The sequence below is a fragment of the Staurois parvus genome, unplaced genomic scaffold (assembly GCF_062004578.1).
Source record: "Staurois parvus isolate SC_StPar_1 unplaced genomic scaffold, SC_StPar_1.0 ptg000097l, whole genome shotgun sequence".
NCBI classification, from domain to species: Eukaryota; Metazoa; Chordata; class Amphibia; order Anura; family Ranidae; genus Staurois; species Staurois parvus.
Genome location: NW_028317893.1, coordinates 8,889,873 through 8,961,961, shown reverse-complemented (window position 1 = coordinate 8,961,961; position 72,089 = coordinate 8,889,873).

Sequence of the window (72,089 nt, the reverse complement as noted above, 5' to 3'; positions counted from 1 at the left end):
GTAAGAGGGTTACCAAGTCCACAGGGACTAAGAATCATGTAGATTAAACAGATACAGGAACAGCTATCTATCTGAGCAGTATGGATGAAGGATGACAGACAATATAACATTAGATATACCGGGACATTTTGATGTTAAGTTGTGGAAGTAATTTAGAGTAAGGCACCACATGGGAAAAAAGCCAAAGCAGAGAAATGAGAGTCAAATTGTATGGAAATAATAAAATTTTTGGCCCTGACCCAAACATAATATTTTATATGTGGTCAGAGAAGGAAGATGGGATGAGCACTATGGCTGCCCGTCTGATCATAAGAGCTGGAGTAAGTTGAGTAAGGGATTACAGTACACGGGATGAAGGGATGTCTGAGAACAAAATAAGGAAAACTAATTTAGGCTGGAAAATTTTGAAGAGAGTAAAAAGAAAGCAAGATAATGAAATGCATGTGTTGTATAAAAAATTGGAAAAATGTAAGCGATTTTAGAGAGATGATTGTGTATGTGTGTGAATGGGTCCGCTGGGGTTTTTAGTCCTGTAGGTCTAAGCAGATTTCCCTCCTCCTGCCTTTCCTCTTTCCCATGAGAAGAATGTGCTGGGACGAGACATCAGTGATAATTGGCAAGGACACATATAATATGACTATGAGTTTTCATAACATTATGTACCGGCTTAATTAATCTGATAAACAATGTAATCTTAGTAATTATGGTAAAATGAAGGTTATATTTAAAAGTGCATATAGTATATAATAACTCAATTTAAATATCCTTTGGCAGTGAAAATGGTGCATTTAATAAAAAGGGAAATGAGGTAAAGCATCCTCATTTATGGAGATGTATCTCTGTAATTGAAATTGGGGTGTAATATTGAGATTATCACTCGAGTATTTATTTCTGATATGATGTTAACAATTTTATTAATTATATAGATATATTTTAATTGGTTTAGACAACCTTTAGTTGGAAATGGAATATAGGTTATTGGGAAAATCTGTAATTATTATTCTATGGGATTTTTATAGCGCCAACATTTTGCACAGTGCTTTACAATATAAAGTGAGACGGTAATTTTACAATACAAAGCAAGAGAGGGTCCTGCTCATAAGAGCTTACAATCTAATAGGGTGAATATGGGAGTACTTTAGATTAACATGAAGTGATTATGTTAAAGCTGCCTTAATGCTTAACAGAGCCTAGATGGATGGGAAACATGAGAACGTTTTCTATAAAATTAAATCTAAAGGTCTGATAATAATTTGATGTGCGGTCCATGATGTGAGAGTAATACATTTATAACCAAGTTCACGCACACTGTTATGATAGATGCCACCTGCAGGGGGTTGTTTTATAGTTTTTTGATCTGACTGATGATTTTCTGTTCTTTCATATACATATTGCTGGTACTTTTTGTTTTTGTTTATTTTTATTTTTAAATCCAAAGCAGAATGTGTGGACTGTGAAATGATGTGTCCCTTTTCCTTGTATGTGCAGTGGTAAGCTAAAGAAAACTTTGAATTTGCGGACATTTCTGTATAACCGCACGGTATTTGTATGATATATTATGTTGTGAAAAAATATTATATATTGTGTTCTGAAAAAATACGTAAGATGGAAACTAAGGATTTGTATTATTTAACTAAAACTAACAACAGAGCAAGCAGAGAGAAATTATAATATTGCCAGGAAAAAGTTTTCTTTTTAGAACATGAAACTGGAGTTCTTAAACAAAGAATATTGTAGGAAAAGCTATTGAGATATATTTTATGCAAGCTGGACCCAGTAATGAGGGGTTCACTATATCAGAGCAGTAGTTGTATGCAAGGTGCTACTGGACAAAAGTACAGACATTATTTTGGTCAATTATACAACTTTAATGGTCCCACATTTTGTGCAGCAGTTATTTGCAAACAGTCCAACTAATTATTTGTCAAATTCAAGGTTCACAAGATATACATTTATATTGTTATTTATGTACAAATATAACATTGAAAAAGGCATACCATTGAACCCAGCCACCTTAATGCCTATATTGGAGGAGGCTGAAGACAAATAAAAACTGCATGTGTTAAATTGATGTAGAAATCAGCTGCTTTGAGCCCAGTGAGGACACACTCCTTGAAGACCAAGATATTTGAATTTTGAAGATTTTGTAGATTCCCAGTTTTATACCGAGGATGGCTAGACCCATACTGAATATGCAGTTATCACCCAGAAGGATGCTCTGCATTCCTCCTTCCCCAGCTCAAGAAGAAGAGCTCCATGCTTTAGCAAAGCATGTGAGCTATCAAAAGAGTATACATTTATATAGATAGCAAAGAGAGCTTTTGGGGTGATGTATGATGTTGGCTTCTCTTGAAGGGCTTGACGTTTTTTACTTCGGCAGGTAAAGCAATCAAGCATGCTAAGTTAATTGATTTGCTGCCTTCAGTCTTCCAGCTTCTTGCTGAGGTAGCCATACTAACATTAAAACGTACACATTGGAAGCAAACCAGGCGACTAAGAATGCTGCATTACAGTTGCTGGGTTTGTGCAACTCACAGATCCCACCCTAGATCTGTCCCAGTAGAGCTGGGATTAATAATTAAACTCTGAGGACCCCAGAACAAGAAGAACAAATGGTCCAGAGTGGGGGCAACTTCTTAAGAAACAGAACTTTGGAAAAGGTGATCTTTAGGTCTGCCAGCCACTCTTTTCCGTTCAATTTGACACTGCTAGAAGCAGTTATGGCTGCCTTGGTAAATGAACATGGGATACAGCCAGGGTTCACCACAGTTGTTTTTAAATATCTTGTTTACCCTTTTATCAAAGGTGTTACCAAAAACTGAACATCCCTTCCAGAAGTTACAAAAGTATATATCCAGATGCCCATGTCAGGATCTTACAAGTATGCAGTGGTCTGTATGGGCAGGTTTCGGAAAAATTTGGCCAGTGGCAAATGCAAAGGGCACAGTAAAGAGTGTTATCAGAAGTAGTTTGTAAGTACAGACTCCCAGAAGCTACAGAGAGTAACAAAGGAACTCATTTTATGGGAGAGTTTGATGTTTTATTTTACACCCCCTACTCTCCACAATGTAGTGGAGAAAGTAGAGTACCTAATTGGGTGTCAGAAACTAGAAAAATATGGCCTGAATATCTCCATATTTTTTAATCCCCTAAGGCAGGAGTGGGCAACTGTGGCCCTCCAGCTGTTAGTGAACTACAAGTCCCATCATGCCTCTGCCTTTGGGAGTCATGCTTGTAACTGTCAGTTTTGCAATGCCTCATGGGACTTGTAGTTCTACAACAGCTGGAGGGCCACAGTTGCCCACCCCTGCCATAAGGGGATATATGGACTATTTCCCTATGAGATTTTGTTTGAAAGTGTGTTGCTCACTTGCCTATATTTTTCTCAGCAGCTTAAGTCCTCTACTTGGATCTCATAGAATGTTGCCCATCTCTTAAGGCCCTGCCTCACTGTCCAATAAAGTAGCCCCATTTAACCAGCCACAGATGCAAAGCTCCTCACCAGTAGTGAAAAACAATACTGAGCAACACTCACTCATGCTACAATGGCTTTTTGAATGTGTCTGATGTGTTTTCCCCAGGTGGTTTGTAGAGTCAAGGAATGGTATGCCAGTGATTCTATATACAGTATGGAGACCAAATTAATCAATTAATTAAGCAACACCTGCATCAATATTTAAAACATCAAGAAAAGGTAAACGCAATTATAAAAACACAATCCTATGCCCTAAATTACCGTATAATCCAGGTAGGGACAACATTTAAACTGCAATCATATAATGAATATTCATATGGGTAAAATGGGAAAAGAACTACCCATCGATGACAATACACATCTGGAATACAAACCACTCTTGATTCCACTACCCACAGAACCCTAAATTAATGTATGTTTTTATATATTTATGTTAAAAAGTATCAAAAATTTAAAAATATAGAAAAATATAGAATACCTATTTGGGTAAAGACATCCTAAATAAATTAAAAACTAAAAACTCATCAACCTGTTGCTTCTTCCTAACTGCCCACTCACAGGAAAATGTACTGTAGGTATTGCTTAACTGTTGATGGAAGAATGCAGGTCTTCCATCTTGACTGACAGGGCTGTGCTGTGTGGTTGAGCTGTGTAAATGTCAAGGCAGGATTGACAAAAATACAAATTCTTTGGCAAGCAAAACAGCTTTCTTACATGTATTTCATCTGTGTATTTAGATGTTTGCCTGGAGTTTTGCTTTAACACATGTACTACATTTTCCCACCTGTCTGTAGTCTGCAGGGTCTGTAAAGTCTTCTTCCTTTTCATTTCTTCTCTGGCCTGGGTCAGTCCTATGCCAATGCAGAAAGGCAAATAAGATGATGTCAGCGTTTCTCTCTACTTCAATACATTATGAATGAAAATAAAGTGAACTAATTTGCCAAATGAAAAGCTGTCACTCTCTTCTAATTGTTAAAAACACTTATCAAGGTATTATAATTATTACTTAATTGCAGCCTCCTTTTATATTAAATTGTATTGTAACTGTATTGTCTGCCCTCATGTTTTAAAGCGCTGTGTAACCAGGTGGAGATATAAAAATCCTGTATAATATTATTATTATTAATAATAATATTAACTTGTTTAACCTTTATACAAATCAAAGTCTCTCTATGAAAAAATAAAAATAACACATATATAATACAGTTTGTCAATGGCATTAGCATAGCAGTCTTTGTCTGATTTCTTCTTCAATATATATTTGTTAAGTGTTGATCCTGCCAGTAATCTCCTATTTTTCAACTCTATTTATTAGACCAAGCTGTCCAGTAAAAGTTGCAGCTAGAGGGTCGGTTCAAGCCATTTCACACAGACATGGCTGTTTACAATTGTCAGGCTTTATTCATATAATTAAAACTTTTATCTCAAAAAGAAAGAAATATTTCTGTAACTGAATAAAAAAAGGTTAACAGGAGTTACGCTTTAATATGTTAGTCACTTATTTAAAGTCCATCTAAATCTACTAGTCCCTTTAACACAAGCCAGTCCACAGCTTGACAATACTGCTGTCCAAGAGTTGCTACATATGTTGCTCCTTTATAGATACAATGGAGAAGTGAGTGTAGCCACCCTAACCCTAGTTCACACCTAAGCGTTTTTTCTGCCACATTTTGCATTTGGCAGAAACGCAGTACAGTCCATTTAACATGATTTTTTATGGAACAGGTTCACATCTCCGCGTCTTCACCCAGTGAATTTTTATGAAAGGGTCAGGGACTTTTTTGAAAGCAAAACATTGTGATTTTGGTTCTATAGACTTCAATGGTATTGCTGCAGAAAAGCAAGGGTTGTGTTTTTGCTGCATTTTGCATTTAAAATCAGCCTAGCAACAGGAAAAATTTAAAAAAATGAACAAAACAAAAAATGCAAAACCAATGCAGAAACACCTCACACACAACCAACATGGTGTGAACCTAGACTTAGACACATAGGGGTTTATTTACTAACGTTGGTTCACTCAGAATCTCATGCACCTGTGAATGGTAGCCAATCAGTTTCTAACCTCATCTTGTTCAATCAAGCTTTAGCAATAAAACCTGCAAGCTGATTGGTTTCCATGCAGAAGTGCAAGAGATTCTGAGTGAACCAGCTTTAGGAAAGAAACCCTTAAGTGTATTACTGGCAGGATTACCAGATGAAAATAAGGGAAAATAAAGAAAGAAAACTAATCAGAGAATTGGTAAACTGCAATATATTACATTTTTATTGCAACAGTAACTGTTCATACATAAATCCAAAGTGAATTGACAATCTTTCAAATACCAAAATCAACACTGTAACAGTGTCGCAATTACCAAACAAATGTCCATATACAGGTCCAATTAAAATACCTTACTGCTAACAAAATGTGTCTTATTTTTTAATCCACTCCAAAACATACAGCCCCATGCCAGTGCTCTTGCAAATGACTAACCAGAGGGTATTGACCTTTTAATAAATAAAGGTCTGTAACGCTTTGTTAAACAATTTTCATCTCCCCAGAACTTTAATTTCCATAGTCTTCCTTTTTCAAGCAATGCAATAGCAAAAGAGCTTTACATTGTGTAATATTGTTTATTAAAACCACATAACAGATTTCACATTTACTAGTGCTAAACCACAGTAGTTTGTGATTGCTTGAAACTCCCTTCTGGCAGGTAAGAGACACTGGGCAACTTCATATTGTTAGCAAGTGATCTTAAACTAGAGCAAGGGAGATTAAGAACTGGTACATGTCTATGCCTTTGCTTTTTTATGTGGCTTTGATAAAAGGTCATAAACGGTATCATAGTGTCGGAAACAGATACTGGGCCAAGAAAACCCCTTTTCGCTTTCCTATTGCATTAGGATGAAAGATGGTTGAAATGGACATTCAGTTAGAGATGAATATTGTTTAGCAAAGCACTGCAGTTTTTTTTTTTATTAAACTGTTAATTTGTGAGAGCACGGGACAGGGACTGTATGTGGTTTATACACAGGGGAGACTAAAAGGAAAATGAGAAGACATAAATTATTAGCAGAACTAAATTTTATTTGGACTTGTATATGGATATTTTTGACAATTGCAACACTGTTACATTGCTTATTTTTTTAGTGAAAGGATTGACAGTTCACTTTGGAATAAAGCTCTTTTCACATGTGGCTGATTCAATTCCAATAAGCAAGGAATCCGCTGTCAGATCCCCTGCTCATCTGAGCAGAGCGGGCAGAGGACACATCTGTGGCCACTCACATTCTGCAGAGTAGACAAAGACCACAAGTAGAGCCCTCTCTATTTAATGGGCTGCCCAAAAAATAAACAGACTCTGCTGTCTAATTACACTCAACTACCCTCCAATCTGATCCGCCTAAACAGCAGAGGAAGGATCCCCTATTATTTTTGATTTGTTTAACAGACTAGATTGGATACAAGTTCATTTACATCTGCCTGTCCATAGGAATGCATGGACCTAATGATGAGGTCTGCCTCTAAAACTGATCGGACCATCCATGTGAAAGGGTTCATACATAGAGACATTTATTGTTATAGTCAAAGATTTGTTACCCAGTTTTGTTTATGTTAAAGGTTTAGTTAACCTTTCAGACCTTGTTTCATGCTACACTAATATTTAGGGTGTAATCTAAAGATAGCCCCCTTCCCCCACTCAACTACGTCCAGGGGCGGACTGACAACTCATGGGGCCCCCGGGCAATAGGAGATCATGGGGCCCCTGTGTCCTTGCCTAAACTCAAAAAAGCCTATGAAAAAGGTACCAGGGGCATCTCATGGGGCCCCCCACTGACCCCGGGCCCTCGGGCAGTGCCCGAGTTTCCTAATGGTCAGTCCGCCCCTGGCTACGTCATCCATTCAGAGGTGTCTATCAAAGACAGATGAATTTGCACCTGCCGCAATGACACGGGGACTCACAAAGCACACTAGCATTAGGATGATGGCATCACTGAAACTGTCTTTCATTCCTCCACAACAGAAAGTCTTTACTTCTGTAGTGACCTGGAATTAAACAATGCAAGTTGGGGTGCTGAATCCAAACCATAATGAACTGAATGAGAACTGAATGCTAAAAACAGTAATACTCTAGGGCAACATGTACTAATAAATAAATAAATAATTCATTTTGGTAGGAAGCAGACATTTTATTAACCTCCCTAGCAGTATGATTATGTCAATATTTCTGTGCTCAAAACTGTACTTTTTTTGCATGGAAATATGTTGTTTTTTTATTGTAGGCCTGTAATTTTTAGGAATAACTCACTGAAATCTGTCTGAACAAGAGTCTAGTAAACATCCCAGGTATGATTAAATTTGAAACACAAAATCATAAATCAAGTTATAATATATTAAATAATCATAAAAAATAATATTATAATAATAAATGTAATTCAATAATGTAGTCAAACCAAAAACACTGAAATTTGAAATATAGCGCCAAGTTTGCACATCACTGAGCTTAGTCACAAAATCGTTTTCAGTGTCTGATGACGAATTTCCCCACAAATCATTATCACTCAATTCTGCAAGTGGTTCTAATTTACTATCGCTGTTCTCTAGCCGGTCTAAAACCGCTTTTGACATAAAGGGACACTTTTTGGACGCCATGGACTTTTCGCAGTTTCAAGGCAGAAAGAACAGTAAAAATGCAGGCAGGGCACAGGACAAAGCATTAGGGACAAAATGTATGTAAAATGGTTTGAAACAGTAATGTTTTACTATGTGATTTTAGTGTATTTCATGAATGTCACTTTTTAAAATTTTTACATTTCCCTCCTGTTCCGGCCTCCATATGTCCCGACGCTCACACTGACCTGAACCCGGAAGACGGATGCCGGAATGGGCCGGAGGAAATGGCCAGGGACGCTGCAGGGGACACATCGTGGGAGCGAAGGACAAGGTAAGTGAAACTGGGAATCCTTGAGCAACACTGCAGGGTAATCCCGAGTGTATTATCACTGTTTACAACTTTGTAATTTTGTCTCAGGCCTTATTTACTTCCAACCCACTCCATACACCCTGACATCCTTTGAAAGTTTTTGTCAGTCCCGCCCTCACTCAACAGGTCTCATTTCAATGCTTTATTCCTCAGTAATCTCTACTAAGAAACATCCTCTGTGACCATATTGACAACAATGGTAACATGAATTAGGAATGGAGCTGGATCCTGTGGTTTGGAGATCATGACCTTGGCTATTTCCAAAAGCTCAAAAAATGTCACCATATTTGAGAACACTTACAAATTGTTTTACCACTAGTACTACACATAGGCTTGATTAGGTTTAATAATTAGCAATTATTCCTCAACTTGCTTTTGTAGATGTGCTTAGCCTGGAACAATGGTGCATATTTGGTGGTTTTGTCCAAGGGTGAGTACACTATTAATTCGGGTCTACTCCTTGCTTTGTATATTGTTACACTCCAATCACAAGAGAAACCTCTGTGAAGTACTTCTTTTTAAAACCATAGATGTTTCCTTTTGTGCTGAATGACAACTAGCTGCTCACCTTTTTACAGTAATTAAGCTTACCATTGCCAGAGCATAGAAGTCTCCCGCCCTCATATTTGAGGCAGTGAAACCACATATGAACAACATCATGGTCAATTGACAAATGACAGCTGTATTGACTGACTTCCACATTAAATTCCTTTGAGTTTGGCAACCTTGCATATTGCACTCTCATCCATCGCACTTTGACCATTTGTTGCTAGAAATCTGATATTTCTGCACTCTTGACCCCTGGAATTTCTCAGTTTCTCTTTTCTTCTGTTTACTCCCTCCCTTCTTGCCTTTTTTTCCTTTTTTCTCTTTGCCTTTTTCCCTTATTGGTTTTTGGATGGCCCCCAGCTGTCTTCTTTGTGTTCAATGGTGCCTTTATCTGTTAAGTGCTTTGAATTGTTAAGCACTCCCCTCATCTGCAGAGCTTTCCCCATACACACCTTAAGCATGATATTATTATTTGTGGGCTTCAGGCTGTACATGGACCCTGCTCCAAACATTATGTGTCTTGTTCCATTTTCATGTACATCTACTGTATGTACAGCTTCATGCTTTTACTTGATGCATGGCTTATCTTTGTATTTTTGTTATACGTTAAAAATATTTCAATGCCAACAGTTAGTATAACTATTAGTTAGCATACCACAACAGCAAAACATGTTATTATGATATACTAACATGTTATTATGATAAAGATATACTAACAAATGTTTTGGATTTAACAGAAGGGCTACAAAATGCAATAATGTGGAATTCCCTATGAAATACAAAGCTTTATCTTTCACACAGCATGTCTAGTGTCATACTACCTTACCCAAGGTTGCCAAAGCAACACAGTTTCAAATAGGACCCTTTGCTTGCCACAAACATAAGCTCATATATACAGTGAGTTTGCACAACGTCAAGTGTTTCAGTAAAAGAAGGGGGAATATTAAATCTCCATTGCCTCATATTTATCAGTCTGGATGTTATAAGGATATGAATCACTCTATGTTGCAGGAAATAGGGAATACCATCAATTCCTAAATTCAGGAGTGACAGACCTGGAGAAGGGGTTACTAAATGTGCCATTATCTCCAAAGTAGTTCTGAAATTCTTCAGCCAGTAGCTGGTCAGATTTTTTTACATGACCACAAAATGTTTTAAATGCTATCCTCTTGTCCACCATTTTTACAGCAGTCAGATGAGATAGATCTATCGGCATCAAATACCATTTGTGTACAGCAAGTAGCTTTATAAATAGTGTGAAGTGCAGTAGACCATGGAGAAGGTGTATAGCAACAACCTATTTCTCTTTCCCAGACATATTCTGTACGAGAAATCCACAATGTAATGAGTGCCACCTGACATCAAAAAGTGTAACAATAAATTTGGTATAAAAAATCTGAGTATCACTAAAGCCGAGTGGGGGTTAGTGGGGCCCCTACTGGGGTGCCAGGTGCAGGTATCTCCAAACTTTAACAGAGGCATATACCATAGAGATGAAGTAGGAAGGGATGGACCATTACATAGTTACATAATTGGCAAGATTGAATAATGACACCAGTCCATCCAGTTCAACTTGTGTGGGTGTGTGTGTGTGTATGTGTGTGTGTGTGTGTATTTATGTCTCTCCCACTTCTCGTATTCCTGTATATTGACACCACTTCTCGTTGACACCACTGATTGTGGAAGGGAGTTCCACATCCTTACCGCTCTAACAGTAAAAAACTAAAATCTATGCTGTTTAAGGTTAAACTTCTGCTCATTCAACTTTATTGAGTGATCATGTGTCTTCCTAACCAACCGAAGACTGAAGGAAATGCATGTTAATAGTCTGCTGGCCTTGCTTGTTGCAGCTTGGCATGCTATGCTGAGTCTGTCATATACAAGGACCCCAGATCCTTTCCTTACTCAATTTAACCAGTGGTTCTTCCTCTAGTGTGTAATCTGCATTCATATTTTTATCCCTCAAGTGCATTACTTATTACTTATTATATTACATTTTCATTCACTGAACCTTATTTGCCACATAGTTGCCCACCTTTTATTGAGGTCTTCTTGTTAAGGTGCTATATACTGTTGTGAGGTTATTACCCTGATTAGTTTTGTATCATCAGCAAACACTGAGATTGAACTATTTATACCAGCCTCTGTATCATTTATGAACAAATTAAACAGAATTGGTCCCAAGACAGAGCCCTCTGGCACCTCACTCCCAGATCCAGACCATTCTGAATATGCGCTATTTATCACCTTTCTCTGGACGCAATCCTGTAACCAGATTTCTATCTAAATACATTCAATAACCAAGTATTGACTGGGCTGAGCGATATCTTATCGTATTGTATCTTGCCTACATCCCAATCTAACAATTTCAAACACTGGATCCAAACACCCCCCTGGGACTTTTAGGGCAAAAAAGAGAACTATGTATCTTTAAAAAATAATATCATTCTTTATTACTAATACATCAAGTTTTCAATAAAACAGGCCAATAGGTCAATAAAAACGTATGACCATTGCATTCAATCAGGGGCAGACTGACAACTCATGGGGCCCCCGGGCAATAGGGGATCATGGGGCCCCTGTGTTCTTGCCCAAACTCAAAAAAGCCTATGAAAAAAGTACCAGGGGCATCTCATAGGGCCCCCTACTGACCCCGGGCCCTCGGCAGTGCCCAAGTTTCCAAATGGTCAGTCCGCCCCTGCATTCAATACAGTGTAAAAAAGGTTTGCTGGCAATACATTATAAATGTACCCAATGGTAGAAATATACACCAAACATAGACTTCCAGTCGTCTAACATGACTTGGTCAGTTGTAGTGTGTTCTTCCAGTAGATCCCAACATGTTTCAAAAAATAATTCCTTCTGCAGAAGAAATGGGTACATCAATTCTATAATGTGACATACAAAAATCAACCATATATCAAAAGAAACAAAACAGTAGGAATACAGGACAAGCAATTATGTGCATAGTAGTACAGAGTAAACAATCTTTATATGCACTTACATTGTCCGTGTGAGTAATGCTGCAAATAGAAACAGCAAAAGATGATGGATCATAAAATGCTGATGTCTGCCAGCGTCTACAAGATCTCATGGAGCTATCACCCCAAAAGGTCCATCCTACCACCACAATGATCCCAGGGTACCCCACAGTATGTGTACATTAAATAGGAAACCTTCTCTACAGCTGGCCTATCTAGGTAAATACACTATCATCAATTCCAATAGACCTCCCTTCATAAATGAAGGGATTTTTGGGTACTGTGTCAAATGTTTTGGTGACATCTAGATACACTACATCCACAGGCTTTTCTGTGTGCAGATTACAGATCACTTCCTTGTAGAATATTAATAGGTTGGTCTGGCAAGAATGATCCTTCATAAATCCATGCTCGTTTCTAATAATTATACTATTTTCATTGGTAAATTCTTGCATATGGTCCTTTATCATTCCCTCTAATAGTTTACCTACTATAGATTTTTTGCGGTAACTGGCCTGTAGTCTCCAGGTATGTATCTCAGCCCCTTTTTGAATGTTGGTACCATGTTAGCCAATCCAGTCGGTAGGCTGTCCTTAAAGATTAGGAATAACAGTCTAGGAATGACCTGGATAAGATCTTTGAATACTCTTGGATGTAAGCCATCTTGTCCTGGTGATTTGTTTACATTTAGTTTTTCAAGTCTTTTTAGAACACTGGCTTCTGTTAGCCATAAGGTTACAATCCTCCCTAGTGACCAACTTCTGAATATTCTTTATGGGGCCAATATGCTCTGCCTTTTTACTATTAAAATATTAAACATTTTGGGAGGATTTTTTTACTCTCCTCCACTATGCATCTTTCGTGGTCTAATGTCACTGCCCTGAATGTTCGCTTTAATTTCTTATTGCATTCTTTGTAGTATTGGAATGCAGACAATGTCTCCCTGGCCTTTTATGTTTTTAAAAAACAGTTTTTTTATGCTCACAATTTAGCCGTCCAGATTTAAAGGATAAGTTCACCTTGCGTAACATGTTACATGCTACACCCATATTCAGGGTGTAACATGTAACATGTTACAAACAGACCGGTCCCCACTCCTCCCCGCTCCCCATTGTGACAGCTAGCAGGATATTTTCTCCTCTCCGTTAGCTGTCACAATATTTAAAAAACATGCTCCCGCCCGCCCTGCCGTGTCATTCATTCACAGCGTTCTGTGAATGAATGAACTACATGTCCCAACAGCGGCTGTCAGCTTGCAGTTCTCACTTAACTACCATGGTGCTGTCTGCAAGAGACCTGCATGGCATCAGCGATCTGATGCTCAATGTGCAATGCTTTAGAGTCTTCAGAAACAAAAAATAATAAATGCCCATTTTTACCAGCAAAAAAATGTGCATTTATCATTTTTTGTAAAACATCCTTTAACCTTAGTTCTATTATATTTGTTGCCCATTGGAATACACTGGCAAATTACATTGATTAAAATGTTCTTAAAGCACTCTCACGTTTCCTCTGTGTTTTTTTTTTCATTTCTAGAATATCTTCCTATTTAATGCCATGATGTATAGTTAGCATAGTTGGCTCTCTTGAAATGTAATGTTCTTGTCATACGCCTGTGTCTTTCTTTCCTAATTATCCTGTTATCGCTGTTTCCCAAGTTATCCCTTACTTCCACATATGCAATCAACTCTGTGTTGTTTGTAATTAGTAGATCCAGCAGAGCCTTGTTGTTTAACATTACTAAGTGACCAGGCATACAGATTATTACCCATTCTTTGTGTGCGCTCTATTTCACCCCATAGCAATACAAAAAGGACAACATTTTTGATAGAAAACACCCCAAAGCATTTTATAAGAGGTATACTGAATCTTTTTAAAGTTCTTGGAAAATGAAAAGTTCTTTTTTTCCCCACAAAGCATGGACAAACTTTGAATTTCACCCCCCCCCCCCCAAAAAAAAAAAATTTGCTACTCTTCTCAAATGTGTGGCTACCACATTTGTGAGACGTATATGATGTTTGGACTGATTATGTACCTGAAATTGCATCTTATGTATCACAAAACTCATTCCAGAGCTTAGTAAATGAAGTAAAGCTTCACTTTACAAAAAATACCTAACAACACTCAAGGAATATAAAAAAAAACAACTGAATTTTGCAACAGATTGAGTGATAGAAGTCAGCAGAAGTCTCCATTCATTTCTAAATTCTAAAGTAACTGCATTTGCAGAGTGTAACTGCACTAGCACAGTCTATCAGTAAATCAACACCATCATATCAAAAACAGTGTACTGTAATGCTAGCCTCTGTATGAATGGTTAGGAAATATAGCTTGGGTTAGTTTCACCTATACCAGTCCCCATTCCTATAAGCCAAGCAACCCTAGCCTACAGGTGCATGGTTGCCCCTAGGATTTCAACACATGGTATGTTCACTAGCCAGAAAGTACAGGAAGCTGAACCAAGTGTGAAGAAAAGAGTACTTGTGGTTCCAGATGTGCTGTTGTCTCTTGAAAAATATGAACTGCAAGTAACAGTTTCAATATAAAATGTGAGTGTTGCAGCCCAAGCTGCTTTTTTTATTCTGTAAAAAAAACAATCACAGAAGTTGGGCTTTAATGATGCTATATTAAAGTGGCACTTCAGTCTCTTTTTACACTTCCTTCCAACTGCATTGACTTCTCCTCTTTAAATACAAATGCTTGACAAAAACTAGCTTCAAATACCTTTTTTTCCATCGTTTCTGTCCACGTCCTGCTTTCCCTGCTTAGGCAAATTATGTCAAACATCTGCTTCTGTTGACTCCTGGGATATTTTTGGCATAAATCCCAGGAGTCTTCAGGAATATTTTTGTATTGTAAGCGAAGGGGAGCTGGAGGTGGGGAGAGAAGAAAAGAAGGCAGAGAAGAACTGGAAGAGGGCAGAGGACAGGCAGAAATGGGCGAGGATGGGCAGAGAATGGACTCCGATGTATACTGTGCATGCGCAGACTCGCTATGTGCAGCTGTACTGCGCATGTGCGGATTTACAATGTGCTGCAGATGCGTGAACTCATATTACAGAAGAAGCCACATGGGTTCTCCAGAAACTGAGGGTGTTTGCTGCCAGTTAAAATAGTCACTGTGAAATACGTAGTTAGCGGAGTTACATTTCAGTGTTTTTTACATTGCGGAATGGAGCATTGAGAAAAGTAAGCAAATAAGTCACATCACTGCAGTTTTAAGATGATGCTTTTATTTTTTTCCATCTTTTTTAAGGAGTGCCTGAAGTTCCTCTTTAAGCCTTCACATACATAATGATATAAATGAACAAATAAAAAGTGGCCTAATGATTCCTTATTAGGTTATACACCTATAGCAGAGAAGCAGTATACCCTGGGATGTAAGTAACCTAATAAGGAAGTAGTATACCGTGAAGTTAACTTGTAAGTAGTATTATGGTCCATTTTACCTTTTCACATAGAAAATAATGTTCTCTGGTGAAGCATATTGTTGCTCCCAAGTGATTCCTGGCACAGAGTCATTGGACCAGATTCAATGCATAGTCTGACACATGCTTTATTGATTTACTCATCTCTAGCCTTGAGATGTTACAAACAAACAGTCTATAGAGAAAGATGGAATTTTGAATTTTTCAGATTAAGCCTCTGGCACATCTACACAAATTCAGGTTAATGTGATGTCCATTAAAATGGAAAATTATTTGAGCTAACATATCTACTGAAATGTATCCGTTGTTCAAACAAGTGATGCTCTTATGAATCATCTAGAATAATCACTTCTAATGGTGCCCATAATCAACAAACTTTTATTCTAAGAAGACAAGTAATACTGATGAGAGAATAGTGGTATTCCAAAGATATACAGTATATAAGAGTAGCACTGCAAAAGATTCATGCTGAAAAAAAATCTGTTGCCTGTTGGTTAGAAGGAAAAACAAGCTTTCAGATCCATTTGATATGAATTGGTATTTAAGTGAATAGCGAAGTGATAATAAGTCATTTATAATTCTAATCAATACACAATTAGAAAGAATATGTTAAGATCTTTGTGGCTGGCCCTTGAATGCTTTTATTTGTCAGATTTGCATGATACATCAATTTCTCCAACAAGCTAACCACAGCCTTGGCGCATTTGGTAAGTAGATACATTAACATATATGTGAATCCATACCGTGTTACACAGTTCAGTTTAAAAAAGAATGCAAGGTAAAGCATTTGTGTATAGCTAAAAAAAAACAAAACGTTTTTTTTTCTTTTTATTTAAGTGATCACATGATCTCTGTTCTCAGCTGCATAAGGCCTCTTTGAGACAGGGCGGAGCCACCAGCGAATACTATTTTCTCAGAGGGGGATCTCTCCACTGATCCTCTCTGAGCAAGCAGATGACAGGTCTGTGTCCACTCCATTGCTGTAGAGAGGACACAGACACACCCTGATTTTTAATATGGGGACCCGCCTTTCCATTTCCATACGTCTGTTTTTGGTGGATAGGATTTGATTGGATGCACTTGTCTGCTGTTACCCACCATTCCGTAGAGGTCTATGGATGGTCCAATCCGGTCTGTCTGAAAAACTGACAGGCGGACTTGATCGGACCATCGGTGTGGGGGGGGCAAGGGGCAGACTGACCATTGGGGAACTCGGGCGCTGCCTGAGGGCCCGGGGTCAGTAGGGGGCCCCATGAGATATCCCTGGTACCTTTCATAGGCTTTTTTGGTGGTGGTTTGAGTGTGGGTGAGGACACAGGGGCCCCATGATCCCATATTGCCTGGGGGCCCCATGAGTAGTCAGTCCGTCCCTGGGGGGGGCTAAGGGGCTTAGAGAACTGGGGCTGGAGACTGCAAGGGGGCATGTCAGCAGGAGGTAAGGAGAAAACAGTACACTGATCTTCCCAGTAAAGAGCAGTGCAAGGGAGCATGTCAGTATGTCCTGCCCATGTCTAGCACGGTTAGTTTGAAATAGGAATCAATGCAAAGAAAACAGGATATTTTTAACACAAGTACATGGTACAGCAAGCAACTATCAGGACTATGAAATGTTGTGGTAACAAACTCTTTAATGATTCTGTCTGTTGTTTAGGAAATTGTCTTCTTTTATATCTAGAATGTGCTTTAGGTAGTGTTATTTTAAAAATAATTTTAAAGCTGAACTGTAGACATCCAGAAGATGTCATATAATGCAACTGGACTAGAGTTTTGATTTTTTTTTTTTTTAGAAAAAGCCATTCCAAGTTAATCCTGTATCATTTACTAGTTTAATTTATGTTTAAGATATGGCTTATGTCAAGCTGTCTGGCTGTAAACAGATAAGACAGGCCGTGTCTGGGGAAGGGGTTCAAAAAGAATCCAACATTCTCTGCCCTCTTAGTTCTGCCCACCGCTACTGCTTGGCTGCATGTTTGAGTCGAACATAAGTTCAACTCGATCATGGGCCATTTGTGTGTTGGTGAACACATGAACAGCACGGGCGTTTGGCTGATTGCTTGCCACACCCCACAAGCCACTGCGCCCTGACAGTGCATTGTGATTGGCTAAAGCATTGCACCTGACCTGTGGTTAGGTGCAATGCTTTGGCCAATCACCGGGCATGATGATGTCATAAGGGAGTTCCCTTGTGATGTCATCATCCTATTTAAGAACTGTCATCGCAACGCAGCTATCAGATTGCAGGAGCCAGCATCAAGAGCAGAGTGTTTTTTTTTTCCTTTTTGTGGTTCGACGGTGACGATGGGCATCGTGATTTACATTGGCTCTACTTAGGGGGGCATTTTTTTCATTTTTATTTTTAATAAAGGCCATTTTCAACGACAGTCTCCTGTCTTTTTTTACACTACACTTTTTTTTGTGAATGGGTAGTGGTACCATGTACTACATACTCATTCATATGGGGGGGGCGGGATCTGGGGGCCCCCTTGATTAAGTAGTTCCAGCAGCTGTAATAAGTATCAGGAACATACCCCCAACAGGTAACTCGGTCAACTTAATCTATGCAATTGCCATGGAATGTGTCAAGCCAGATGTTGACTGTGCAAGAACAAGTTGGGAGGTATAGAAGTCTGTGAAACCACCCTGTTCTAATTACATAATGCAATCACCCTGGTTCCATGAAGTCTGAGACAGGTCCTAATTGTTCAAATTACATGGCTAAAGGTGTGAATTAATGTCAGATCACAGGGGTAGAGTTGCAACTGCATTATATGTGGATAACATATGGTGCTTAATGCTTCACATGTTTAGAGATAATTTTTTCCAGTTTGACCTTAGCTGGGTATACACGCATAATTTATATTCTTGTTCAGCTGTCAGGCTGAATAAAAAAAACTAACAGATTCCTCCATCCACATAAGCAAAGTAGATGGAGGAATCCTCCCCACTGTGCTATTGTATGCCAACAGTGGGACCCCTGCGCAAGCAGAAAACACTAATAAGCACTGCAGCCAATTGGATGAAGGTTTTCCAGCAGTCTTGCTTGACAGAAGTCAATCTACAGATCAACTTCTGTCAGACAGGAAGGGCCATGCGCAGATCAAAATTTGGCCAGTCTGAATTTGCAAAAAATTTTGATTTGTGTGTACCCAACGTAAAGTTGGTCATACACTGATGTAATTCAGCCTTTTCACATGGAATGGGTTGAATTTAAAGTGTCTGGGCTCCTCTTTGTCAGAACTTGATCATTTGATTAATTTCTTTTAAATGGACAAGCAGGAGCTGCTGGCAGAATACAATGTTCTGGTTGAGGGATTCCTCCATCCAGATTTGTTTGGATGGAGGAATCTGTTATTTTTGTTCACCCCCCAGCGTGTGATCAGCTTTAAATATTGACAAATTCCATGATGATTGCATTAACCACTTGCCCTCCAGAGAATTTACCCTCCTTTCTGACCAGGCCATTTTTTGCGATATGGCACTGCTTTACTTTAACTGATAAAAGCGCAGTCATGCGACGCTAAACAAAAATGTCCTTTTTTCAAACAAATAGAGCTTTCTTTTGGTCATATTTGATCAGCTGTGCGATTTTTTTATTTTTTGCGCTATAAACAAAAAAAGATCGATAATTTTGAAAAAAACCCAATATATTTGACTTTTTGCTATAAAACATATCCAGTAAAAAAAATTTAACAATCAAATTTTGTCAGAAATTTAGGCCAAAATGTATTCTGCTACATATTTTTACTAAAAAGAAATCCCAATACATGTAAACTAATTGGTTTATGCGACATATAGCAGGACTGTGGGACTGCGGTGGGAATTTTGACAATGGGGGGTAACTGACTGCCACTGGCATCCCAATGACACTAATACAGTGATCACTGCTAATAAAAAGCACTGACACTGTACTAATGACACTGAGCAGGAAGGGGTTAACATGTGGGGAGATCAAAGGGTTAACTGTGTGCTGTATGTGTTTTACTAGGTAAACATGCTGCTGTGTATTTCTCTGCTGTTTTTCCTTTCATTAACAAAAATAGGGGAACTGTCAAAGCACAGTTCAGATGAAGCTCTGCAAGAGTATCAGTCACTGTTTATCCTTGTTTGTATATTTGTAGGCTTTGCAGTAAAAAGTTATTTTCCACCATATACCTTTCAACTTAAACTTGTATTAAGTATTTTGACTTGAGTGCCTATGTTAAAAAGGTGTGGAAGGAGTGATGGGACCTGTTTGTAGACAGCAGAGAATGTAGTACATACATCATAAAAAATGAAATGTGCACAAGATGCTCAAGGACCTAATGTGTTTATTTATGGAAAGCACAGGTGTGTGTGTTCGAGTCTAGGCGCCTTAAACATTGCTGTTTTCCACAAGCATTACTTATCAAATCGGTTACAACTGCTTGATGAATGGCTTGCCATTTCTGTCTGTGTTTGCCTTTCTCACCACACTTCAGATACAGTAAAAAGTAAACTGTGTATCCTGGAGATACATTGCTTAAATCTTTTAAAATAAGTCACAGATAAGCAGTGTATGTCTTTAGTTGCCAATAAAAAAATATAGAATTTTCTAAAGGTTTATGTAAAATTCATTAAAGCTAATTTACAGTCAAAATGTAATATCAGATATTCATGTCCATACTGCATTTCAATTATTTCTATTTTTCTCTTATTAACCATTTGAGCTACAGAAGATTTTACTCCCTTCATGACCAGGGCATTTTTTACTTTCAGCCCTGCACTACTTGCAACTGCGAGGTCATGTAATACTGTATGCAAATTAAATTTTTATAATTTTTTCACACAAATAGAGTTTTATTTTGTTGGTATTTGATCACCACTGTTTTTTTCAATATAAATGAAAAAAGACAGAACATTTTGAAAAAAAAAAACCAATATTTTCTACTTTGTGTTAGAAAACATATACCATAAAATCAAATTTTATCATAAATTTAGGCCAAAATGTATTCTGTTACATGTCTTTGTTAAACATGTGTACATTAACTTGTTTGAGTGAAAGTTATAGCATCTACAAACTATAGTATATATATTTGAAAGTTGATCAATTCTGATGTAATGATGGTCTATCTAATTTCGTGAGGCCCTAAAATGCCAGAACAGTACATTTACCCCTCAAATGGCTCCTTTTGAAAAGTAGACAGTCTGAGGCATTTATTATGAGACCTGGTGAGTTTTTTGAAGTTTTAATTTTGTGTCACAATCTTTTTGAAAATGAAGAAATTGAATAAAATTAATATTTTTTCCATAATGTCACCAATGCAGCACAGCGTCATTATGCAGCTGGTGTGCTGATGATCAAGGACTGCTGACAGTATGTTTATAAAAATGTTTAATTAATCTTTTATTACATTTTTTCTTTCATTTTGCAATTTTTAAAAAAAAATAAGTTCATCAGAGTAGCTCAGTGTCACTATAGTAACATTGTACTACTTTGAGGGGGAGAGAAGGGTTTTTTTTAACACTTTTCTGTTACAATGAAAATCATTGTAATAGCAAGGTTTTCAACTGTCATGAATGGATTACATTTATGACAGCTGTGATCACTAGTGATCTGTGATTAGCTACAGCTAATCACATGGTATAGGGTGCTATGATTGGCCCAGGTACAATGTGACAGCTGTGAGCCAACCGCAGTCTAGGAAACACAGCTGTTATAAATTAATTTATTCCAGCAGTCACGGTGGGGGGGATAGCAATCAGAGTGCCCTATGTGATTTTGACTGCACGTGTTGCCCAGCTGTTGTATATGCACTGCGGCTTTTCGAAAAGTGGTTAATCTGAAAAATGTGTATATCTGTAAACTTACTTTGTGAAGCTCCCCACACATCTACATCCTAGAATTCTGTGATGAGTATTGCCTTGTGAGTAGGCACTGCTGTGTCACAGAATTCACAGAGCCTGCCTTCTGAACTACAAAGGTGCTGAGAAGAGAGGTTTAGGAGATGGAGTCAATAGAGGGATCACTGTTTGCAGGCATCAAGGTACCATGGAAAATATAGTTCTTATACATTTTAAGAAAACAGCATGGAAGTTGTGGAAGTTGTGGAAAGAGATGGCCAGCAGACAGGCAGTACTTACAACATGAAGCTTACATTTCAAGTAAGCTTCTATTGGATTGTCAAATATAAATGTTTTTTGTCTTGTCATTACAATGCCGATATTAAAATTAGGAAAGTGTATGTTGTAACAATAGATTTCCTTTAGTATATGAGGACATCTAACAGGGGTGTCCATAAAATTATATCTAAGCTCTATTTCCTTTTATTGAAATATGTGCAACCAAGACACTGGATTCAACTTCAATGGATTAGGATTGGAGAAAATCAAACAAATTAAAACTATACTAAAGCTTCCTTTCTTTTGTAAATTTTTTTGTAAATAACAAACATGTCTATACTTACCTGCTGTGTGTACTGGTTTTGTACAGAGCAGCCTGGATCCTCCTCTTCTCGGGTCCCCAACAGGCTCTCCTGGCTCCTCCTTTCTGTTGGGTGCGCCCATAGCAAGGAGCTTGCTATGGGGGCACCCGCTGCTCCATGTGTCATTTCACACGCGGAGCCCTCCCTCCCCCCTCATTGTCTGACTGTCTGTGATTGACAGCAGCGGGAGCTAATGGGTCCAGATTTCTGTCTCAGCCTATGAGGAGGCAGAGACTTGGGACAGCTGAGGTTGTCATGCACATCACTGGATCTCAATGGGGTTCATGTAAGTATTGAAGGGGCTGGTGGCACTGCTGCAGAAAGAAGGCTTTCTACCTTCATGCATAGAATGAATGAAGGTAAAAAACCTTGAGCCTTTACAACCGCTTTAATATGGGGTGCAAGGGCTTCAGAGAGGCTGCCTGTAAGCACAGACAGTGTACTACTAAAAACCGGCAAGCTCAAGTTTGGAAACTACGTATGCAAAGTCCAAAAAGTGTGCCAGACCAATACGTTGAGAGTCCAAAAGCGTTTAGCACAAAATAGAAAATATATTTCAGAGATTCAAAGGTATCCCTCATATTCAGGGCTACAAAACACTAAATTAAATGATACATAAACGGTTGTAAAAATATACAGTGCGGCACTACAACTCATATGCAGCAGAGAAAAAAATGGTAAAATCTGATCTTGCTTAACAAATGCATAAAGAACTTGGAGAAATATTCTAATAGTGCAAAGAAATATAACTGACATATAGAAAAAGCATTGGTTGCATCATAGGGCTCTTTCTCTAGAAGTGGAACTAAAGTCCTGCAGCACAAAAAGCTTCAAGGAGTTAGAGTTTTTTTCAAAAGTCCTTCAGGGGCCTTGTTCCCAATTTGTACAAATGCATTTCAGCACCTGACCTGGTAGTAGTAAGGCCACGCTAAGGAGCTACAGTAGGAAAACCATGTTTACATGGCTTGCTGGTGGAAAATGTACAATGAGAGTCAGGAGCACCCAAGGGGCCAGTGTGTATACCCCTGAAAAGTCATCTCTTTGCCATGTCAGAAATGCAGTTTGCCAAAGTCAGTAATGGAGCGAACAAGTGGCTCTGATTTCTGTAAAATATGTCCGTAGTTGCAGCAATAGATTGTGGACATGTGAAACCTGAGCTGTTTCCTCTGCCTCCTGGTAAGCTTCTACTAGCTATATTCAGCACGGGGGACCTGGTACAGAACACAAATACCATTGTCCATCCCCATGGGGAAAATCAGCAAGCAGAAACCTCCCACTTCACCATCCTGGGAACAGAGGTCTCCCAGGGACCCTATGATGGAGTGCTTCCTCTTCATCCATCCCTGACCTCACAGGACAATATTCCGGGGCTGCAGACTCACTTATAGATCTGGGTGAAGATGCCACCATTACTGCTCCTATTCCAATGCAATCCTCTGGGCTTTATCTCATAACCTTCATATCAGACGACTGCTTGAAGGCTCTGCTGCAGAACATTATCCACAGCATTTCCACAGAGGTGGGAAGGATTGCACAAGAGCTAAGGGGTGAGATAGCCATAGTGGATGAATTAACTGATCAACTTAAGACCACATTTAGATTAGATGATCTAATCCAATATGTCCATGTCCTAGAAGAGGAAAATCTTTCCTTGGTGCACAGTGTTTTCCAAATACAACACCAGCAGGAAGATTTAGAGAATAGAGAGAGGAGGCAAAACCTACACCTTCATGGGGTCATAGAAACCATTGGAGACTTCAACTTGCAATCTTACTTGTTGGGCCTATTTACCACCCTTGTCATGTCTATACCAAACATAGACTGGTATATGGATTCTGCCCACAAGTCCTTGGGCTCCAAAACACCTGCCAAGGGACATTTTCATTCGATTTTACTACTATGATAGCAAAGTGACCCTATTCATGGACATACATTTGCCATAGATTACAAAGGCCAAAAAAAAACATTTTCAGTGACATCTCTCCTATAATGCTTACCAAATATTGCAAGCTGAGACCAATCACCTCACATCTACAAAAACACAGCGTGCAGTACTGATCAAATTGATTTTTGCAAAGGAGGGCTCCTGACATAGCATCAGGGAGCTTCAAGAAGGGGAAGCCTTCATGAAACACCACTTCCAGAGGAGGCCTCCCATGTTCCTCTTCCTAGCCCCTTCCATCTACAGCTCCTAGCAAGATGTGGACCCAGGGTAAATCCAAGAACAGAAAGCAGATGTCAACTCCTCAACACAGTTCCCCATCTCGTTTGTCAACTTGAACTGTCCTGGTGAGGCTGTGACATGCTCCCTTATATGCAACATGGCTCTTCTGCTTTTTTCTCTTATTTTTGTATCCTTTTTTATGAACATTTATGCATCCCTATAGGAACTAATACAATTTCTATTTGGTTGTATTTTTTTTCTTCTGCCATCAGCTCTCATAGGAAGTAGACACATCCATAGAAGCATCTGCCCAGGTGTTGCTGTCTACATGCTCTTTTATTACACCATTGGTTACCCCATGGTATCCAGAGATGCATTTTCATCTCAGGCCTTACAATTTTGTATTATTTTTACATTGGAATCATGATGGCCTTATGTCATGTTCTAAGTTATGGTTTATATACAGTAGTTTGTATGTTCTACCTACTTGGTTTTCCAGTTTTCTCTACCCCTCCATTGCCCACTAGATTATCTTTTGTGTTTCATATGATCTACAAAGTTTTTTTTTCCTCTACTCAATGCCTTTAAAAATACTGTCATGCATGGTAAAAGGCTTAAATTACATCAGAAAGAGATGGTTTTAATATTAGAACTGTAAAGACTCTAATGTTGATGTGATCTTTGTACAAGAAACACATTTTTGTAAATGAGGTTCTTTTACGTTTGAATTTAAATACACTGCTCAAAAAAAAATTAAAGGAACACTTTGAAAACACATCAGATTTCAATGGGGAAAAATATCATGCTGGTTATCTATACGGATATGGACTGGGTAATGTTTTAGGAACTTAAAGATTCCCCATCATTTGATGGAAATGAAAATGATCAACCTACAGACGACTGAATTCAAAGACACCCCAAAAATCAGAGTGAAAAGATGCTGCAGCAAGCTAGTCTATTTTGCTGAAATTGCATTGCAGAAACTCAAAATGGTACTCAGTAGTTTGTATGGCCCCATGTGCTTGTATGCATGCCTGACAATGTCGGGTCATGCTCCTAATGAGACAACGAATGGTGCCCTGGAGTATTCCCTCCCAATTCTGGACCAGGGCATCACTGAGCTCCTGGACAGTCTGGGGTGCACCCTGGCAGCGATGGACCAAAACATGATATTCCAGAGGTGTTCTATTGGATTTAGGTCAGGCGAGCATGGGGGTTATTCAATTATATCAATTTCTTCATCCTCCAGGAACTGCTGAATAATCTCGCCACATGAGGCCTGGCATTGTCGTGCACCAGGAGGAACCCAGGACCCACTGCACCAGTGTAGGGTCTGAGAATGGGTCCAAGGATTTCATCCCTATACCTAATAGCAGTCAGGGTGCCATTGTCTAGTCTGTAGAGGTCTGTGCGTCCCTTCATGGATATACCTCCCCAGACCATCACTGACCTACCACCAAAACAGTCATGCTGAACGATGCTACAGGCAGCATAACATTCACCATGGCTTCTCCAGACCCTTTCATGTCTGTCACATGTGCTCAGGGTGAACCTGCTCTCATCTGTGAAAAAGCACAGGGTTCCAGTGGCAGACCTGCCAATTCTGTTGTTCAATGGCAAATGCCAGTGGAGCTCTATGGTGCCAGGCAGTGAGCACAGGGCCCACTAGAGGACATTGGGCCCTCAGGCCACCCTCATGAAGTTTGTTTCTGATTGTTTGGTAAGAGACATTCACACCAGTGGCCTGCTGGAGGTCATTTTGTATAACTCTGGCAGTGCTCATCCTGTTCCTCCTTGGACAAAGCAGCAGATACCAGTCCTGCTGATGGGTTAAGGACCTTCTATGGCCCTGTCGAGCTCTCCTAAAGTAACTGCCTGTCTCCTAGAATTTCCTCCATACTCTTGAGACTGTGCTGGGAGACACAGCAAACCTTCTGGCAATAGCAAGTATTGATGTGCCATCCTGGAGGAGTTGGACTGCCTGTGCAACCTCTGTAGGAACAAGGTATCACCTCATGATATGAGTAGTAGTGACACTGACCCTAGACAAATGCAAAACTAGTGAAAAATAATCAGGAAAGATGAGTATGGAAAAAAATGTCAGTGGCCTCCACCTGTAAAACTATTCCTGTTTTGGGGTTTGTCTGTTGCCCATCTAGTGCACCTGTTGTTAATTTCATTAACACCCAAACAGCTGAAACGTATTAAGAATTCCCTCTGTTACTTAACTGACCAGATCAATATCCCTGTAGTATAATTGACTTGATGCTATACACTGATTAAAAAGTGTTCTTTTAATTTTTTTAAACAGTGTATTTATCAAACTCATTTCAGACCTCAGTATCAAGGTATCACCTCATGATATGAGTAGTAGTGACACTGACCCTAGACAAATGCAAAACTAGTGGAAAATTGTCAGAAAAGCTGAGTGTGGAAAAAAATGTCATTGGCCTCCACCTGTAAAACTATTCCTGTTTTGGGACACTACTGAGTGTCGGAAAGGTTGAAGGAAGCAAATTCCAAGAACTAGAAGTAATGAAGGATGAAGACTAAGCAGCAAGTATCAAATAGGTGGGCCAGGAGCTTTTGCAATTATACCTAGTATACATAGAAATAGACCTGGACACTGCAGATAAACTTAAGTCCAAATAAATTACAGTTTAGGCAAGTCAGCATATATTCAAGTCTATATTACTATAAAGTGGTATTAAACTCCCTAAGAATGTATTATATTATAGCTTACCAATTATTAGATGCAGTGTTCTTTTTTAAGGTTTTTTTTTAATTGGATTTGTTCCCTCTCATGAGCTGGCTAGTAAACCTGTTATTTTTCAACTTCCTTTAACAAACTAAGTAAAAGAGTCAGTTAGAGTGTTGAGACAAACCTTTTACCAATGACAGGGGTATTTACAATGGTCGGCTTTCGTTGTTTTGTTCTTTAAAACCTTTATCCAAAAGAAAAAGTAAACTGTTGCTGTAAGTGCTTATAAAGTGTTAGTAGGATTTCAACTTGAATTCATTAGTCAAGTCCATCTAAATCTGCCAGTGCACTAACATTAGCCTCAGATTGTCAATTCTGCTGTCCAAAGGTGTCTTCATTGATCTTTAATCCAGAGCAGAGACATCCTAAGACAGGAAGAATACTACTGGCAGGATCACCAGGTGAAAATAAAGAAAAAAAATGCAGCAACCACATTTAAGGATTTAAGGACAAATGTGTACTGAACTGTATGCCTGTAATTAAATCTACAAATGTATTTGTTGGCAGAATGGGTGATAACAGAGAAATAAGCCTAGCAGAATGGTTGACATATAAAGAGAATACTATACTAGGTTCAACCGATCTTACTCATTCAAACTAGATATTAAGATAGCTGAGAGAAGATTTATAAAAGAGCAAGGAGATGTTCCAATTGTTTTTGAAGAACCCTATTACAAATACCATTTTACTAGGCCTTATTGTATGGTTAACTATAGACGTTCTGTAATATAGAGAACCCTATTTTAAGAGTAGATGCTGAAAAGCTTTGTCATCCTAGTGTGGAAGTTATAATGCATTGCTGAAACTTTGAGAATAGTTTGAAAGTGTTATGTTATCATTACCAGTAGAGAACAAGAGATTGGGCTTCTTTATTAAAAAGATATGTTACTGTTGTTTCTGAAACAATACAGTTAGAATAGAATACTGTTAGAGACAGTGGTCCTGCCTCAAGCACAGTACTAGTTATTTTTGTTACACAGAAATAATAAGAGTTAATATTATGTGTGAATATAGCCTTTAAGAGCAGTAAAGTTGAAACATTATTTCAGACATGAAGTTTGGCTGCAAAAGATAGGTAGCTTTTGTGTCATTTCCATCACTTTACATGCAGGGTTCTCAGTTAACTTAAAATGATGTTAAAACCTTATTATTTTCTTTTAGGAAGGTCTACCATTACATGGAATGTTGCATCTTCTTTAATTAAACTGCCTTTTCTATTCTTTGGCAGCCAGTCTCCAGGCTGCTGGATCCCCTGCCTGTTTGTGGTTGTCTCCACAGGGACAGGACGAGATTCTATCTATATATGGGCAGGCTGGTTGTGATGGAGTCAGTCCATTTATCAATTTCAGTACAACCAGCCTGTCAGATGTTTTTGCTTGTGATTACTGCTGGTGACTATAGCTGCCAGCAGTGATCAATGGGTGCTGCCAGCAGGGAGATGCTGCAGGAGGGACTTGAGCAATTTTCTTTTCTGCAACCTGTGGTTGCAGGAAAAAAAACGCATAATATATGGCTTTCCTAAGTTTTCTGGATGCTGTAAAGGCACCATTGTATGCTCTCTCCCCATGTCCATAGACACACGCAGCACACACATAGCACCTGGCAAGCCATGCCCCTGATCCTTTCACCTCTTCCCTCCCAGTAATTTAATTAACATCAGCAGAAGTCTATCATTCTGTTGCCATCAATACCCTTCTCTACAACACAAAATATTGCCAATCGGCACAAATTGTCCTGGAGCTGGAGGTGGTGACAAGGGACTGAAGGTAAGTTGTTTGGGGTCCACAAAAATGTACTGGGGCTTTTTTTATCCTGTTGCAGAAAATGCATTAAAGTAAAAAAAAAGACATTTAGTTCTACTTTAACAGTCCACTACTAACCAAGAGTCATTAAAAAGGAAATTGTTTGTAACTGCAGAGAATCTTGTAACTTCCCCTCTTGGACACTTTCCAAGTTCAGCTGGTAGATGTATCCATAACACTGTCACGAGGTGGCCCTGAGTACAATACAACTTAAAATAGTTACAAATGTTGTGTTTTGATGCTGCTAATTCTTATCATGTTGTCTTACTCACAGGCACATGAGGTCTATATGTTAAATATAGCCATGCACTGAATAATTTTTATGTATGTATGGATGAATATGCTGTATTGTTAAAAAAAAATATTTCCTGATTTTGATACAAATAGCTTAAAACTGTGCATCAGGTACTTATAAAAGACATGCATTAATGCAGTTATATGTTCATTAATAAATCATTCAAAGTATTTTTAAATTCAACTAGTGTGAATACCCTAATTGAACTTCTTACCAGCCTCTGGTATAGCCAAAGACTGGAGCGCTCCAACTCACTGCTGCACAGACCTTGCTGTCAGTGAAACTGTCAGTTCCTCTGCAGTCCCTCACACATGCAGCTACTGGAAAAGTAAATTCTCCATCTCATTGGCTGCCAGGAGGAGAGAGACACAATGCTATTAAGACTGTGTCTGCAGCCACTGTAAGGGCTCGTTTACACTTGACTGTTTTACCAACTCCTGCCAAACACCCCTATAGCATTTTGCAAGCGTTGGTCCGGCGTTTGCGGAGCATTTTTTAACGCTCGGCAAACGCTCCACAAACGCCGCATGCGCGGTTCAGCGGCGGTTGCTAGGCATTTGACGAGCAATACAAATGCCCCACAAACGCCTATAATGAAGTTTAGGTGTTACCGCTCCGCAAACGCCCGCAAACTGCCCTCCAACTCATCGCAAACGCCAGCCAGGCCTTTGCGGAGCAGCACCATAGACTAGAATAGGAGGTTTCAACGCCTCCTGACTCGACCAGAGGCCTCCGTTTTGCCACACCGCAACGTGCCGCGACGCTACCGCTCCCGTTAGAACAGCACCATGTGCTGCAATGGGCAGAATTGTCCGAGGTGTTTGGGAAGTGGTAAAAATGCTTCCCAAACGCCTGACGCTTGAAAACAAGGCTAGTGTGAACATAGCCTAATTGGGAGGAGAGCCTATCCACTTCTTGAGGATATCAAAGGACACCACTTCACTGCTGTGCAGTCTGGAAAGAACAGAGGGTTGTTATGACTATGGATAATGTAGCTCCCAGGATACCACTATTAAGCTATAGGCCAGGTAGGACTACAGGTCCCAGGATACTAGATAGTTGGAGCAGAAGGAAAAGGTGAAGGAAGCCAGAAGGTTGGGCAGTCTTGTGGGGAAATTAAAGGTGATCACTAAAGAGAAAGCAGCTCTCTTGAACAACCACCTGCCTTAATGTTTGTCATGGTCACTGGAGAGAAAGAGAGAGAGTCTACTGCCATTTATACCCAGAAGTTACAGCTGTGAGAGATCAACATTGTCAGGTCCTGAATCACTGCTGGCATCAGTGGTCCTGTGAAAGATCATCATTCCCAGGTCCTGAGTCACAGCTGACATCATCAGTTCCAGGGGAAATTGTTATTGCTGAGTCCTGAGTTGCAAATGATGACCAGCAGCACGGGTTCAACACATTAGAGAGTGGGAGAAGGTGTAATTACAGATCATTTGGTGGTGAGAGCCTGCTGGCCACAACTTCCTACCCATTTTGTAAAGGGACAATGTCACCTAATTTTAGGATACATTTTAGGTACTTACTCCCAGTATCCACTCAAACCTAAGCGCTCTGATGCCGGAACTTTGGGTCCTAACAATTACTACTACACTTGCCAGTGGGAATGGTTTTGAAGAGACTAACAAACCTTCAGTTTCCAGTACTGCCTTTAGTTAGGATTTCCGATGTAAGAGTTCAGAGGCAGAAACAATTTGCCCTCAGTTATTTATGGTTTTATACAAAACTGATGTTTGGTTTTGTTCACTGTTGCTGCTGTTCTGTGTTTCTTGCCTGTTGGAAATATTTTTCAAAATAAATCCTCCTTATTCGACCTTGGTGTTTCAGAGGGTGTGGCATTGCCAAGAAGGTTGCTAACATATGGAATCATGAGACCCAAACATTGGTAGCTCCTTTCTGTGTAAGCACTACACCAATGCAACTTGTCATGCAATTTGACAGTGTCAAATTGCATGACAAGTCACACCCTATGATCAGCAATGGAACCATTCTAATCAGTGCAACTCCAACTTTGGCAGAGTTGCACCGATTTGAAAAGTAGTTCCTGCACTACTTTTGTCAATTTATGGTGTGACTTGCATTGACATCTGTGCTTGAAGTCGCACCTGAAGTTGAACTGACATGCAACTTTGAAATCATGCAACTTCAAGAGAAGTCACAGTATTTCAAAGTCTGATCTGGTGTGAACCCAGGATTACTGCAGCACTAAGATTGTTATGGGGGGGCAGCACTAGAGATGAATGAGGTGTGCTGCTTGTGATTGTGCTGACAAGCAGAAAGCAAATAAAAATGACCTCATCAGACCTCACCAGTCTACTGCTTTTCCTTCATCAGACTGGGGATGGGGCTATGCCAACACTGTTTCATTTCATTGTAACCAAAAATTTGATGTCATCCGTCTAGCTGTGCTGTTTGATGGTACTCTATGAATGTTAGGATGGAATGGGCAGAATGGAAAACATATCATCTTTAGTTTAATTTATTGAGATGGTTGATTGTCAAAAAACTAAAAAAAATTTAAATAAAAAAAAACATTTTTGCTCTTGCTTTGGAAAATATAGGAGATATAATATAAAAAATGTTTGCATGCAAATGTACACTAAGAATTATAAAAAATTAATTTACATGAGTATAGGCCTACCCAGTAGAGTCATGCGCTTCATCCCATCCTCCAGCTAAAAGCTTTTTTCTGTTTATTTAAATAAGCATTTCATCTTGCCCTATTTGCACTAAGCAGCTATCCCTCACTGTAATAGACACAGAGACAGTACAAATCAATACTCTTTTCTACCTTTAGAATAAAAGCTGCCTTCATGTAGAGCCTCAGTCTGATGCCTAGTGTTGTGTAATGATGTTAATTAAATGCATTTATCCAAAGAGATAAATCATAATTAACATCACCTTGTAATTCAACAAGGTAAATAATAAAATGTTACTTTCCTACATTTAGGTCAGTGTAAATCTTTTGGTAGAGCATAAATGCTGTTATACACACCAGTAAAGGATGTCATCATCTCCATTAAAGTGGAAGAAAAGCCTAAGTCTTAACTTTTTAAAAAAATGTTTCCTTCTCCTTCTTCTTACCTATCCTGCCTAACCTGTATAAAAAAAAGATGTGCTACTTACTTTTTTTAATCTGCTCCTATGCCAGTCATGTGATCCTGCAACTCAAGCTTGCTTGGAGCAAGGCTATGAAAGCCTATGGCTCCCTAAATTCCCAGCCATTGTCGAGCACTCCCTGAGCTGGAGCTTCAGGATCACATGACTGGACTGGAAGCAAATAAAAAATAGTTACACTATACTTTTTATAAGTACAATAAGTACAAACATCTTTTTCATAAAGGTTGGGCAGGATAGGTTGGAGAAGGGGGGAATCAAGCCGTGTTATACTTAGATTCCAGTATAAGTTACGTTCCTTTTAGCCACATTTATAGCCCAACTCCACCTTAGAAAAATACATTCCTCTATATAAATTAAAAAGAAGTATCTGGCACTGAAATATTGTTTCCATCTTCCATGCTGTCCATTGCAGACTCACTGCCCAATATCACGGAACCCACCTCTTGTGAACCAAAAAAGCTGTCCTGGGCTGAATTACAGTTACATCATTACGTGAAATTCTCCATAGTATTATGTACACTCCACTAATGAAAGAAGAACAGGAAGAAGAGAACAGCATCAATTGATTGTCTAGAAGACATCAGGATAAAAACTCTGCATAAACATTTTCATTTTAATAAAAACAAGTGAAGAGGGGATGGGGGGGGGGGGGGCAAGAAACAGGTGGATGCCCAGACTAGAGTCATGTTTTAAAGTAACACTAAACAATTTCCTTATTCTCCAAAAATAACCCGTTCACATCCACTACTCAATGGTCCTAGAAAACAGGGGTTTAGTATCACTTTAAAGGATAGAAGGATAAGTTAAAAGATAAGTTCACCTTTTGTAACATGTTACACCCATTTTCAGGGTGTAACATGTAACATGTTACGAACGGACTGGCTCCTGCTCCTCTCTGCTCCCTGTTGAGACAGCCAGTGTAGGGATCTTCTCCTCCACACTAGGTACCATGTGGGACTCAACCCACCCAGTCGCGTATTCATTTACGGTGTTCTGTGAATGAATGAACTACAAGTCCCGGTTTGCGTCTGTCAGCATGTAGTTCTCAATGAATTACCATGGCGCTGTGGAGCACAGTGGTAGTTCATTGAATTTTCCGTCAGTATATCTGCTTGCTCGTACATCCTGTACAGAGAAGCAGATATACTGACAGGTCTGCAGGAGACCTGTATTGCACAAGCAATTTGCTGATCCCTGGTGCTGATTGCTGGTGCAATGCTTTAGAGGCTCCAGAAACAAAAACTAATAAATGCACATTTTTTTATCTGCAAAAAAGGTGCAGTTATTATTTTTGTAAAAAGGTGAACTTTTCCTTTATTTCAATTTGACATTGCCCATCTTCTCTTTCTGCCTCCTAATGATAGCATTGTGCAGTTGCATTATTATACACTGTATTAAAAAAGTGTGATCTTAGTATTTGGGTCTTCTCAACTTGCATTGTTCAAAGAAGCAAGTATAGTATAGTATGTGCATTTTTTTTAAGGAAACAGTTAAGAGAACTGTGGGAATTAGAAAAAAACAAACAAACATACTCATCTAGATTGATGATGCTTCTGCCCCCCACTGGCTTTAACACCTATAATGGCAGAACTGAGTGATCAAAGACTACTGATCGCTCAGTTCTCAGGCCTGTTCTGAGCACAACGCAATGACTGTCAGTCACAGCTCTGTGCTCTGCCCCTCCAGCGCTCTCTGGAGTGCCAGACTGGGGAGGAGGTGGGAGTGATTGTCTCAAGCTTTCAGTGGTGCACTGAGAGGCTGAGTCAGCTGCTGGTCAGGTATCTTGGTGGAGGAGTCTGGCCCATCTCTGTGACATCAGCCAACAGCAGCCAACACCATGCCTGCTGTGTGCTAAATCTGGGTCACAGGAGTGAATAACTAAGTGCACTCCTGTGACTCACAGGAGAAGTATGGCCAAAATAGTTTTGGCCAAACTTCTCCTTTAACTAATGGTAATAGGTAGATCCTGATGTTTACCCATGTAAACTGATGAAAAGGCATGTTAACTGATTTAGTAAATGCACAGTAACCAATGTTAAAGTATGAGGTGTGACAATTCAATTCCCAGAATTGAAAAGAAAGCTTGCTTACCTATACACTAGTGGCTGTTGTCACCTTCAGCATAATCCCTTTGTGAAGCAGTGCACTGTTCTAGATGACTGTGCCACTGCAGGAAGCATTCCTGGAATTCATTTTTTGAAATCCTGCATAGTATCTCTGTTGTGGTGCACTGCATGTCTGGAATGTCATCAAATCTGTGCCCTTTTAAGGCAGTTTTTAAAATTTTTGAAACAGCTAAAAATTGCATTGTGCTATGTCAGGGGAATAAGGTGGTTGATCAAGTTTCAGAATGGATTTCTGGGCCATCACATGCAGGAGCATTGTCGTGGTGGAGAATCAATTTAACAGGCCACAGGTCTTTTTCTCTGAACAAATTTGTGTAACCTTTTTCATGATTTCCAACAATGTTGGCTGACTGATGTACCATGTCTGTGAACTATCCCCTTGTGATTAAAAAAAAAAACACCAGCATTTTTTTTGAACTGAGAACAAGACATACAGGCTTTCTTCAGCCAAGGTGAATTCTTTTTTTTTTCCACTGCATGCTCTGTTTTTTTGTTTTCAGATGATACTGGAAATACCATGTTTCATTACTGGTGATAACCTTATCAAACACCTCTGCATTCTTCAAAAGATCAGAAGAAATTTGGAGAAAATGTTTTTTCTGGTCTTTTGTCAAGATTCGAGGCTCCATCTTTGTGGAAATTTTTCTCATTCCCAAATCCTCTGTTAGAATCTGCAGCACGGTTTTGCTATTCATGTTCAATTCTTCTGCTATCATTCACACATTCTATCTTTGATCTGAGTAGACAAGGGTTTGAATCTGTCCTTGGAATCTTTGGCTGCCAATTCTTGCAAAATCATGGACAACTTTGTGCCCCTGCCTTAGACACTATGCCATTCAAAAACACTTGATTTCTTCATGGAATGTTCACTATAAGCCAAAATAGCACTAAAGTTTCACTTCCACTTTTCACACAAAACTGATGTAAATCTGCTGATCCAGATTTGCTGTCACTCATTTTCTGCCAACAGTGCAATGCACACACGTTTTTTCTTCTACCATTCTGTAAAGACTGAGTCAACTGATGTGCAACCGAGGCGAGTGCAAGTTAGAGCATGTCAGAACATACTTGGTCCAAGTGATTTATTCACATCAAGTTTTCCTACTATTTTTTGAATACAGGTTTCTGTTAGCCACAAGAGTGCATCCAATATACTGTTAAAAGAGAAATATGGACTTTTTTCCCCCAATTTATACTTACGTAGATGGATGCAGCATTGCTCCGATGCTGCATCTGTCCCCCGCCAGCTCTAAGTGTGAGAACTCAGCGATCACATGACTGCTGATTGCTGAGTTTTCACAGCCACTCTGAGCACAGAGCAGTGACTGTCAGTCAACGCTCTCTGCTTGATCCCCCCAGCTCTTACTGGAGTGCTGGGCTGTAAAGGGGGAGGGAGCCACTGGCTCAGGCTCTCAGCGGATTGTTGAGAGGCTGAGCCAGGTGCCATTTCAGGCTCTGGGGTGGACCCTGACTTTGAAGTCAGGATCTTTCTGCAGCCTGAACCGATTGAGTGATGTCAGCAAGAGCAGGCTTCAGCCCGCTGTCAGCTGGAGACAGGTCACAGGGGTCCAGAACAAACTGCACTCCTGTGATTCACAGGAGAACTACAGCCAAAAGAGCTTTGGCTGTACTTCTCCTTTAGTAACATTCATCTCTTGTTTATTATACCCCTCTTTTTCTTTCGTGTAAACTGAGGAGAATAATTTATTTAATGCAGTTGCCTTCTCCCTGTTACTTGTGACCAACTTCCCCTAATAATCTTTTATGGGGCCAATATGTTCAGACCTCACTTTTTTTACTATGTTCTTGTCCTAACCTCATGTCTAATTTTCCTATAATTTATGGCGAATATAATTACTCTGTGATCACTGTTACCTAGGTTATCCTTTACTTCCACATCTGGAAACAGCCCCGTGCTGCATCCAAGAAATGATTATTTCTTATTTGATTGAGCAGTTTCATCTGACTCCGTCAAATTTTCCTTTGCAGTCACAATGGGTCTCCCAGGAGGACCACTTAGATTTTTATGTGCTTTAGGGAGAGCCTAAAATGTTGGAAATCTGGAATAAGGGTTTAACAAATTGTCATGTTTCCTTGGAAATGATACCTTGATGAAAGGCTTTGTCTACAATCTGATACAAGTTAACATTCAATTCCTGTACTTTTAAGGCGGATATTGAAATATACAATTCTTTTTTTTCCAGTATCTCAAGGCGTATCCTTTCATATTTGACATTGTCATGAATAACAATGTTTTCTCCCTTGTCTGAGGGCTTAATCATAATTTTACATTTATTCCTCAGACTCTTTAATGGTAGTTCCAAACCTTTTGGTATATTGTGATGTTCTATCTTGTCAAGTGACAATTGTGAGATTGTGGGAGACAAGGGCAGAACATTTTTATCCTTTAACACCAAGTGTGTACACAGGGACCTTTATGTCAATATCACCAGATGCTTTTTTTTATGAAAGATAGCAATTAAAATAAATATAGTTTCTGAGTGACATTATCATGTTAAAATGTATTAGCTTTGGGGGCTGGGATACATTTTCCTATATGTCTGCCTGTGTGCACAGATCTGTACATCTTTAGAATAGCAATAGCTGTCTACAACAGCTGATTAACAGCTAACAATTTGGGATTGTGAACAATGTGGGATTTGATCAAGTGGAAAGTTAAAAAACAGGAAAGGTGCTTCTACTGAGATCCTGATTGCTTAGTGATTGTTTGCAGTACAAGTGTTTTCTGTTTTACATTGGGAACTTTAAGAACAGTTTTTTTCTGGGTTTTTTTTCCTCATTCTCTGGCATTTTGTAAACAAGCTTTTTTTTTAATTTCTTTAACCTGTTATCTAAAGGGATGGATACTTTTCACAGATATTATATACCTATCTGTTTAACTCACAGCTTGCCCACATTTGGTTGTGTGAACAAAGTGGGATTTGATCAAGTGGAGAGTTAAAAAGCATGAGTTAAAAACAATGGGAGTTAAAGCGGTAGTAAAGTCCAATAAAAAAAAATTTAGTTTAGAGGCCCTCTGCAGATATATGCCATAATGTGCTAGTCTGCACTGCATGTTAGCACACTGTGGCAAATTTACCTGTCAAAGAAGCCCCCATACACTGTGGTGTGATTGATTCGGCAGGTCCCAGACACTTCCATCTTCACCTGGTCTTCTTTCTGGGTTCTCTGTCTTCAGCCGCTTAAGTGGTTGGGCCACCATGTTGTCACTCTCGCACATGTGCGTGGGAGTCACATCACCGCTGCACGGATTGGGGACCATAAATTTACACTGAGCTGTGCATGATGGCTGACAGGAGAATGCTTTTATGAGGAATCATAAAAGGTGGGTATGGTGTTCATCGTGATTGATGCTGGATTTACTTCAGGAGACTTTTTATAATAAAAGAAGTGTCAAAAACTGTCTACTGTTTTTTTTTACACCATTCTATTTTTTTTGGGTGAATGATTACTCATTCATATATGAGGGCAATATCTGGGGACCCCCTTGTTAAAGGGGGCTTCCAGATTGCAATAGAAGTTGTGGGAAAGAGGCCCTTGTCCTCATCAACATGGGGACAAGGAGGTGATTTGTGTGGCAGCCCCCTACCTCAAAGCACCCCCCCATGTTGAGGGCATGTGGCCTGGTATGGTTCAAGAGGGGGAGGTGCTTCCAGGCTGCATGCTTGGGTGAGGATCTTGTATGGATTTTGGGGGGACCCCACAACATTTTTTTCTAATTTTGGCATGGGGTTCCCCTCAAAATCCATAGCAGGCCTAAGGGTTTTCCAAAAAAATTATGATAATTACAACCTCAAAAAACTCACCTCTTACTAAATACCTCAGACTGTCTACTTTGCAAAAAGGGGTCATTTGGGGGATATCTGTACTGTCTTGACATTTTTGGGCCTGAAGAAATTAGATTGGTTGTCAGTACTTCAGGATTGATAAATGTTCAGATATATACTATAGTTTGTGAACTCTAACTTTCCTACAGGCTAAATAATAAATACTTATTTGGGTTATTTTCACAAAAGAAATGTAGCAGAATACATTTGGGCCTAAATTCATGAAGAACAATAATTTATTTACAAACTTTTATAACAGAAACATAGAAAAAACGTGGGTTTTTTCAACATTTTGGGTCGTTTTGCATTCATTTAGCAAAAAATAAAAACCCCAGTGGTAATTAAATACCACCAAAAGAAAGCTCTAGTTGTGTGAACAAAATAATAAAATTTAGTTTGGGTACAGCATTGCATGACAGTACAATTGTCATTCAAAGTGTGAGAGTGCTGAAAGCTGAAAATTGGCCTGGACAGCAAGGGGGTAAAAGCTGTCTGTATTGAAGTGGTTAAAAGGAGTCATCTTCTCACTGTGCAGGTACTTAATGGGGTTTAGATGAGAGGTGGAGGGGTAAGTCAGGAGGATAGGGTAGGAAGATGAGTTAATGAAGTTGGAGAGAGTTGTAGAGGCTTACAGAAAAGGAAGGCCAGTCCTATTTTTGAGCACCCAGCAAATTTACTAACTTGGATGAAGATGTGGCAAACCCCAAGGTTGCAGCCCTAGATGTCACTGCTACTCCTAACAGCTGGGAGAGCAGCCCACCTAGTAGGATAGTGAGGGTAATTCAGGAAGCCCTAGACAGTTGGTAATTGGGGCTTCTATAATCAGGACTGATAGAATAATTGGTGCTAGAATCACCTCAACAAAGTGGCTTGCTGTCTCCTTAGTGCCAGGTTTTTGCACGTGGTGTATGTAGTTGGCAAATTACTGGGGTGAACAGGTATGACCCAGCTGTCTTGTTTCATGTTGGGACCAATGACAGAATACATGGACGATGGAGGATCATCAAAAATGAGCTTAAAGAACTAGATGTTAAAGAGAAGTACCTCCAGGTTTAAATTCTGTGAAATATTGCCAATGCCATATGCAATACAGGAAAGGCAACTGGAGCTTGGAGAACTGAATGCATGGCTAGAGGAAAGAATGTGTGTTTCTGGAGCATTGGACTTATGTTTCATTGGACAACAACCTGAAGATGGTGCTAAAGATTGTTTGTATCTTAATGGAAAGGGGTCGGCCATGCTGGGGAGAGGTTTGTGGGAAGACTGGAAGAATATTTAATCTAGGATTGAAGGGGGAGAGAGAATTAGAATATAATGGGGCAGACAAGTCAGACAGGGGTTAGACAATAATGCAAAGTGGAATGGGAGAACATGGGGGGAGAGGGGCTATGACAACTGTTTGCCTATGTTACAAACAACCATTGGCAATTGCAGTATTATTTGTATTTAAAGAAAAAAACAAGATATAACAAAGACAAAAGCAGCATGCAACAATAGATTAAAGTTGTTCCAGGGGTCCCTGAAGTCTGCCAAGCAAAATAGCTGAGTTGGTAGCGTTGGTGTATGACGAGAAAATGCTTTAATTGGTATTGCTGGATCTTGGGTTCATTCTGCAAATAATTGGATTAATGACATTCCTTGCTATGCTCTCCTTTGAAGAGACAGGGTAAAACTAACAGTGGCTGAGTATATCTGTAGGCAGATGCAATTAGTTGGTCTGTCACTAGGTAGCTCTGTTCCAGATTAGTGTCTGGCTACAGAAGGTAGTGTCATCAGTGCATGGCCCCTTTTAATTAGAGCCCTCCTGTAGTGATGTCATGGGTAAGTCAGGACGTTGCTATAAGCCACGTTGGGAGGAGCCCTAGGAGATCTAGACCTACAGTGAGAAGATCCAGCTGCAGACTTCCTGACCATTATGGAAGTGGGGGCTAGGGCACATTGCAAAAGGCCTTTTAGGCCAGGCAAAAAGTTCCCTGAGTGAGGCTATCCCCCTGGGGAAACCAGGCAGAAGTGTATCTATGGAGGAGGTGACTACAGCTTCCTATCCTAGGTACATTAATGATACCAGTGAAGAGAGAATGCTTGAGAGAAGATGGATTGCTTTAATGGCTACACAATGTTTTTACATGTGACTACTATGGACCATCCACTAAATGTTATTGACAATATACTGTCAAGTGACTCCCAATAGTATGTCGGTGTGATGTGACTGCTTGTGCTATTTTCCACATACCTGTGTCAGCTCTAATTATTTGTGGACATTTGTAAGGGACCGCCCGGCGGTACTACTAGCACTCCACTGAATAGGCGTCCCCAGCGCACGGAGTCTAAGTCCCAGGGTGCTTGTTCACCAGGGCCCCTGATGGTGGGGATGGACTTGGAGCTCCCTGAGACCAGGTCGTGACTACCGGGTGCGTCCGTCAGTGGTAGTAGTATGCGCAAGGGGCTCCCACGGGGAAGAGTCTGATGTGAGGAGGTCAGAAGACCCCACTGCACGGGATGGATGGATGGATGAGCAGGGTCAGACGGGCCGGGTCGGTAACAGAGAGGGCGGCAAGGTACAAGGCAGCGGGCATAGAATGGTCGGGTCACACGCCAGGTCAGCAACAGCAGGTCAAATCCAATAGGGGGCATTCAGGAGAGAGGTCAGGCAAAGCAAGGGTCAGAACAGGCGAAAACAGCAAGGTCAGGTTCAATCCGGGTCAATAACTTACAGGGTACAGGTTCACAGGATTCAGAATGCAGGAAAGACCAGAAGGCACTGAATGACAGCTCAGGGTCGTTTAAATATCCCGCCCTGCGCTGCCATTGGTGCCCAGCGGGCGGCCGCGGCTTCTACTGCGCATGCGCGAACTCGAACGCCGCGGCCGGCCCGGAACCAGTGCTCGAGTCCCTGCGCCGGGCGGCATACTGCGCCTGCGCCGGGACCAACGCGGCGGGGATCGAGGGGATCCCTGACATTGCCCCCCCCCTACGGGCAACCTCCGGATGCCCATCCGATCTCTCCACCACGGGTGATCGCGAAAGAACCTCCGGACAAGTCTGGGTGCATGGACATTATGGGCTGGTTCCCAAGAATTGTCCTCAGGACCATAGCCCTTCCATTTGATAAGGAATTGGGTCTGGCCTCCCCTCCTTCGACACTTCAGGATTGTTTCAACCTCAAATTCTTCTTCTCCTTCGACCGTTACCGCTTCCGGGGGTCTAGATTCCCGGTCAGGGAAGGCATCTGGGACCACAGGCTTCAGAAGGGACACATGAAAGACCGGGTGGATCTTGAGCGTGTCAGGGAGGGCGAGTTCATAGGCTACTTCGTTAACCATCCGTTTAATGCAGAAGGGGCCTATAAATTTGGGTCCCAATTTCTTCGATGGGCAAAGCATCTTTAGATTGGACGTCGCCAGCCAAACCTTCTCCCCAGGCTGCAATACCAGATCTCCTCTCCGTTTCCTGTTGAATGCTTTCCTGTAGTCTTCCTGGGCCCGACTGATGGCCACTTGAAGCTTCTCATTGTTCGCAGCGAAGAACGTTACCACATCTTGTGTTGCTGGTACTGGGCATTCCGACACCAAATCCGGGAGGAAGACTGGGTGAAAGCCATAGTTGGCGAAGAACGGGGACTGCCCTGTTGCTGAGTGGCGGGCGTTGTTATACGCAAATTCCGCTAAAGGAAGAAGTGGCAGCCAGTCATCTTGAGTAAATGAGGTATAGCATCTCAAATATTGCTCTAAGGTCTGATTGGTCCTTTCGGTTTGACCGTTAGTTTGAGGGTGGAACGCAGAAGAGAGAGATAATTTGATGTCCAGGGCTTTGCACAGTGCTCTCCAGAATCTGGACGTGAACTGGACCCCACGGTCCGAGACAATGTCTTCGGGGACCCCATGCAACCTGACTACCTCACGAATGAAGACTCGCGCGGTCTCGGCCGCCGAGGGGGTCTTCTTCAACGGGATGAAGTGGGCCATCTTGGACAAGCGGTCCACGACTACCAGGATTGCCGTGTGGTCTCGGGATGGCGGAAGCTCGACTATAAAGTCTAGTGAGATCTTTTGTCAAGGCCGTTCAGGAATAGGTAAGGGTCGCAGCAGACCCCAAACCTTGTTTCTTGAGGGCTTGTTCTTCTGGCAGGTGACACAGGACCTGACATAGCCCTTACAATCTTTAGCCATGTCTGGCCACCAGAATGAGCGTCGGAGAAGTTCCAGGGTCTTTTCTGGGCCAAAGTGCCCCGCCATTGGGTGGTCGTGGCAATGCCCCAAGACCAGGGTTCGAGCTTCTTCCGGCACCACAATTCGATCTTCCCTCCATAGGAGTCCCCCCTTGTTCTGGAGTGGCCCTCCGCCTGGGGTAGAGAAGTTTGTGGATGCCTCCATTAGCCTGGAACGAAGGTCCGACTGAAGGACCAAGAAGTTACCCGAGGATAGGATGGTGTCAGGTACTGGGGTCTCCTTGGCGTCTTCGTACATCCGTGATAACGCATCCGGCTTAGTGTTCTTTGATCCAGGCCGGTACGTAATATGGAAGTTGAATCTTGAAAAGAATAGTGCCCATCTCGCCTGTCGCGGGCGTAGACACTTGGCAGTTCTCAGATACTCTAAGTTCTTATGGTCAGTAAATATTAAGATGGGGTGCACCGCACCTTCCAGCAGGTACCTCCATTCCTCTAACGCCGTTTTGATCGCTAGTAGCTCACGGTCACCGATATCATAGTTCCTCTCCGCTGGGGTCAGTTTCCGTGAGAAGAACGCTACCGGGTGGAGCAGTTCCTTGGTGCCTTTTCGTTGGGAGAGGATGGAGCCTACCGCATTCTCCGATGCATCTACCTCCAAGATGTAGGGCAGAGCGGCGTCTGGGTGACCCAAAATGGGTGCCGAAGTGAACAGCTTCTTTAAGGCATCGAAAGCTTCCTGCGCTTCTGGTGTCCATCTGAATCGGGTCCCCAGCTTGGTTAGCTGAGTAATGGGGGAGACCAGACCCGAGAAGTTCTTGATGAACTTCCGGTAAAAATTTGCAAAGCCGATGAATCGCTGGACGCCTTTCCTGTCTGTGGGTTCAGGCCAATCCAGTATTGCAGCGACCTTCTGGGGATCCATCGCGACCCCCGCGGTGGAGATAATCAGGCCCAAGAAGGCAATGCTGGATTGTTCAAAACAACATTTTTCTGCCTTGGCGTACAACCCATGCTGCCGCAGCCGCCCCAATACTTTTGCTACATGTATTCTGTGTTCCCCCAGAGACGGGGAAAAAATCAGAATGTCGTCTAAATAAACGATCACAAAGGCATCCAGAAAATCTCTAAAAATATCATTTACAAAATGTTGAAACGTGGCCGGAGCATTACACAACCCGAACGGCATGACCAGATATTCAAAATGACCGAAGCGGGTGCGGAAGGCCGTCTTCCACTCGTCCCCCTCCCTTATGCGAATCAAGTTGTACGCCCCCCTCAGATCCAGCTTGGTAAAAACTACTGCTGACTTTAAACTTTGGAACAGTTCAGGTACTAACGGTAGTGGGTAACGGTTTTTTATCGTGACCCTGTTCAATTCCCTGTAATCGATACATGGCCTTAAGGTTTTGTCCTTCTTTTCAACAAAGAAGATTCCCGCCCCCGCCGGTGAAGTGGAGTGGCGGATGAACCCCTTCTGGAGGCTGTCCTCGATATATTCCTTTAGGGCCCCCAATTCGGGCTCTGAAAGGGGGAAGATTCGCCCAAAAGGAATTTCTGAGCCGGGTAACAGGTCAATGGGGCAGTCATAAGGGCGGTGGGGGGGTAGAGTATCAGCTCCCCGTTTGCTGAACACATCTAGAAACCCATGGTAGACCGCAGGGATTACTTGTTTTAATTCAGCTTCCACCTCAGAGCACAGGAGGATTTGGGGGGTCCCCGGGCCCGAAGTGCGGCAGTATATCCGACAGTATGGGGAAGGGAACGTGATTACTCCAGTTTCCCAGTCAATCTGGGGGTTATGGGCCCGTAACCATGGGAGCCCCAGAATGACTGGGAAGAGGGGTGAAGCTATAGCATCCAGGCGGAGGAGTTCCTGGTGCTGGCCGGCAATGACAGTGGTGATGGAGGGGGTTTCCTGGTTCACTACCCCCGATTTTATTCGGGAACCGTCGGCCAAATAAATATTGAACCCCTTTTGTTTCAATTGAAGGGGAATACCCTGCTGGTGAGCAAAATTAATATCCACGAAGCAGCTGCATGCCCCAGAGTCAATTATGGCCGATACTTCCACGGTCCTTTCTGGAAGCTGAAAGGAAAGGGGCACCACTAAGTATTGGGATGGACCAACATTGCCAAGGGATAAGGAAGAAGAGGTGCACTTACTCAGTTTCTGCGGGCAGGAACGCGCCATATGACCAGCTTCTCCACAATAGAGGCACAGGTTCTGGGATCGTCTGCGCAGATGTTCCTCTGGGGATAGTTTAGGCCATGCCAGGCCGAGCTGCATGGGTTCGGGGTTGTCTCCAGGTGGCCGGTTTTGGATGACTGGCCTAGGTGTTTGACTGGGACCCTGAAATGATCCCCAGGGATTTCCATGACCCTGGCCGGACCTCTCAAACCTGCGTTCCCGCAGTCTACGGTCAATTTTAATGGTCAGTGCTATTAGGTCCTCTAAAGTCTCAGGTACCTCCACCCGGGCGAGCTCGTCTTTCAGGCCGTCTGATAGGCCAACACGGAACTGATGCAGGAGTGCGAACTCGTTCCAGCGAGTATCCCCCATCCACCGCCTAAATTCAGATGCGTACTCCTCCGCCGCTCGGCGGCCTTGCCGGAGTGTGTACAGAGTAGCTTCAGCAGAAGCTGCCCGCTGCGGGTCATCATAAAGGATGGCCATAGCATCAAAAAAACTGTCAACCGAACCAAGGTGAGGGTCATTTTTTCCCCGTAATCGATGGGCCCAGTCTTGGGGTTCACCCTGCAGGAGGGATATGACGAACCCCACCTTCACGGATTCAGTCACGAAGGTTCGGGGTTGTAGCTCAAAATAGAGGAGGCAGGACTCGCGGAATGCTCTGAACCGTGTGCGGTCCCCGTGGAAACGTTCTGGTAAGGGTACTCGGGGGTCGGCCGCCGGGAGTGGTGCGAGTGCCCCAGACACCAGCACAGGGGCTGCTGGAGGTGTGGGGACCACGGCCTGTGGGGCAGGAACGGATATAGTGCAGGCCTGGAATTGAGTTTCAATCTGCTGACATCTATCCTGCAGGGCCGATACGGCCTGTGTCAAATTGGATAGGTGCCTGCAGATCTCCTCCAGCGGCGAGGGACCTCCTCTAGACTCAGTCATGGCCTTCTGGTACTGTAAGGGACCGCCCGGCGGTACTACTAGCACTCCACTGAATAGGCGTCCCCAGCGCACGGAGTCTAAGTCCCAGGGTGCTTGTTCACCAGGGCCCCTGATGGTGGGGATGGACTTGGAGCTCCCTGAGACCAGGTCGTGACTACCGGGTGCGTCCGTCAGTGGTAGTAGTATGCGCAAGGGGCTCCCACGGGGAAGAGTCTGATGTGAGGAGGTCAGAAGACCCCACTGCACGGGATGGATGGATGGATGAGCAGGGTCAGACGGGCCGGGTCGGTAACAGAGAGGGCGGCAAGGTACAAGGCAGCGGGCATAGAATGGTCGGGTCACACGCCAGGTCAGCAACAGCAGGTCAAATCCAATAGGGGGCATTCAGGAGAGAGGTCAGGCAAAGCAAGGGTCAGAACAGGCGAAAACAGCAAGGTCAGGTTCAATCCGGGTCAATAACTTACAGGGTACAGGTTCACAGGATTCAGAATGCAGGAAAGACCAGAAGGCACTGAATGACAGCTCAGGGTCGTTTAAATATCCCGCCCTGCGCTGCCATTGGTGCCCAGCGGGCGGCCGCGGCTTCTACTGCGCATGCGCGAACTCGAACGCCGCGGCCGGCCCGGAACCAGTGCTCGAGTCCCTGCGCCGGGCGGCATACTGCGCCTGCGCCGGGACCAACGCGGCGGGGATCGAGGGGATCCCTGACAACATTACTTTCTTTAGAGGTAAAAAATGGGAAGAGGCCTCAGGCATAAATTAGGGCATATGTTGGGGGAGGATATAGCCTCAGCAAGATGGCCACTGTTCTAGCAAGGAGAGGAGTGGGGCAGGGACTCTAGCCAATCACAAGCTAATATTTACATGCCTCCACAAGAGAAGTAATCTCAAAGTGATTGTGAATTAGGACTTTGTTGCGATTGATGGAGAGTGCAAAGGTGCTGAGGCATTATTATCTTTAATGGCATCTCAGTCTTAGTCCGTAGGGTTCAATATTGAGTTGGCCCACCCTTTGCAGCTAGAACAGCTTCAACACTTCTGGGAAGGCTGTCCACAAGGTTTAGGAGTGTGTCTATGGGAATGTTTGCCCATTCTTCCAGAAGTCAGACACTGATGTTGGATGAGAAGGCCTGGCTTGCAGTCTCCGCTCAAATTCATCCCAAAGGTGTTCTATCAGGTTGAGGTCAGGACTCTGTGAGGCCAGTCAAGTTCCTCTACCCCAAACTCACTCATCATTATCTTTATGGACCTTGCTTTGTGCACTGGTGCGCAGTCATGTTGGAACAAGAAGGGGCCATCCCCAAACTTTCACACAAATTTGGGAGCATGAAATTGTCCAAAATGTCTTGGTTTGCTGATGCCCTAAGAGTTCCTTTCACTGGAACTAAGGGGCCAAGCCCAACCCTTGTAAAACAACCCCACACCATAATCCCCCCTCCACCAAACTTTATACTTGTCACAATGCAGTCAGGCAAGTACCGTTCTTCTGGTAACCACCAAATTCAGGCAAGTCCAATGGATTTACAGACAGAAAAACATGATTCATCACTCTAGATAACACGTCTCCATTGCTCTAGAGTCCTGTGGTGGTGTGCTTTACACCACTGCATCCGACGCTTTGCATTGTACTTAGTGATGTAAGGCTTGGATGCAGGTGCTCGGCCACGGAAGCCCATTCCATGAAGCTTTCTACGCACTGTTGTTGTGCTACTCTGAAGGCCATATGAAGGCCATATGAAGTTTGGAGGTCTTTAGTTATTGACTCTGCAGACAGTTGGTGACTTTTGTGCACTGTGTACTTTAGCATGTGCTCACCCCGCTCTGTCATTTTACGTGGCCTACCACTTCATGCCTGAGTTGCTTCCACTGTTATAATACCACTAACAGTTGACCATGGAATATTTAGCAGCAAGGAAATTTCATGGATGGCAACCTATCACGGTGCCACACGCTGAGATCCTGAGAGTGACCCATTCTTTCACAAATGTTTGTAGAAGCAGTCAGCATGCCTAGGTGCTTGATTTTATACTCCTGCAGCAATGGAGGTGATTGGAACACCTGAATCCAGTCATTTAGAGGGGTGTCCCAATACTTTTGGCAATAAAGTGTATTTTGAAAAAAATCCAGCTGCCAAAGCCTGCAGTAAGTTAGCAAAACCTGATGTAAGATCACTGCCTCACTAACATGCATTCATGTGGTCACTATTCCACCTTGCAAGCAAGCTGTTTCAGGCCTGTTAATGATGTTTTCAATTTCAAACTTTCAAATTACTGTACTTTACATTTATAGTCACATGGCTAAAATTCTGCTTGAAAAGCAACCAGTCTGCATTCAAACTCAGTTTTAAAAATTGGACCCCTACTACCTAGCTGGTTGATTTTGATAAGACACAGGCACACTCCAAACCACTGTCATGAATATGGTATTTTCTATGTTGCTATATCAAATTAGCGACAGTAATCTGTAGTTTCATAAATATGGTGGTGCATCCAATTAAAGGTCCATAAGGCACCTTGGAAACTTCTGCTCACTTGGTGACTTCAGCATGCGCTGATGCTTCTCTGTCATTTTACATGGCCTACCACTTCATGGCTGAGTTGTTGTTGTTGTTCCCAATTGCTTCCACTTTGTTATATTACCACTAGCAGTTGACCATGGAATATTTAGTAGCAAGCAAATTTGGACTTATTGCACCGGTAGCAACCTATCACGGTACCATGCTTGAATTCACTGAGCTCCTGAGAGTGACTCATTCTTCCACAAATGTTTGTAGAAGCAGTCTGCATGCCTAGGTGCTTGATTTTATACACCTGTGGCCATGGAGGTGATTGGAACACCTGAATCCAATGATGTGGCGGGGTGTCCCAATACTTTTGGCAGTATAGTGTAAATAAAGAGCACTATGGTCTACTTTTATATCCTTGCATGAGTGGCACTGTGTCAATACTTTCTGTGAAGTTAAAAAGCTGTTCAAGAAGGAGGAGTGAAGTGGCTGTCAAGAGCTGTTTATGCTTCATATACCTTCTATGACATAGTGGTCCAACTTGCTAGGTGAGAGAATTACCAAGAACATGTGGTGTGGATATTTAAAGGGCACTATGGAGGAAGAGTGTTTGCACCTACATTAGAAGATTGGATTATGTTCACTGTTTGCACTTGTTGGACTTTTTGAACTTTTATTATGTCTCACAAAATATTGTGATGTTTATATGCACATTTTTTAAAGGAAATATTTGCATCATAATATTTATTTTTTTTCACACTACTGACTTGAATTTCATTGGGTATATATATATATATATATATATATATATATATATACACACAGTATGTATATACATATACTGTATTCATGTATTTCCTTTTGTATTAGTTGAAGATTTTGAATATAGGTAGAGCTGCATTTAGCTATTCATTGATCCTGAAAAATTAAAACCCAATCCAATTAGTTTTTTTGGTTTTACTACTTGAGTACCAATGATGCCTCTTTCAAATGGTTCGGGGACCGCAATTTTTTTTACCAGTGCCGCATCAAGGCACAATGGTGCTGTCAGGTCTCAGCCAGCATGTATGTTGGAACTGCTGGCTGTCAATGAGAGCTGGCTCCCAGTACTAAGCCAAGAAGATGAAACAATCAGTTTCAGGGTTTTTGATCTTACTACATAGTGTTCTATAGGAGTGCTTTAGCTCATCATAAACAAAAATGGGGGAGATTTACTGAAACTGAAGAATCTGGTGCAGCTGTGCATGGTAGCCAATAAGATTCTAATCTCAGCTTGTTCAATTAAGCTTTGACAATAAGAGCTGATTGGTTTCTTTGCAAAACTGCACCAGATTTTGCATTCTCCAATTTTAGTAAATCACCCCCCTATGATTCCTCATTGTGTTTATACTTAAAGTGAAGTGACATAATGACACACACATACAGTAAGGTGTTATGTCACAGCATTTCTTCTTGTGCAGAGACTGGGTCAGACTGCCCTCACCTGCCTCTCCTTACAGCAACAGATTACTCCCATTGTGATCTATTGCTGACTGATTGCAGCCGGAAATAGATTGTTATTAGAATTGATCTGAACAGCTGCATAAAGGAGGCTAGATCAGATCTCCACTAGCCAGATCCCTCATGAAGAAAAAAATTTATAAAATGTACACAAAAAAGAAAAATTAATGTGTGTAATTTTTTACAAAGGTAAAGGCTATAGCTTTGACTTTTTAAAAGGAAACATTCCTTTAGCTTTTAGATTCATTGTGGCTAGTACATAATAAAAAAAACATATGTCTGCCTCAAAAATACTTTTTTAAAGTTAAAGGAATCATTCACACCATATGTGCATGAAAACTGGGGTTCCTTAGCTCAGGGTATTGCATACCAGTGAATAGAGTCCACACCAGAAATGATCATTTAGGGGCTTGTTTCCCACACAGGGGTTTTCACCATCAACACAGACATGGCAAATTCAGCCTCCTGGTTTACACATACAGCAGTTCTGCTAAGTCCTTCCACTTCAGGCCCTCGTCTGTCTCCCACAGACCACTTCCTCACCAACACTGTCCACACCGCTGGCCAACCCCTTGCTGCTCTGGTCTACAGGCTTGGGTCTCTGTTCTTTCCAGTGCACACATGCACCCTTCTGGCTTCTCCTTTGCACACACCTAGACTCCTTGGGAGGGTGGAGCCCAGAACCTTGGTCCTGACTCTACAAATAGTCCAGAACCCACCTGCACAATCAGCGTGCTGGCTGTTCCTAAAACCTGGTCCCAGGATTGGAGATTTTCGTCCTCCCAGACTACTACAAAATTTTCAAGCTGCAGATTCCAAACAGAGTTTTACCAAGCACAGAGGAAACAAAAAACACAATTTCCTCCAAAGTAAGCAAGCACCCTGGAGCCCCTCGACCTGCCTTGTTGAGAATCCTGGATGACATAATATTCTTTTAACCTCATGACAGATCACCGCATGGCCACACTACAGAGATGACATGATTTCATAATCAAATATTAGTGATATACATAAAATCCCCACACTATAAACTATTATTTAAATATGGAACATTATAACACACTCACATACTGTATATTCCTAACAATATTGATTATAATTGCACAAACATATGACCCTTTTCCCAGTTCTGGGCTATTTTGTAAGGATAAAATCTTTTTGTAGCAAATCAACATAGATACATTGCAACATTGTGTTACCCTCTAATGGCTTATATTTATGAATATGTCCATGGTAATAATAATTATTTAAGAATTTATAACCTATGAGCTTGTAAACAGTCTTCTGTAAGGAAGATTTGTCAGAGTTCATTTTTAAAACACTGAGAACCCTTCTCCTAAGTCTTAGGTGTGTAAAGCTAAGAGAAACTCCATTGTACAGAGAATTTATTTTGTAAGTAAACTTGTTTGCAGACCTCTGACAGTTTCTTCTCCTTGTGTTGGTTTAATATTAATAGGATCATGTCTCTGGCCTGGTAGGAAAACTCCTATAGTACAAAATTAAAAATGATAAAATATCCATATTTCTTTTTTTCATAAAGCTTCTGACAAGTGGGAGCCACAGCACTTACTGTCTTTCTCTTCAACACTCACCCCTTGCACACAGATCAGCCTCAGAATCCCCTGGCCATGGCTCTTTAGACCAGCCTTTTCAACCAGGGTGCCTTGGCAAAATTCCTAAAAATTGCGCCAAAACTGTATACAAGCCAGAAGGTGGATCAAGCCTGCCTTCTAATTACACAAAGCCATAGGTTTTTATTGTACACCATTACTATCTTTTAGCCACCGGCATTCTAACAACCAATGGCGCCATAAGTTGATAAGTTCATAAGGATGTTGGTCGCCTGCATAACATTCTTGTTTGACCCTCCCCTGCCCCTCTCTGTCAGTAATGGGGCCAGATTAGCTGAGTGATAGATAGAAACTGAGGGAGAAGAGATATATTGGAATACTATTCAGGATTAGTGTGCAAAAGTGTATTTGCTTTGGAAGAATACATGCCCTCTAACGTTGGGTGAACTACATGTGTGGGTGTTGCTGCATTAGGTAAAACTATTAGAATAGTTTTCTGCAGTTTAGAATGGGGTGCCTTGAGACTTGTTCATAATGTTAAAAGGTGCCTCAAGATTGTTCATAACTTTAAAGGGTTCCTTGACTGAAAAAAAGTTGAGAAACACTGTTCTAGACCAGGACCAGTACAGTTAGAGAGAGACAGTAGACTGCAAATACCACTTGTCACTTACAAACGTAACCTCATTGGGGAGAACAATGTACATTAAATACGATTAAGGGCTAGTTCACACTAGATCCATTTCAGTTGCTTTTTCTGCATCTGACATGCACAGAGAGTAGGTTATATGGTTGCCAATGTCATAGTTCACATCAGTGCTTCCAGTTCCAGCGCGTTCCAAAGGCAGAAAAAAAATTAGAACGTGCTGCATTTTTTCTGCACAGAACTGTACGGGAGCGAGCTAAAATGCATCAAAAATGCACCGGAGCATACTGGAATGCACCAAAATGCACCAAAACTGCACAGGAGCATACTGGAGCGCACCAAAAACGCAATGGAATGCACCTGTCCCTATTTGAACTGAACAAAAAGAGAGGGGAAACAATTAACTGGAATGCATAAAAAACACACTGGAACACTTAACAAAATGCATAAAAAACACACCAGAAAGCGCCAAACATGTATAAAAACCGTGCATGCAAAAACACATCCAGAATGCATGTGGACTGCGTTTCTATAGTGTGAACTGGCCCTAAAACACATTCTCCAGAAAAAAAAGGGAACAGAAAGGAGCTTTTATGGGGTGCACTCTGACCAACCATTTAATTTACGGTTCACGTGCTACATCACTAACCTTGTCTCAAAATACCAACCAAACCATTCTTCTCGGTCCTCACAAACCCTCCTCTTTTAACTCCCTCGTCACCTCCACCCATGCTCACTTCCAGGACCTCTCAAGAGCCTCTCCCATCCTCTGGAGCACCTTACCCCAATCTGTTTGACTATTTCCTACTCTATCAATCTTTGCGTGATCCTTGAAAATTAATATCTTTAGAGAAGCCGATCCTGCTAAACTGTGTTTTTTCTTTCGCCATCACCTCATCCCCCACAATTATTACCTTTTGTATCACTTGACCTTCCCTCTTATTTTGTAAGCTGTAAGAAGCAAGGCCCTCTGATTTGTTTGTATTGAATTGTATTGTGACTGACAATTGCGCTGTAATGCTACACCCTGCACCCAAATTAAATTTTTACCATTTTCATAAACATAAATAGAAATTTCTTTTGGTGGTGATTACCACTGGGTTTTTAATTTTTTTATTATATTAACGAAAAAAGACTGAAAAGTTTGGAAAAAATATATTTTCTACTTTCTGTTATAAAACATATTCAATAAAAAAAAAGAAAAAGAAAATGTCTTCATAAATTTAGGTCAAAATGTATTCTACTGCATGTATTTGATTAAAAAAAAAAAACCCAGTAAGTGTATGTTAATTGGTTTGTATAAAAATTATACAATGGTATATACATATTCAAACAATGGTATATATACTAGAATTGACACAGCTATGACACTATACTAGTAATAACAGCGATCAGTGACTTATAGTGGGACTGTGATAGAGTGAAAGGCAATCTAACACTAGCTGACACTGGCTGGGAGGTACACTGACTAACTGATACTGACATCAATGACACTTATACAAAGATCAGTACTAAAACTGTACACTGTCTCTATACTAATGACACTGGCTGGGAAGAGGTTAACATGTAGGGGCACTCAAGGGGTTAACTATGTGCCTAACACTGTGTAGTGAATGTGATATGTGCTGCTTTTAGTTTACTATCTGGCTGTTTTTTTCCCCCGCTTTTCAGGGAGTTCTGTGTTTCTGTGTGGTTGGACACAGCCGATCGGTTGATTTCAGCCAAAATAATTGGCTGAAGTCAGCTACCAAACTCGTGTCCAATCACAGCATGGGTTGACAAGGGATGCCCATTCACATTCCCCAAACCTATAAGAAGGCTGATCACGTACATGTATGTGATCATGCCTATACCTGCCGCTTGCTCACAGTATATTTACTGTGAGAGGTCGGCTAGTGATTAAATCCTGAATAATAATAATAATATGTGCCCACCTACAGAACAAAAACCACAGCAGCTGACTACAAGGAACCCCAGTCAATGACTCGATTGAGGTAAAACCAAAGAACTAGGATTTCCGAGAGGAAAATGTTATGTCCTTTCCGCTATACACTAGGCTAATAACTGAATTGTTTCAAAGTGAGAATGTTTCAGCCACCAGCAGTGGTCACTCTCTGAGCTGTCTTTTGTTTTTTTTAGTGGTGCCCAGTGTCCTACTCCTGTAGGTGGCATTACACCCAGTTGGTGATGATGTTGTTGAAAAGTGGATGGAGATGGAAAAGATTAGCAAATTTTCTACTCTTTTCCATCCACCTTTAAGAAGCAATCATTTGCAAGAATTGTACAACTTTGTAACTAGAGACCAGTTAGGCTAATGGGACTCTATTTCTTACTTGAACTTATACTAAAATAGAGGTTAGACAAGAAGAAGCTGAACAATAGCACCCCATGTTACATATTCCTTAAATAGTTATTATGCTTGTACTGAAAACAAATAACAGGTATGTTGTTAGAGTTATACACAGTAGTCTGTCGTCTGTTTACAGTGATGGCTTCATTGTATGGTATTACATTTTCTAATTCAAATAGAAATACAAAATGAAAATTCATGTTGAGTAATTGTAGGATTCAAAGTAATCATAATCTAGTATCTAAAATGCCTTAGATTTCAATCCAATTAAAATAATTATGATTTTAGGCAGATTGATATTACTGCCCAGGACTCAAGATTTTCTTCACATGAAATAATTTGGTTGACTTTTATAGTTTGGAAGTAAGGACAGGCATTGGTATGGCTCACCAGAAAAGAGCTGGACATTATGTACATATTCAGACTCTGCCATTATGTTATTCAATTATACAGTAGTACAGTCTTTTTGGATCACAGGGATAAAATATAGGTCCACTATAGTACAAATTCAAACAATTTTGAGTAATGAATATTGTGACCAAATTAATGTACTGTAATTTCCCTTGCACCTTTTTATTTCTAAAAAATGTTCAACAGGTCCTTCCAAACCACATGAGCTAATGAAATAAAGAAAATATGTATTTTAAAACCCAATTAAATATGCATTTGTTTGTTTGGTGCCAATAAATCCTCTCTTTGATCACAGACAACAAAAGGCTTGAAGTTTGTTACAAAGAATGAACATCAGTAAACTAAGATTAAAGCTCATTAAAATATTATCATACCTGTAATGAATTCATTCAAGTAAGCCTTAAATATTTCCAAAAGTCTCAAATATTTCTGTGATATTTAAATGAATGTGAAGTTTATTCTGACCACAGGCAACATCAAAGAAAACTATTCATGCTTTGGGCTTAACAGAGCTTCAGTGCTGTAAAGTTATATCACCTTCACAATTATGCAATCACATCAGATAAATAAAATAAAGAGAAAAGGAAGGTTTTCCCCTGTGTGGAATTTCACTGGAAACAACATGAAAATACAGAGGAATAACCATATTCATTTTACTCCTTTGTCTTTCTTGTAATGCGCTTTCAATGATTTAAAAACTTAAAAAAAAAGAAATTCACTGTTCCTACTCATTACAATTTAGGTCCCATTTTTATTTTTGAATATAAAAGCCAGAGAATATGTGTTCACATCACAGGTAATAACAGGAAAGGCGAACTTGACTTTTCTTTATCATGGCATTTGAATTATTCATTTAAATTTATTGCGCACTAGCCAGGATGAAAGTGAAAAGTGACCATAAGCAGAAAAAAAGTTGCCATTCTCTCATCTTGAGGGGGGAAATATGATAAATGGCAAGTTAGAAAGCAAGATCATTTTCCATTCCAAGCCAATTCATTCATCTGATAAAAGAAGGCTCCTTTCAGATTTTGTCGGTAAATTAAATGCCTCAGTGTTACAGTAGAGGATATATTATTAGGGGATATGAATTATTCACAGAAACTTCTATCCTAGGTAGGACAAGAAGACACAATGCGGAGCATGGGAATTAATTCAGTGTAAGATTAGTGTTTGAATGTGTGCAGGATGTACAGATTATAATGCTTTAGGTATCGGAGGTTACAGAGTTGATTATGTATTAATCTTTTGGCTTTTTTAAAGTAAGAAAAGGTCTAGACATATACATTATATCTAGTCTCTTTTTTGTGAGCAGATTTACACAGGTGTCTTTCCATTTATCTATCTGTCTGTCTATCTATTTATCTATCTATCTATCTATCTATCTATCTATCTATCTATCTATCTATCTAAGAAAGGAGCTACAGTGCTTTTTTTTGCAAATACTTTGCCTGGATTTCAAACAGGTAAGTGAAAATGAATTTCAGGCTACCAGGTTAAAGACAAAAGGTTGGAAAAGCAGCAGGTGCACCATAACTATCCTTAGATAAATAATTGAAAGCCCGAGCAGGCCAAATTTGATCTCTATATTTCTTTAAGGCTATAAGAAATTATTATATTAGTGTACACTTATTTGGTAATTGATAGGAGACTTCATGTGACCCCCAACCCTATTCTGACCTTGCTACACATATAAAAATATAACAATCATCATTTACTATTCATTTCAAATTCATTGCACTTTAGATGCTTTCATGATAAACAGAACATTAAAGTTTTATGAAGTAGCTTAATACTTCCAGACTTATGTATTCAGAAGATCACATTTTATCCCTTTTAGACTAGTCATTGTTGGTCATAGTTTTCATCTTAATAAAACTCCCACCTTGTCACTGTAAATTAAACTACCAAATGGGTAGCAGACTCTTATCTTATGCAAGTACCTCCTGTACTTGCAACAAATACCACCCTTGTTAAATTGTTACTGATTTATGTGTTAATACATCAACCTTCTGGTTTATTTGGGTCTTCAATGCAGGACAAAGGCAGAATTACAATTATTTAGTATCTAATAAAGATATTTAGTCTCATTTAGGGCTCATGTACACTGCAGCTCCCAAACTGACATTCAGGAGCTGTTCAGTGTTTTTTTCAGCAGCCCCTGAACTCTTCCTAATGTTTTCTTATGTGTCCATGTACACATAGGCATTTACAGTTGTTTACAGGCAGTTGAGTTTACAGTCGTTTTTTTGAACACACCAGCGTTCAGGAGTAGATTTTACTGGCGTTTCAAACGCTAAACGCTTGTAAACACTTGTAAACACGATTAACCGTGTTTATAAGTGTTTGCGTTTAGAAGTGTTTTTTCATCAACAGAAATGCATGCAAAGCGTTTTCCATATATTCAAATGGACCTAGTACACCAGCGCAGTCAGTTCCAGGTTTTGCGTGAAGGAAAAAATGGTAGAATGTGCCGCATTATGCTCATGATGGGATCCATAGTGAATACAACCAGAAAAGACAGGTCATCTCAACACATACTGCTCTCTCTGCTTCTGCTCTATATTTCTCTCAAAATGTCTGAAATAGTTAAATTTTTACTATTTTTCAGTACATTCTGGGCATTTTGGAAGGTCTCCTGATGTTATCTTTTAAAAATGCTTCCAAACGCAAACGCACATAAACATGCATATACATGCATAAACACTGTATACAAACGCGGCTAAACTGATGTTTTTTAACCTACCTTTTCCAGCAATCAGTTTCCATTGTTCAGAAGAGTTTTCCAAATGCCCCATGTACATGAGTCCTTAATAAAGCTTACTTTTTCCTTACTAGTAGAAATGAGCTGAACAGCCCTGGATTTAGTTCGGCAGAGGTTCACTGAACTTCAAAGACGTTTTGATGCTGAGCCTGAACCCTATTGAAATTAATGGGAACTGCATTTGTCAAATTAAAAACATCCATTTTCTGGTCTAATATGCAATATGGTAGGTGGGGTGGGCACTGACCTTAGGAATATGTACCCATACAAAAAAAAGTTTAAAAAAATTCCATGCAGCTAGAACAGTGTTTTTTTTTAGCACAGATATTTACAAAGGAAAACAAGTTTTCAAATGGCTGGCAAATGACTGACAGCCGACATTGCCAGCTGCTTTAAAAAAAGACTCCCCCGAGAATCTTCTATATATTTTATGGGAACTTTAGAGGGGTTTGTGTGCTGTTTTTCTTTTTTTATTGCAAATGAATGTAATTTGCCTCCAGTTTAAACGGTTTTATTTTTTTCTTCGTAAATATAAATTTTGCTGTAATACATGCAACTTCTTTGCACTTTTTGTTGACTGTTAGTTTCTTTAGTCACAAATGTCAGACATGTCAAAAGTACTTATAAGTACAGGGATTTAAACTGTGTGCCGGATATATTTTCTTCTATAGTCTCTATATAAAACTACATTTAGTCACAAAACTTAGCCTGTACCACCCAGGCTTGGAATGTTCACCAACTGTGACATGAGTCAAGGCAATGAGGCTCTTAACAGAACAAGGTATACCGTATTTTTCGCCGTATAAGACGCACCTGACCATAAGACGCACCTAGGTTTTAGAGGCAGAAAACAGGAAAAAAAAATTCTGAACTAATGGACTGCAGACACAGTACAGGAGATGACCAGAGACTGCAGACAGCACAGGGATGACCAGAGACTGCGGACAGCACAGGGATGACCAGAGACTGCGGACAGCACAGGGATGACCAGAGACTGCGGACAGCACAGGGATGACCAGAGACTGCGGACAGCACAGGGATGACCAGAGACTGCGGACAGCACAGGGATGACCAGAGACTGCGGACAGCACAGGGATGACCAGAGACTGCGGACAGCACAGGGATGACCAGAGACTGCGGACAGTACAGATGACTGCTGACCTTTGGGAAGGCGGGGAGCGGGTATCTGAATTTGACAGGTACCCGCTCTTACTTCCGCGGAGTTGTTCTTTGATCTTACCTGTTCCTCGATATAGCCGCGCGCTGTCTTCCCGGCTTCTGTAATGGCGCTCGGCATGACAGCCGGGTGCCCAGTGCGCATGAGCAAGAAGCACTTGCGCTTTGTGATTGGTCCGGCGGCTTCTGGGATCTGTCATGTGTCCCAGGTACCGCCTTACCATTCACAAAAAGCACCGCTTCTTGCGCATGCGCACTTGGCACCCGGCTGTCATGCCCAGTGCCCACACTACAGAAGCCGGGAAGACAGCGCGCCGCTGGATAGAGGAACAGGTAAGGTCCCGCTGCAGAGATGAGCGGCCGGCCCGGTATTCTGACACGGCCGCGGTGGAAATACCGGACCGGCCGCTCCATATTCGCCCCATAAGACGCACTGACATTTCCGCCCCAGTTTTGGGGAAGAAAAAGTGCGTCTTATACGGCGAAAAATACGGTATCTCTTACTATTAAAAATAGATCTTGCACCCAAAATTCAAGGTCTGCTTTTTAAATGCTACCCCCTCCCCCCTGCAAACATGATAAAGTAAAGAATATGTTATCTCAACATTTCATATTCCTGACATGTGCCTGTTGTTGTACCAAGAACTTCTGTTAAAAAGAATCCTGTTCTCTTTGTATTGCTACCTTTGTGTGAAATACCTGGTGATCATGCCAGTCCCCCTGCTATCCTATTCTAAACTGACAACACTAGGTATGAGAGCACACCCATCCCAGCATGGTTAGTTTTGTGACTATGCTTGGAGAACAGCATGTCTGTCCTCCAATATCAGATTTTTGCTCACCCCCCCCCCCCCCGCTTAGCCATTCCCCAGGGAGATCAGTGTACTGCTGTTTCTCTGCCAATAGCTCCCTAAGCCCCGTATGCAGCTGTGAACAGAGATTCATTGATTACATATAAAAAAAAAGAAAGTATATTTATAATTTTTTTATATATACAGTACCATAATTGTTTTTTCTTTAATTCCTATTTTCTAGGGAACATTTTTTTAAAGTGATACTTACATGCTCTGTGCAATGGTAATGCACAGGACAGCCCTGATCCTTCTCTTCTCTGGTATCCTGCTGGCACTCCGGTCTCCTCCCCCTCTATTGAATGCTCCCATAGCAAGCTGCTTGCTATGGGAACACTCGTTTGGGCTTGATCCCAAGCCACGCTTTGTGTGACCATTTACACAAACAGTGCGGTTTGCCCTGCTATCGCTCCCTCCTCACTGGCTGTGATTGACAGCAGCAGAAGCCAAAGGCTCTCACTGCTGTCTCATAGCTAGTGAGGAAAGAGAGAGCAGTGATGCTGCTTTCATGCACAGTACTGGAACAACATCGGTTTCAGGAAAGTATGTGGGGGGACTGCACACAGAAGGTTTTTTTTTCCCATAATGCATAGAATTCATAAAGATAAAAAAAAAACTGTCTGCCTTCAGAACCATTTTAAAGTATAAAACATTTACCTGGAAAATATGAGATAAAATATGCACTTCTCCTATGGCTTTCACCCATTGTAGATAGGTGAGGGTGACATCATCCAGCTTCTGGCAAGATTTGGGAAATGTAGAGTAGCCTGAACAGGGGCGGACTGACCATTTGGAAACTCGGGCATTGCCCGAGGGCCCGGGGTCAGTAGGGTGTCCCTAGTGTAGGGAATACAAGATGGAGAATGTGGCCCTAGCAGGGGCGGACTGACCATTTGGAAACTTGGGCACTGCCCGAGGGCCCCATGAGATGCCCCTGGTACCTTTTTCATAGGCTTTTTTGAGTTTGGGCAAGGACACAGGGGCCCCATGATCCCCTATTGCCCGGGGGCCCCATGAGTTGTCAGTCCGCCCCTGGCCTAGAAACATTCATACATAAAAGACATAAGGCAGAGCCTCAGCAATCCTCATGTTAGTTGCTTTAAAGTGGTTGTAAACCTCTGAAATGAAAAATAAACAGAACACATCCCTCTATAGTATGTTCTAGCCTCAATCCAAAGTACCAAGTATGATTTCTGTCTTCGCTCTCTTCCCTCTTCTATCTGCATTAGGCAAATGTCACTGGAAATACCAACACCACAGAATCTCGGGAGATGGACTGCCCCACCTGCCCTCCAGCACCCAAAAGGTTATTGACAGCCTCAGATATGCAATTTTCCCTATGATATTATGTAGAAGTGATGTGTTCTTTCTCTAAACTTGGGTCTCAGATTACACTCAGTTCTCCTCTATATGCTGTGCAGTGTGTGATATCATATCCCGGGCCATGCCTGCTGGAATTGAGAAATGGTCTTTGATCTGTATGTTTTGGGAGGCTGTAGAGAAGAGAGGGCTGAAGATAAACATGTACAACTTATGTAGGAGGTTTGTTTCATCTCTATGTATCACCTGAGGCTAGTCATTTCAGATGGTAAATGTAAGTGCTTACAGCCACTTTAAGTTATAGTGATTACTTTACTCAATCCAGCTGGGTATTATTTTTAGGAACTTGTTGCCATCAACTGCCTTCAACACAGTCATTGATGATCCTGCTACTTCAAAGGGGTTTGAGAGTGCATACATAGGTTTTAATTATCTTTAATAAATGTTTATGGCAGTAAAGCACTAGTCTAGTGTGTTTTATCCTTACTTTTCTATATTCCAATGCTGTCAAAATGTTCAGAACTTTTTACTACAGTATCTTCAAATTTGCCACTGGGTCATCATTGGTTCAGTCGAACAAAGCATTTTATAGCACTGAAACCTTTACATTCATGACCCACTCTGACCACTCACCATCATAATTTAATATGACATTTGGCAGGGCACTGCATTCACACTGCTCTCCCATTTGCAATATAATTTAATATTCTCATTGAGAATGTTGGTGTTTTGAAGAGTGACAATTCTGTGACAATTACTGTTGTTGTGACACTGAACATATGGCTGGAGTGGTTGTCAAGCTTCATTATACATGCAACAAAACTAATTTGATCACTCTAACAAAACATGAATAAACATTTGGAATTGCAATTAAAAAATGTTGAGATTGTAAGTGGTTTTACTTGTACGCAGAAATAAGTAGCCTTTAGATTGAGCATGATAACCACCTGTCCAATAAATGCATCAATATTCGTTAAGCCAACAGGGATTTGTGTTTATAATATGGGATTACTGTGCTTGAGTGGTTTATATTAAGTTCTAATTAGTACAGTCTTGCTATCACTAGAACTAGTTGGATATCATCCAGCAACAGCCATATTGCTAAATAGCGCGTTCAAGTAACTATTTTGTTCACTCTTATATACTTTTATAGATATGAGAAGAGAAGGCTTTAGTATATGGCACTGGTGGAGAAAAGAGAGGAGTATATTATATGTTAAGCTGCTCCCTGCCCCTATATTAATAGTCTAATAATTTAACATCCTTTATAGACACTCCCAGTGGCCAATGGTCAGCAGCAACTTCAGCCATTTTTCAAATTTTAGACCCTTGAAGTTTTTGTGAAATTTCTGACTCCGGAAAAAACAAAAGCTAAACTCCTATATAAAAAGATTTCACCTGTCTTAAGAAAAGAGAAGCCCCTGTACTAAGCCATCTTAATATTGGGTACTTTTACACCCTTCCTGCCTAGACCAATTTTCGGTTTTTAGTACTCACTTTGATTGACAATTACTCATGCTACGTTGTACCCAACTGAAATTTTTATCAATTTATGAGCTCAAATAGAACTTTCTTTTGGTGGTATTTATTGACCACTGTATTTTTTATTTTTTGTGATATAAGTAAAAGAAGAGCACAAATTTTGAAAAAAAACAATATTTTCTACTTTCTGCTTAAAAATAAATATCCAATAAAATCAAATTTCATCATAAATTTAGGCTACATCTTTGGTAAAAAAAAAATCCTGCTAGGTGTAAGATAATTGTTTTTTGTGAAAGGTATAGTATCTACAAGCTATGCTATGTGCGAATTATTCAGTTCTGTTCAAACTGTCTATCTCATTTCTTGAGGCCCTAAAAAGTCAGACAGTACAAATACCCAGCAAATGGCCCCTTTTTTGAAAGAAAGAAGACAGTCCAAGTTACTTAGTAAGAGGCATGGTGAGTTTTTTGAAGTTGTCATTTTCTCCCCACAGTTGTTTGAAATATAAATAAATATTTTTTTTCCCAAAATTGTCATATTGACAAGTTATTTCTCACACACGGCAAAGGCATACTTGCAATTACACCCCAAAATGCATTCAGCTACTCTTTCTGAGCATGCCTATACCACATGTGAGGCATTGCCTGGCCATATACAGAGGCCCAGCTTCCAAGTAGCAACTTCAGGCATTCTAGAGGCATATATTACACATCTAATTTCCTGACAATGTATCATATTTTTGAAGGCCCTGGAGCACCAGGACAATGTAAAAACTCACAAAATGACCCCATTTTGGAAAGCAAACACCCTAATGTATATTCTATGAGGTTTAATGAGTCTTTTGAACATGTAATGTTTTCCACAAGTTTTTGGAAAAAGTGGAAAGAAAGTGAAAACATTTTTTTTACACAAAGTTGTCAATTGATAAAATATTTCTAATATACAGCATGTACATAGCAAGAATTACACCCCACAATACATATTCTGCTACTCCACTTGAGTATGGAGAGACCACATATGCAAGACTTTTTCTACATCCTGACCACATACAGAGGCCCAACATCCAAGTAGCACCTTTAGACACATAAAGGCAATGGAAACACACACAAAATGACCTCATTTTGGAAAGCAAACATCCCTATGTATATTCTATGAGGCATAATAAGTCTTTTGAAAATGTCATTTTTTTCCACATGATTTTGGAAAATGTGTAAAGAAAATGAAAACCTAGTCAATGGGCAGCACAGTGGCTAAATGGTTAGCATTTCTGCCTGGCAGTACTGGGGTCGTTGGTTTGAATCCCAACCATGACACCACCTGCCTGGAGTTTGCATGTTCTCCCTGTGCCTGCGTGGGTTTCCTCTGGGTACTCCGGTTTCCTTCCACACTCCAAAGACATGCTGGTAGGTTCATTGGATCCTGTCTAAATTGTCCCTAGTATGTGTATGTATGAATGTGAGTTAGGGACCTTAGATTGTACGCCCCTTAAGGGTTAGGGACTGATGTGAATGTGCAATATATATGTAAAGTGCTGTGTAAATTGACTGCGCTATATAAGTAACAATAATAATAATAATTTATGAGCTGTTTCTAACACATAGCATGTATATACTTACAATTACACCCCAAAATACATTCTGGTACTCCTCCTGAGCATGGCGGACACTGGAAAAATATCTTCACTTCACATATATCCTGTGTCCCTGGTGCATATCTTGTAGAATTTTACCCCATATTTGGCCTGTTTATTAGGGATGTACTGTTTAATGCAAAGCCTTCCTGTGAAGTGGACTTGGGATTCATCCTCAAAAATATTTTTGTCGAGATTAAACATTTCCTTTAAGATACAGAAAAAAGTTGATTAATGGCTGAATTTTGAACAGTTTGTCGTAATCAGGATGATTTAAAAGAGGGCACTGGGTATTATTGTTGAATGTAAAAACCTCATTATCATCTTGTAGCTTGTTCTGGGCATGCAAGATGAATAGAATGGCATATTATGTATAGGTTGGGTAGACCAGTAGGAATGGACTTAATTTTTTTTTTTGTAAGTCCCATATTCAAAGTAAGTCCAAAAAAAATGTTAAATTCCTCCACGGTTAGGGGTTTCCACACAAATGGGTAGGCATATGATTAATTAGGATATTATTTTGGCTGGCATACAAATTACACTGCTCCACAGTGTAATTTAGCAGATTATCAGTAAAAAATAAATGAACAAAAAAAAATTGGTTAGCATGTTTGTGTCTCAGGTCCTCGCTGCTCAGTAAAAGAGCGAATTGTAGGTTCTGCTGAATTAGCGGTCAGCCATGTGTGATATGAAAGTAAGTCTGGGAGGCTAGTATGGGTCCTATCTCATTGTTGTGGACGGGACACTCTGTTACTTAGTGCCTGGCCTATCACCTGGGAATGCTTCCCTGCTTGTATTCACCACTGAACCAGGATTTGCAGAGCTACTGATGGATACCTGCTCCTCCTAAGATCTCCTGAACCTCTTTGTTTGGACTCTCTCCTCCTCCAAATCCATTGCTCACCCATTACTTTCAAGTGGCTCATACTCAGAATCTGAAAGAGAGAGTTACCTGCTACCCTCATCCATCATACACAGTATGTGGAAAGCTTTCTCGCCATTGTATAATTTTTTAAACATGTTGATGCTGCACTGCTGATATTGCTGATGTTGATCACAGGTACTCTGTAACAGATTTTGATGTTCACTGGTACACAGTGACAGATGTTGATCACAGGTAAGTTGTGACACATGTGGATTTGACACTGGTACAATGCGACAGATATTAATCACTGACACATGTGGAGTTGACACTGGTACACTGTGACAGATGTTTATCATTGGTACAGATGTGAATTTGACACTGGTACTGTGTGACAAATGCTGATCACTGGTACAGATGTTGATTTGACACTGGTACACTGGTACAGATGTTGATTTGACACTGGTACACTGTGACAAATGCTGATCACTAGTACAGGTGTGGATTTGACACGGGTACACTGTGACAGATGTTGATTTGACACTGGTACACTGTGACAGATGTCGATTACCGGTACAAATGTGGATGATCACTGGTACATTGCTACAGATGTTGACCACTGGTACACTGTGACAGATTTAGATCACTGGTACACTGACAGATGCAGATGATCACTGGTACACATATTTTTGACACTGTGACAGATGTGTGGGGACACTAGCTGGGAGATCAGTGTTTGTATGTGGCAACACAGATCAGCTCTGCTTGTCCTCACTGGTGAGCTCTGTGTGAGGAGAAGCAGAGCCAATCAACTGACACATGGGTCTGTTTAGATCACATGATGGCTGTGATTGGGCACAGCCATCATGTAATCAGAAGGGGCAATCACTGAGTGTAGGGATATGTGTGTCCAGAGGTCGCAGACACAACGTGCACGTTCCTATGTTCTGAGTGGCCATATGGGAACATCCATTCAGAACCGCAAAGCTCCCACTCGGCTATTTAAGTGCAGTGGCTGGATGGGAAGCTGTTAAAGTGTTGTAAGGGCTAAAGATATTTTACCTTCATGCATTCTAAAAAAGTAAGTAAAAGCCTTCTGTGTGCTGCTCCCTCACAGCCCCCAATACACACCTGAGCTCTGTCGAGATCCAGCTATATGCACAGGAGCCTTGGCTGTCTCGGATCTCTCAGTTCTCATTGGCTGAGACACGTACCAGTGTGCCCATAGCAAGTGGCTTGCTACTGGGGAAACTGGTCAAGGGGGAGGGGCCAGGAGTGTCGGCTGGGGACCCGAGCAGAAGAGGATCTAGGATGCTTTATGCAAAACCATTGCACAGAGCAGGGAAGTATAGCATGTATATTATTTATTGTATTACTAAAAAAAGCATGTTCAGTAATTCATAATGTTATCTTACAATGTGTATATTGCTACCCAGCATTTCATATTCTTGATATGTGTCTGCTGTACCATGTGCTTGTATGAAAAAGCATCCAGTTCTCTTTGTATTGCTTCCTCTTTGTGAAATACTGTGTTCCTGCCAGACCCTCTGCTTTCCTTTTATAAACTGACTACGACAGGCATCAGAGCAAAGCGTGGTCAGTTTTTTGACTGTACTGGGAACTAAGCCTTCTCTCCTCCAATGATTAGACTTCTGCTGACACACAACTCCCCCCCTTGCACAGTAATTAACTGGGAAGACCAATGTGCTGCTGTTTCCCCTCCCGGAGCTCCTTATGCAGCCGAGAACAGAGGATATGTGATCACTTATAAAAAAGGGGAAAAAAGGTATTTAAAATGTTTTTTACAGTATCTGTTTACGTAACTGTTTTGGTCTTCATTTCTATTTTAAACTGAATGGGTTGAGGGTTTACATATACGTTAAGCATAAAAACAAGAACAAATGGGCACTGGATTCAGATTTTTTTTTAAGAGTCACTGAAATTGTCACTGGGCACACTGACTCTTGCTTAGCAGCACTCCACATAACCAAGACCACTCTCAGGAAAAAGAAAAAGGACCCAAAGTTGAGAATCCACACACATACAATTCAATAAGAGAGGGCCAAACAAATGTCCAAGAGTCAAACGTAATCTAATGGTAAAACTGATTAATTGAATAACAGAGTCAACACATTATGGGGCCAAACACTCTCCCCTTTCATCAGAGAAAGTCTTCTGCCAGCTCTCACCAGTTAGCTCCCTGTGCCCTAAAACAGAGCTAACTTGTGAGAACCGGAACAAGACTTTCCCTGACGATGTGGGAGTGTGTTTGACCCCCAAAATGCATGGGATCTGTTCTGCTATTAATCAATATTATTAGAAAATTATCTTTGACTCTTTAATGTTTGTTTGAAGCTCTCATTGGATTTTATGTTTATCTTAAGTATGGCCCCAGAGGAAATCCAACTGCCCTGGTGTTTAACTTATTTAAAGCTAATCTATGGTGTAATACGGTCACTTTATTAGGTACACCTTGCTAGTACCAGGTTGGACCCCTTTTTTTTACCTCAGAACTGCATCAAGATCTCAGCCTCATCCATTCATAGAATGCTTGGATTAATTGAAAAACTATATTCATTGAATGGTGAAGGTGCTGAATGAGCAACCACCTGTATTCAGTGTACCAATGGCAAGCCACTCGAAAGGGAACATGGAAGAGAAAAGTGCTGTCTGTATGCAGCATAGGCTACTTCAGTGAATTTCTGCATCCCCTGGGACATGGATGTGAGCTGCATAGAACTTGGTGTAACCAAGCTGCGCCAATGTATATATATATATATATATATATAGATATATATAGATAGATATAGATAGATAGATATACACACACACATATATAGACAGTATATACATACAGTATATATATATATACAGTAGATATATATACATATATATATATATATATATATATATATATTAGTGTGGTTGTGCACGGTAGCCAATCAGCTTCCAACTTCAGCTTGTTTAATTAAGCTTTGACAATAAAACATGGAAGCGGATTGGTTTCTATACAGAGCTGCACCAGATTTTGCAAGCTTAAATTTTAGTAAATCCCCAATGTAGGTCAGCTTTAACAATAATCTGCAATCAAGTACTAGTACAATAATCAGGAAAACTGATACATATACATTATCAGGGCTCAAAAAGGTATGTTAATAGAAATGGTGGTGGTTGTCTACCAGTTTTGCTGTCATCACGGATTTTAAAGAGTTGTCAATTGTCATATTTTTGCATTTCAGTCCTCTCTTTTTCTATGTCATTTCTTTTACACATATACTTTATCACCACATTTTCTTTCTACTACTTACCATATTTCACTTACTGATCAAATCTTGTTTGTGTCAGTTAAGTTTTCTTCATATATCATTTATACTATGAATTCATTCCAAAAGTTTGTAGCTGCACATTTATCATCATTGCAAATCACTTTTCTGCTCAAGAGCCAGGAAGATACACCATCATCCTATATAAATCTGACAAATATGCACAAAGGAATGAAAAAATATTTTTTTCAATATCCCGCTCATTTGTATGGATGTGAGATACTTCACAGAGCTATACAGAGCACATATACATCAATTAATTTACTAGGTGTAATCCTAGACTACCATCTGTCCTTTCAGCCCCAAATCCAATCGCTGTCCAAATCTTCTAGACTTCACCTCCGCAACATCTCCAAGAAACTACTAAGCAACTTATTCACTTCCTTGTTATCTCTCGCCTTGACTATTGTAACTCCCTCCTCATTGGCCTACCTCATTGCAGGCTATTCCCTCTTCAGTCTATCATGAATGCTGCTGCCAGACTCATCCACCTTACTAACCGTTCTGTATCTGCCACCCCTCTCTGCCAATCCCTCCACTGGCTTCCCATTTCCCAATGGATAAAATTCAAAACATTAACATATAAAGCCATTTATAACTCTGCTGCAAATTACATCACCAATCTTGTCTCCAAATATCACCCAAACCGTATTCTCCGCTCCTCTCAAGACCTCCTGCTGTCTAGCTCCCTTGTCTCCTCCTCCCATGCTCATCTCTAGGACTTCTACAGAGCTTCCCCCATCCTCTGGAACTCTCTACCCCAATTTATCAGACTATCGCCTACTCTGCTCTTTTTTAGGCGATCTCTGAAAACGTATCTCTTCTGGGAAGCCTATCCTGCCCTCAGCTAATAATGGAATCTTCTACTCCTCCTACTAGTCCATCTCCCACAGTTACTACCTTTTGTACCACTAGCCCCTCCCTCTTAGATTGTAAGCTCCAAGGGGCAGGGCCCTCCTAACCATCTTGTATTGAACTGTATTGTTGCTGTATCATCTCCCGTTATATTGTAAAGCGCTGAGCAAACTGTTGGCGCTATATAAATCCTGATTAATAACAATAATAATTCATTTACAGCACAGAGGAGCTTGCAATCTAATGTTGTTATGACAGTCATACAATAACGTACATTTAAAATCCAGTTTAGGTTGAAGCTAAGTGACTTCTCAGTATGCTTTTGGATTGTACAAAAAAACTGGAGCCTCTATAGCACTGGTATCAAACTGGCTGCCCTCCAGATGTTGTGAAACTACAAATCCCATGAGGCATTGCAAGATTGACAGTTACAAGCATGACTCCCAAAGGCAGAGGCATGATGGGACTTGTAGTTTTGCAACAGCTGGAGGGCAGCTAGTTTGACACCCCTGCTCTAAAGGAAACCTAAGTGAACACTATAGAACCCTCCAGACAACTTTCTGGTGGATTTTGAACTTAGCATTTAATGCTGCAAGGCAAAACTGCTATGCTGCTTAGATACGTTTCCAGACCTAATTCTAACAATGTTTAGTAAACATTGAGACAGGATGTAAAGCAAATGTAATTGATTTTAATAAGATTTCTTATGACCTATGTTAAGTTAAAAGCACTGGAGCATTCATAAAACATATTTTACAGCCAAACTGTACAGGACACATTTACACTTGCAGACGCAATGCATAAACTGGAATCCTCTTAACTGCCAAAAGATAAGCAGTAACACACTAAAGAGGTCATTGTTCTGATCTCTCTTCCCATCAGGAAGCTTCTAGTATTATATGGACAGCATTATGGAATATTACAGAGCCTAATGCTTAGTACACACGATGAGAAAATCAGATGAAAAAAAACATACTCGGAGCAATTATCCAACAATCTATTCATTAATAAACAGCTTTTGAGAGCCAGTCACGACAGTTCATGTGAAAATATCCAAAAGGACAAGCACGAAAAATGTTCTTATAAGATGACAGAACAAACGATTTTCGTGAAATTAGTATAGTATTTGTACAAAAAAAAGTGACCGCGCATGTTTGGAAGCAAAAAAATACAATACAACCCAATACAATACATTACATCACTTCCGAAGCTGTATTACAAGAATTTTCATAACTTTAGTAATCTATTCGTTTTTGATATGAGACTAGCATGAAAAAAAAAAAAAACTCCTCCCAGTCTAAGTTTTTCTGCCAATGGGAAATTCCTATTTCAAGGACGATTATTAATTTTAGTTGAATGTAAACACATCAGTTATTGAAATGATACTGTGTTTAATACCTTCCCGCCCGGCCTATAGCAGATTGACAGACAGGCAGGACACTCCTCCTTCTGACTGGGCATCATATGACGTCCTGTCAAAAGGTGCCACTCATATGGCTGCAGGGCTATGCAGCGGCGTGATCTGTCACCAGCTGCGTCCACGAAACACAGTCTATGACAGATCACTACACCGGCCCGTTGCCAATGTCATGTGACCAATGTGACCAATCACAGCAGATCACATGACAATTGTATACAATGGATGGCTTCCTTTCATGCCATCCATTGTATACTATTGTGTTAGCTGTGATTTGTCAAAGCAGTCACATGGTACAGACAGGGCAAATCGCAGCCCATCTGTATCATGTGATGAGCTTTGCCCAATCACAGTTAATCAAAACAAAAGACTGAATGAATCAGTTTCATTCAGTAACAATGGTTGCTAAAATCAATTAAATACATTGGTATGAGCAATCATTACGTATTAAAAAAAAATCCTGATCACTTACCCAGACTAGTTTAATGTTAATATGGTAACATTGTATTGCTCTGGTCACAAAGGAGGAGATTTACTAAAACTGATTCACTCAGAATCTGGTACACCTGATCATGGCTTCTAACCTCAGCTTGTTCAGTTATGCTTTGGCAATAAAACCTGGAAGCTGATTGGTTTCTATGCAGAAGTGCACCTGATTTTTCACTCTCCAGCTTTAGTAAATAAACCCCAATCTGTTTAAAAAACAAAAAGTAAAAAAAAAGAAAAAAATGTAATAAAAAAAGAAAAAGGACCACCTGATTTTTCACTCTCCAGCTTTAGTAAATAAACTCCAATCTGTTTAAAAAACAAATAGTAAAAAAAAAGAAAAAAATGTAATAAAAATGAAAAAGGACCAAACTGCTAAGTACGGTAAGGCATTGGATTCTTTGGGCACAGTAAGAGACCACACAATAAAATACATAAATAGCCATTTATTGACATAAAAGAACCATATGTCCATAATAGGACCCATATTACAAAAGATACTCTTCAAAAGAAAAGATAAGAACAAAGCACATCAAGTTGAGCACAAAGCCCCCCTCATGTATAGTAAAGGATTAACACTCAGCACATAGTGACAACATACATATATTTCAAAATACAGTCAACATGTTTTGCCTGTGCATTTGGCTTTTTCAGGACCGTAGCTTGAATATGAGGGAGAGTAGTGCTAGTGGAGATGGTAAGTCAGTGGCATAGCTGTCTGGAGGGCAGACATAGGGGACCAGGGCCGGAGGCGAGCCATACCTGAGCACAAAGGCCAACCTTAATATAAGGAATTCAGAAAATATATAGATTATTGGTTTCCAGTACAGACAGAACAAGCTTATCTCCGCAAGAACATAAGGAGGAAAGTGAAAGACTAGGACACTGGTGGGCCTGCATATCTGACCGGCATGAGTAAAGTAGTGACCTGGTCACATATATAATCTCAGTCCAACCAGAATCCTAGATATTCCCATATATTTGAAAATCCAAATGAAATGGCAGATTAATTGGTCGATGAAACTAGTAGTCATCCCGAAATATGTTACCTTAATATGGCATGCGCGTATGACACCACAGTAGATCTGCACCCAGATCTTCATAGGCGTCCCCTGTCAGAAGGAAACAGAACACGCCATGCCGCAATGGATACGCCCACCACGCCACACATAGAGGGCCGCAGGGAAGCACGGCCCAAATCCAAGGAATAAAAAAAAATTGAAAAAAAAAAAATTTACTTAGTATTATTTTTTTTTTTTTTTTGCATACTGTCACCAGTCAGTGTCCATGATCACCACCACACCACTTATATAATAATGTTGTACTGGACTGGTGACAATATGTAAAAAAAAAAAAACAGTTGTGAATTTTTTTTTAAAAGTTTTCATTTTTCCAAAAACTGTAACAAATTACATTTTCAAAAAACTCACCATTCCTCTTACTAAATTTACCTTGGACTGTCTATTTTCCAAAAATGGGTCATTCCGTGGATATTTTTACTACCCTAGCATTTTCGGACCTCAAGAAATGAGATTGGTGCATTGATTGATCGATTGTCAGGTATATATACCATGGTTTGTGGACTAATTTATGGTATTTTCACCAAAGAAATGTAGCAGAATAAATTTTATGAACAAAGGTTATTTATTTGAAACGTTTATAACAGAAATTAAAAAAAACGCTTTTATTCTCAAA